General features: G+C 32.4%; 9 protein-coding genes across 26 annotated transcripts in view; 6 read left to right on the forward strand and 3 right to left on the reverse strand.

Annotated features, from left to right (window-relative positions):
- The window catches only part of LOC105112292 (suppressor protein SRP40-like), a 1,964-nt gene extending 924 nt beyond the window's left edge, over positions 1-1,040 (forward strand). Inside the window, exons 1-2 of the mRNA XM_011007942.1 lie at positions 1-3; positions 451-1,040. The exon at positions 1-3 is cut by the window's left edge and continues 924 nt beyond it. Coding sequence (XP_011006244.1) covers positions 1-3; positions 451-940 — 493 coding nt within the window. The 3' untranslated portion in view covers positions 941-1,040. The remainder of the gene's footprint in view (positions 4-450) is intronic.
- Positions 1,041-7,814: 6,774 nt separating this feature from the next.
- On the forward strand, positions 7,815-13,439 carry LOC105112293 (uncharacterized). The gene is made up of 11 exons (XM_011007943.1): positions 7,815-8,314; positions 8,576-8,841; positions 8,969-9,048; positions 9,146-9,270; positions 9,506-9,627; positions 9,975-10,160; positions 10,635-10,709; positions 11,230-11,330; positions 12,123-12,175; positions 12,344-12,532; positions 12,891-13,439. Exons 2-11 carry the CDS (start codon positions 8,650-8,652, stop codon positions 13,010-13,012), a joined length of 1,245 nt encoding a protein of 414 aa, XP_011006245.1. The 5' UTR covers positions 7,815-8,314; positions 8,576-8,649; the 3' UTR covers positions 13,013-13,439.
- A 186-nt stretch (positions 13,440-13,625) lies between these two features.
- LOC105112295 (uncharacterized) lies at positions 13,626-17,728 on the reverse strand. 12 transcript variants are annotated; one of them, XM_011007956.1, is made up of 4 exons: positions 17,119-17,728; positions 16,064-16,358; positions 15,713-15,975; positions 13,626-15,643 (listed from the first exon to the last, which is right to left on the reverse strand). In XM_011007956.1, exons 3-4 carry the CDS (start codon positions 15,967-15,969, stop codon positions 14,275-14,277), a joined length of 1,626 nt encoding a protein of 541 aa, XP_011006258.1. In that variant the 5' UTR covers positions 15,970-15,975; positions 16,064-16,358; positions 17,119-17,728; the 3' UTR covers positions 13,626-14,274. The 12 variants fall into 12 exon arrangements, with proteins under 12 accessions (XP_011006258.1, XP_011006256.1, XP_011006253.1 ...); XM_011007954.1 differs by having other exon boundaries at positions 13,626-15,969; positions 16,064-16,113; positions 17,524-17,726; XM_011007951.1 differs by having other exon boundaries at positions 13,626-15,975; positions 16,064-16,113; positions 17,524-17,726.
- Positions 17,729-21,299: 3,571 nt separating this feature from the next.
- LOC105112296 (bromodomain-containing protein DDB_G0270170-like) lies at positions 21,300-26,455 on the forward strand. Of its 3 annotated transcripts, XM_011007959.1 has the most exons (12): positions 21,300-21,781; positions 21,892-22,191; positions 22,861-22,927; positions 23,020-23,079; positions 23,163-23,241; positions 23,461-23,506; positions 23,591-23,689; positions 23,866-23,934; positions 24,045-24,171; positions 24,208-24,399; positions 24,940-25,070; positions 25,179-26,455. In XM_011007959.1, exons 2-12 carry the CDS (start codon positions 21,904-21,906, stop codon positions 26,247-26,249), a joined length of 2,229 nt encoding a protein of 742 aa, XP_011006261.1. In that variant the 5' UTR covers positions 21,300-21,781; positions 21,892-21,903; the 3' UTR covers positions 26,250-26,455. The 3 variants fall into 3 exon arrangements, with proteins under 3 accessions (XP_011006261.1, XP_011006259.1, XP_011006260.1); XM_011007957.1 differs by having other exon boundaries at positions 24,045-24,399; XM_011007958.1 differs by having other exon boundaries at positions 21,897-22,191; positions 24,045-24,399.
- Positions 26,456-27,010: 555 nt separating this feature from the next.
- LOC105112298 (uncharacterized) lies at positions 27,011-30,844 on the forward strand. Its single transcript, XM_011007960.1, has 6 exons — positions 27,011-27,524; positions 28,132-28,299; positions 28,410-28,529; positions 29,109-29,285; positions 29,688-29,852; positions 30,065-30,844. The coding sequence occupies exons 1-6, from the start codon at positions 27,276-27,278 to the stop codon at positions 30,590-30,592; spliced, it is 1,407 nt and encodes a 468-aa protein (XP_011006262.1). The 5' UTR covers positions 27,011-27,275; the 3' UTR covers positions 30,593-30,844.
- Positions 30,845-31,452: 608 nt separating this feature from the next.
- Positions 31,453-38,254, reverse strand: LOC105112299 (RING finger and transmembrane domain-containing protein 2-like). Of its 3 annotated transcripts, none has more exons than XM_011007961.1 (9): positions 37,974-38,254; positions 37,156-37,863; positions 34,448-34,533; positions 34,178-34,346; positions 33,736-33,824; positions 33,346-33,510; positions 33,130-33,207; positions 32,112-32,215; positions 31,453-31,954 (listed from the first exon to the last, which is right to left on the reverse strand). In XM_011007961.1, the coding sequence occupies exons 2-9, from the start codon at positions 37,835-37,837 to the stop codon at positions 31,849-31,851; spliced, it is 1,479 nt and encodes a 492-aa protein (XP_011006263.1). In that variant the 5' UTR covers positions 37,838-37,863; positions 37,974-38,254; the 3' UTR covers positions 31,453-31,848. The 3 variants fall into 3 exon arrangements, with proteins under 3 accessions (XP_011006263.1, XP_011006266.1, XP_011006264.1); XM_011007964.1 differs by having other exon boundaries at positions 37,156-37,829; positions 37,974-38,253; XM_011007962.1 differs by having other exon boundaries at positions 34,448-34,524; positions 37,974-38,253.
- Positions 38,255-44,529: 6,275 nt separating this feature from the next.
- LOC105112300 (uncharacterized) lies at positions 44,530-47,096 on the forward strand. 2 transcript variants are annotated; one of them, XM_011007965.1, is made up of 2 exons: positions 44,530-45,203; positions 45,290-47,096. In XM_011007965.1, the coding sequence occupies exon 2, from the start codon at positions 45,826-45,828 to the stop codon at positions 46,771-46,773; it is 948 nt and encodes a 315-aa protein (XP_011006267.1). In that variant the 5' UTR covers positions 44,530-45,203; positions 45,290-45,825; the 3' UTR covers positions 46,774-47,096. The 2 variants fall into 2 exon arrangements, with proteins under 2 accessions (XP_011006267.1, XP_011006268.1); XM_011007966.1 differs by having other exon boundaries at positions 45,302-47,096.
- A 5,284-nt stretch (positions 47,097-52,380) lies between these two features.
- Positions 52,381-53,607, reverse strand: LOC105112301 (NADH dehydrogenase ubiquinone 1 alpha subcomplex subunit). Of its 2 annotated transcripts, none has more exons than XM_011007967.1 (2): positions 53,330-53,607; positions 52,381-52,619 (listed from the first exon to the last, which is right to left on the reverse strand). In XM_011007967.1, exon 1 carries the CDS (start codon positions 53,523-53,525, stop codon positions 53,334-53,336), a length of 192 nt encoding a protein of 63 aa, XP_011006269.1. In that variant the 5' UTR covers positions 53,526-53,607; the 3' UTR covers positions 52,381-52,619; positions 53,330-53,333. The 2 variants fall into 2 exon arrangements, with proteins under 2 accessions (XP_011006269.1, XP_011006270.1); XM_011007968.1 differs by having other exon boundaries at positions 52,381-52,603; positions 53,330-53,595.
- A 14,099-nt stretch (positions 53,608-67,706) lies between these two features.
- The window catches only part of LOC105112302 (KH domain-containing protein At2g38610), a 5,869-nt gene continuing 3,881 nt past the window's right edge, over positions 67,707-69,694 (forward strand). The window contains exons 1-3 of the mRNA XM_011007969.1: positions 67,707-68,003; positions 68,274-68,362; positions 69,350-69,501. Of these exons, the coding sequence (XP_011006271.1) occupies positions 67,924-68,003; positions 68,274-68,362; positions 69,350-69,501 (321 nt within the window). The 5' untranslated portion in view covers positions 67,707-67,923. The remainder of the gene's footprint in view (positions 68,004-68,273; positions 68,363-69,349; positions 69,502-69,694) is intronic.

Genomic DNA, 69,694 nt, shown 5'->3' on the forward strand with positions numbered 1-69,694 from the left:
CAGGTATCCTTCAATATTTTCTGATTTTCATTTTTCGATTTTCTTATGGCATTTTTTTCAGAAATGGCCATGTTCGATATCAGTATTGTTCATTAAAAATATATTAGACTTTGAAAAAAAAAAAAAAAAAGGCCCATGGTCACAAGTTAACGCATACGGACCTTGAGTCGTCCATTTCAATTTAGTCTATGATCTCCTCTTCTACACTATGATACTAACTAAACGCAAATCAAGAGATAAATCCGGAAAATAACAAGGATAAAGGATAGCTTTTTGCCCCCTTAGTTTCTCGAGTTTTTCAGGAGGAGGCAACTAATCTACAGCGATGTGGGTATAGATATCATTTGCAATAATTTATATTTATTTGAATATGATGACTATAGGCATTTGATATTACAATAATCACTGAGGTACTTGCCATGTTGATTTCCTGTTTCAATTCAATCAAAGCACGATGAAAGGATCGAAGGAAACAGCAATGAACAGCAGTGGCATCATGATGAAGTTCTTGGTCAAGTTTCGAACCTTGAGAATTCGGACTTTGCTCGCATCATTTATGAAGTCTCGCCAAGAAATTAACTTTCCCCGAGAAAAGAAAAACATTGGGACATATCATACGTTGATAAAGCCTTTTGACAACTGGTTAGTGCGAAAAGGACAAGGCAGCGGCAGCAACTCGAACAACCCTTTCGGAAATGGTGACAGGTCAAGAGTTATGGAGAAGAACTTGGATGCAATTAGAGGAGTTTTGGAAGCAATGAGTACTAGCATTGGTGGGAAAGATAGAAAATCTAAAAGTTGTCCAAGTTCAACAAAATCCTCCCCAACTCACCTGGGTTTCTCGAGTGGAAATCAGAATCACAAAATATGTGGTCAGGACAACTCAATCCAGGCTGCTATTGCTCATTGCAAGAGATCATTAGGCCCAAATATTTTGTGATTTTATTTTTAAATTTCTCCTTTCTGCATGTTGAAATTCATGTACGGAATCACCAGCTTGATTTAACAAAACAAGGTGTTCTCCATATCTGAGATGTTCATGGTTTTGACGTCAAGATTTGGGATTACCTAACAAGTAGCTAGTTGTCAGAATCTCGCTCGGACAGACTTTTCTAGGAAGGAATGCATTTGATTTCTACCACTGGGCCACTTTTTGGGATTATTTTGCCAGGATTGAAATCTAAGTGAGAGAGGCCCTCAACTTCTCGAGCCTCCCTCCCCTTGGATATGAAGATCCGAGACCGTGAGCTGGGCCTCCCTTGGCAGGTTTCTCCAGCGCTGGTCCACGGTTTTAAGTGTACGTGGTTTTAAAAGTCATGGCTTTAAAAGGTCGTCTGATATTTATTTTTTTATATTTTTTTTAATGGTTATTATATTCTTAAATACTATCTATAACAAGTAGGAACGGAAAGGTGACATAAAATTGATTTTTTTTTTTATGTTTCTTGAAAAATATAATAGATTGAAGATGATCAACACTAATAAACTTCTTGTTCTCTCCCTGCAGCTTCCTGTCGCTCGCAGCGCATGGAACTCGTATCTTCTTCGTAGCTTGGTTTTATTCTCTCTACCCTTTTACTTTTTGAACAATAAACAATTGGAGGAAGAAGAGGCTAAACAACCATATTTAAATAATAAAGAAGCCAGTTGATTATGTCACGGCATGGATGCATGCCGACTGAAACCTTTTTGATCATACAAAAGCAGAGAAAACTCTGGAAAGTCTGAGAGATTTATATATTATGCATGGAACTTTACAAGGGGCAGACCAGACGCAGGTCGTTGCATAAGAAGGGAAAGATCTTTGAATCGTATGGGAGTGGAGATGGACACGGCAGCTGCTGAAGACAAAAAGGGCACGGACATGCACGGGCTCCCCACTGGCAGCTCGGCAAAGAAACTGAAAGGGCGGCGCTGCTGGCTGATGATTACAGCAAATAAAATGAGCCAAAAAAAATAAAAAACAGGACGAAGAACAGAGTGGGTGGGGATTGGAGAAACGGAGAGAAATCATTGCAGAAAGAAACACGCTTAGAAAGACACTATCCTTCTTTATTATTCAAAAAATAAATTGGTGAAATTTATAATAAATTTTTGATTTAGGTGTTTTGTGTTAAAATAAATAATAGTTTATTTAATAGATTTTTTTTATATTTTATTATACATGTTGTTATTATTATTTTTATATAAATTTGATATAAGTAATAGACGATCGTTTATAAATATACAGAGATTCATCTTATTAGTTGTGAATGATGGATTAATATAATGGGATTTCAGATTTTATTAATTATGCATTATTTAGTTCAAGAAATATTAATAAAGGGGGTATTAAATATTTATGCTAGAGACGTAAAAATAAAAAGTTTCTTGACTTAAATGTTGTAACAATATATCTTCTAAAAAAATATTCATAAAGAAATACTTATATTGATATATATATTGTTTCTCGTGATATTATGATAAAAAGGATGGTCGAGTCAACTTTTAATTTTATCAATGTGCATGGAGTTATAAATAATAAGATTAAAAATATAATTATGGATATGATAAAAATGAATTAAGATCATATCAATCAATGTTTAATCATAAATGAAAAACCTTATATTGACACAATCATGGTTTTTTTATTTTTTAAATGAATTATTATAGGATAGTTGAACAAATCACAATAAATTATTAATTATTTTATAAGTTTTCATCGTCGACTCATGTCATAAATTAAATAAAGTTAATTATAATATAATTATCAAATAAATAAATAATATTTTAATAGAAGAAAACACGCTAAAAAGAAGCTTTTATACTTCTAAGTTCACGATAAAATCCCTCTATCTAGGATTCGAAAAGGTTAATACGTGTCTAAAAAATACTTTTCAATTACATCAACTGAAGATTCTAGCCGGATCGAACAAGTTTTTTTCCTTCAAAAAAACCGGTTTCGGCCCCGGCGGCAACGTCCTTTAACCAGCAACCATATATACGCATGGAGATGTAGACGACGAAGTTTCCCATGTCACCATCAAATTGCCCGCAGAGGGATCATTAGATGCGTTGCTTCACTGTAGATTCGTCTTTCGGTATGTAGTGGTGCGCGAGCGAGGGAAGGGGCCCACGTGTTCCTTTATTGTCATGTATATCATACACTGTCCTGACGTAACGTCTGCCTGCTCCCTCTTATTCTGTCCCTGTGCATTCCCATTCATTCATGCATCCATATTAATTCATCAGTTATTCTTTGTAGTAATATCAATTTTTTTAATTACTTGGATATTCAGATCATTTTAAAAATATTTTAATTAGTTTTATAGATTTTAAAATTAATAACCATTTAATTTTTTTTTAATAATCCTGAAATTTGACCTGAATTCATGATTCCTAAACAATAAATCTAAAACTTAATCAGTAAAATCATACCCCTTGAAATTTATTTATAATAACAATAATTTTTATTCCATAACATCTCTTCCTGCTTTATTGCAAGTTGCGCATGATGTGATTTATTTCAGAATCTTTTTGACTTGGAATCCTAAATACGTGTGGAATAGAAGTTCTTTAATTTTTATGTTGGAAAATACTTTTAAAAAAATTTAATTTTTATTTTATATTTTTAAATTTAATTTTTTATATCATTTTAAATTATTGATATTAAAAATAAATTTTAAAAAATAAAAAAATATATTATTTTGATATATTTTAAAAACTAAAAAATACTTCATAAAATAACCCAAAAAAAAACTTAAGATATGAGCAACAATTTAAAAAAAAAGAACAAGATTCGTAAGTTTCTTTTTTCCTTTCCTTGAGAGTGAATTGCGAAAAAGACATGCATACAGAATCAGATTGGCCTTCATCTTTGGACCGCTAAGACATATCTTCCAAGAAAATTCAAGGATTTGTTGGGCATAGCATCCCAAAATCTCGAAGACAAAAGAGTCAAGAACTACCTTTTGAACCTTGTTTTGTAAGATCACCTCTTCCAACCATTTTATTTTTACTGCTGCTATTATTAGGAAATATATAGTTGGTGAATTGACAAAACATTCTCTTTTCCAGGGTGAAGACTTGTGTTTTGCATGAACACATATTCGAAGGAAATATGTTGCATCATGGAAAACAAAGTCAATACTAAATTAAATAGATTTACTTCCTCCTGTTAAATAGCACCATGGAACTTTAAGACACAAAACAAGATTTAGCAAGGTTAATTTGTTTTATTTTTGTATTTGAAACTGCGTTATAAAATATGCTTAGTTTGAAAAGACATCAATCTAATGTTTTTTAGTGTTTTTATTATTATTTTAATGTGAGAGTATTAAAAATTAAAAAATATAAAGAAATTTTATTTTAAAAAAAAAAACATTTTTGAAAAGTACTCTGCATAACAATACTATTATAGATAGTTTTTGACGGTTGTTGTTTTTTCAAAAAATAGGTTTTAAAAAATATTTTTAATTATATTTTTTAAAAAATAAAAAAATTACATAAAAAAATATTTTTAAATATATTTTTTAAAAAATAAAAAAATTACATGCTTGTTAAAAACTACCATAAAATGAATTTTTATAAGTAAAATAAACAAATTATTCTAATTCGTAACAACATATAAAATATAGTAAAAAAATTTATTTAATTAAGTATATAGTTTTTAGCTACGATTCAAAGAAGAACAATACCAAAGCGATACTAACAATGAAATCTTGAAAATTAAGTATCTTTTTATAAGTATATAATTTGTTATTTTTTAAAATATTTTTTATATTAAAATATATCAATTTAATAATTTTATTTTTTAAAAATTATTTTTAAGATTAACCTATTAAAATAATCTAAAATATATTTTATAAAATTAATTTTTAGTAAAAAAAAAAAGAAAAAACCAAACGGTGTAATATTAAATTGGAGTTGGTGGAGAGGAAGATCAACCTAGAGGTGAGTTCCATGCATGTCCAGGACCATTATAATATTTTTACCCTTTTTTACTTTACTGCTAGCTGACACCATGCCCGCGGTAGACCGTAGAAGTTTTGAGAAAAAATATCTAGATTGAAAAAATATTTGAAAGATATCATTCTTAAATTTTATACTCTCTTCGTACTGCATGTTATGACGTGTTTGGGGCATTGAAGATCGTGCCACGGTGGCCACATTCGCATCTTTTATTTTTTAATTATTGCAAGGCATTAAAGCAAGGACAGAAATTCACATTGACATGGATTGTAAGCCTTTTTTCCATGTATAATTTGTACATGAACCTTGAATATTTAATGTGCATCGGTTATTTTATTTTTAATAAATATTATCCTGTTTTTTTTTTAATGTGCTGTGGACAAAATAATCAATTTATTATTCTGAATATTCCGATGGATGCATGTGGCCAGGAAAACTTGATACTATGAGATACAGGTATTCAATATTCCCCTTATATTTTACTAGCACTAGGGTGGATTTTATTTTATTTTATTATTATTTTTTATCAAGCATAAAAAAACCGCATCTACACTATAATCTTTCTATAAGTTATTAAACTTAGCATAGCATATCAATATTGAGCACTCAAAACTCAACTCTTTATTTAAATTAAATTTTAACTATGTTAACTTAATGGATTTAAAAAAACATAAAATTAAAGAGGAAAAAATAGCATAACTCAAGTTAAATTAAATTTTAACTATGATACCAAACATGCTCTTAATTTATATAAAATAATTAGATGTCTAAGCATTCCCAAAAAGATTGTTTCACATGTCTGATCGGGTCCTCATGTTTTGCTACTTTAATACTACCAAGTTTGTATTTGATAATGTGGTGGAAGGTGATTTTTATTTAGAATTGTTTTAACATTGTCGTATTAAAATCATAATATATATAAAAGAGTATTAATATGATGTTTTTGAAATTAAAAAACACTTTAAAATCCTAGATTGAATAAGATTAACAAGCACACTTGTGTTGTTCAAACTTGTCTCGAGTTCATGAAGAAAAAAAATCATACGCTAGCTGTGTAATCACTGAGATGTGCTAGCCAGGACCCAGACCACCACCATACAATGCCCACTTTATAAACCATACTATCACGTGAATGGTTACATTTTCCTTCTTTTTTTATGATGGTATATAAAGAATTACTTCTATAAAGTATAAAAAGACCCTACACCACGTCATCAAACATGTCCAGACTCTGGATGTGGTGCAGAGCAAGGTTTTTAGGTTGGATGGATGGCTCCAACAAGACTTGCTCTTAAAGGGAGGGAGGAGGGGGCATTGCTTAGATTTGCTTAATGAAGAAGTAAATCCAAGCCCCTGTTCGATTCAATGATTCTTTTTATTCATTATTTTGTTGCCTTTCAGGCCAGCACTGCCACAACAATTAACAAAAAAACCTCCTATTTATGTGATCTTTGTTTCTACAAGATAATCAATATTTATTAAATCTAAAACGATCAATTTCAATAGTTATCTATTACCACCTTTACTATCTCATGTGATCTGCATTATTGGGTTTTAAAATGATGATGGGATTTAAGACAGACATGACACATCATAAAATATGACAAGGTTGGAATTTGAGGGCTCTTTTAGACAACTTGACTTAGAATATATAGGCTTCATAATTAGCCCAGAGGAAATAAGTGAAAGAAGCCATGGATTTGATGAGTAATTGTGTGTTTAGGAATAACATGTCTTTTTCTTATTAAAACATTTCTTCTACTATGGTGATTTAAAATCATTAAAAACACACTTCTACTATTTAAAAGAGGCTAAACCATACAAATATTATATTTTTTTTAAATAAAAAATGATAATAACAAATTGGCAATCTCAAAAAAAAAGAAAGATTGAGGGGTGGGTGGGAGGGGAAGGGCAGTTGTATCCTTCTTTCTTCCCCCCCGTGATCGTACGTCATCCCGCACATGCAAACTGCCTTTCAAAGAAAATTGTACGAAGAAAAGGACTGATTTTGAAGATTTATTAGTTATAAATCGAGTAAATGCCCCAAGGTAAACATGGCGGCTCATCCCGCCAGATATACATACATACATACATATGGCTTCATCAATGACAAAACTAGAAAAAGCATGCTTAATTCCCTCTACTTGTTTAAAATTGATAATATGTGTGTTTGATGTTTTTAAAAATATCTTTTGTTTGAAAATGAATTAAAATAATTTAATATTTTTAAAGATAAGAGAACTTTTAAAAAATATCTAAAAAAATATCTTCCACGCTCCACCAGGCAAAACTTGAAACCTCTTTGATGCCTCCTCCGCAGGAGCAGGGACAGAAAAGGAATTTAAAAAAAGAAGTGTACAAAGCACATGGTATCCGTGAAATACAGAGACAAAAAAGAAGAAAATAGGTAGGAAAGAGGGTAGAAGGTGCACACAAATTGTATCCATCCTTTCTACCGAGAAATTATTTGACACGTAAGCTGATGTATTCTTGTTTATTCACACCACAGCTACGACCTGAAATATTATTAATCTTACAAAACATCAACTTAACCTAATTAGATGTTGACAGTCGAGGAGGGACCGCTTAACCCTGAGAAATTATTATTAATAGACTTATTTAAAATATATTAACAACAAGATAATTCAGTGATAAGACACAAACAAAATCCTTTATTTTTTTATTTTTTTTCCTTGAAGAAATTATGACGTGTCCCATCTATTTACGATGGGGGGGGGAGAGAGAGAGGCGTATGTTTCCGAGTTATACTCGTCAGAAATTAATCCACCACGTACCCCACCCATCTCTCTCTCTCTTCTTCTTTTTTTTTAACAGTGTGAGTGACCGACCTCTCCACCGTTAAAGGACCACAAGAAAAGAAACGGAATTCAGCACTCAACAGTCAGTCTGTGCATTCATCAATGTTTTTTTTATAAGCTTTTTATTTGCTCCTTTTTTTATCAACAGCTAACAGCCTCTTCTCCCTTCTCCCCTCCTCGACAACAGAACAGAATATTGCTTCTTCTTCCAAGCCTTCTCTTCGTCCTTTGTCTTTCCACACTAACCCCCCCTCTCGTCTTTTCTTCGTATGATAAGATTCATTTAATTTACAGAAGAGGAGGAGTAACAAGAAGAAGAAGAAGAGTACAAGAATTCACTTCCTTCGATTGATCCAACGTTAGATTAATCTGTCTGGAACCCTATTGTGGCATCATCAATCTACAGAACCATTCATATCACCCCGTCTCTCGTTTTTTTCTTTCAGTTTATTGTTCTTCTACCAACCCAAGGGAAGAGAACCTGCACCGAGGAAGGAGACACGCCGTCTCTCTTTCTTCCCTCGTCATTATTTTTTTAATTGGTATGCCTTTTCTCCCCCCTGTCTCTCTCTCTCTCTCTCTCTCTCTCTCTCAAGAATATCATTCTTCTCTGTTTTATTAAGAAAGTTATTTAAATAATAATATGTTGGATTAGATTGGATCGGGCTGGGCTGGGTCGATTATTACCTACATGCATGAATTTTTTACTCCTATAGTATAGGGAGAGGATTCATTAGACGAGCGTGTTTGGTATTTGGTTGAAATGGATTTTAATATAGTGTTTTGTCTCTCGGCCTACATAGCTAAATGATTGTCTGAGCAGAGCAGACTTGGTGAATGAGCGTAGCGATCGGCCAAGGGGATCACAGAAAAGACCATGGAGAGATTCTTATTAGCTGTGGACACCATGGGAGCAAATCAGGTGGGAGGAGGACAGACTCTCTTGGGCACCATCAAAATTGCTGTTCTGCCCATTGCCAAAGTTTTTACCATGTGCTTCTTGGGATTTCTCATGGCCTCCAAGTATGTTAACATCTTGCCTGCTAGTGGAAGGAAACTCTTAAATGGGGTAAATAAATTTAAACCAACTCCAACCCCAACTTTATTTTATTTTTATTTTATTCATTGCTGCTTTAGTTATAAAACAGTACTAATCGGCTGTTTTAAACAACCATCTTTTCTTGTTATATGTGCAGTTGGTGTTTTCACTTTTGCTTCCTTGTTTGATATTTTCTCAACTTGGACAAGCTGTCACTTTACAGAAAATGTTGGAGTGGTAGTTATTTCCTCCTGCCTTTCCTTTTCAATTTACTACATCTGCGAAATTGTAATAGGGTTTGTTGTTAATTTAGCTGCTGTCTGTTTGATTGCAGGTGGTTTATTCCCGTGAATGTTGTTCTTAGCTCCATCTGCGGCTCGCTAATAGGGTTTATTGTTGCATCCATTGTCCGGCCACCTTACCCATTCTTCAAGTTCTCAATTGTACAAATCGGAATTGGTGAGCCACTTCCTTTTTTGAAATTTTAATATTGAGTGTGTGCTTATTAATTTGTCTGCTACTTGGGCAGTGAAATGCATATGCAAGTTTCAAAAACAAGTGTGTATATTATGCAGTAATTTTGAAAATCTCAGCATTTTTTTAATTTCTAAGTACATAAACTCCAGTCTCTACATATTAGCGCTTCAAATGTGCTGGTGCTTACTCTTTTCAAACCTTTGTTTATAACGTGCAGGGAATATTGGGAATGTGCCACTTGTTTTGATTGCAGCTTTATGTAGAGATTCATCTAACCCTTTTGGTGACTCGGAAAAATGTAGCACAGATGGGACTGCCTACATCTCGTTTGGCCAGTGGGTAAGTCGCAAGCATCTGTTAGTCTTTTGCTATTTCTTGTATGTTACGATCAGAGTTGCAAAACCATGTCGTACTTTGGTCGTTTATAAATTACCTTGCATACTTCTTCCTCTTTAGATTTATGGTATCCTTCGTGATAAATACAGTTTTCTTGCTGAAATAAGTTTGGGGTTTCTCTCACTACTAACTCTTAACACTCCGTGATTGCTTACTCTCTTTTCACTACCTCACCCAACAAGCTGGAAGCTAAAAATTAAGGAAATAAATTTTTTTACTGTTAAAACATGTCTTTATACATATATATTCTCAAGAAATTGACTGGTTAAGCTCTGGTTGATGCATGCCAGGTTGGTGCAATCATTCTATACTCATATGTATTCAACATGTTGGCACCTCCTCCGGAAGGTACCTTTGATCTTGATGAACCGAATCTTCCCATCAAGAAGCCAGCCAAAGATGCTCCCATGGAGGAAGTCCCATTGCTTGCCCAGGAGGAGGCACCGGCAGAACCAGATGCTCCAAAGAGAGGGAAGGTATGAATTAAGTTATGTTTGCATTTTTTACTTGTTTGATAAACAGTTGACAATCAAACTTCCAGATCATGATTATCTTATGGATGAATAACTTGACATTCTGTACCAATGGTATCTACTATTTGGTATCAATTGATTACAGTCTGCTCTTAAGTTTCTATATTTTTAGCAAGGAAATGGTACTAAGATGAATTTCACAACTAATGACATTGAAACTTATTGTTCTTGGTATTTAAGAGAGATTTTTACTGATTTTTAAAGTGGTTTTAAGACTAACTTATCACTTTTCTGAATACTGGTGATCAGTGCTCTCGCTATTTGTTAGAGCTTTCACTAAGCTCTGACCCTGCACCATGAGCTTTTGAAAAAAGCACATAAAAATGATTTTTTTCCTATTTAACCAGATGCTGGTGATGTATCATATCAATATTTTATCTGCATGGACTTGAGTTTCTTCATCTCTTGGTGTTGCAGATCAAACAGGTTCTTGTCTTTGTCTATGACAAGTTGAAGCTCAAGCAAATTCTTCAGCCCCCTATCATTGCTTCGGTAAGTTCATCTTTTTCCTTGACCTCTTTTTTTGGTATTTTTTTGGCAAACTCGTAAGTGAGGCCATGAAACTGCAATATGAGATTCTTGTTACCTATTAGAATTGCAAAATCTGTTGCCTGGTTGTAAGAATGCTGTTGACAAGTGGAGCTGGCACTTGGTTTCATGGAATGTTGTGTTGGCACATCTTATGTGGCCTGAATAGGAAATAACCCTTAACATGGTTGTGCTAATATCATTATTCTTCCACTTGTTGGCACTATGATAGGCCTAAAGATGAAGCATACGATCACCTTTATATTTCACCATCCTTTAATGGGCCAAAGTTCTATGCTCCACTTTTTAACTAATTTGGCATTGTGAGCTGGCTTAGTAAAGTTGGTTCTTGTCAAAAGCCTTGGATCTTATTTCCAGCAGAGTGCATTATATTAAAAGGAGGAGAGAAGGTAGCAAGGGAGAGTAATTTTTTTATTATTCTCCTCTTTTAACTTTCCTTTTCATATGTACATGTTTTTTGCAGATCCTAGCTATGTTCCTTGGTGCAGTACCGTTCTTGAAGCAATTGATCTTTACAACTGATTCTCCCCTTTTCTTTTTCACTGACAGCTGCATTATTCTTGGGTATGCTCGCATCTTACACCAAAGCATTTCTTGTTATTTGTGGTTGGTCGTTTTTCTGATTGCAAGCAAATTGGAAGATGTCAATTTTGCTGCCCATGTGCACCAGACTCATTGACAAGTTTCTATTGAAAGGGAGAATAAAGGAAGGAACAGCTATTCTTGTTATAATTTGAATTAATTTCATACATGGAGTTAGTGAATCAATATAGTTTTAAGGAATTAGAAACATGTATAGCATGTAAACAGTGAGATTCTGAAAGCTCTTGCGAGGTTTGTTAGACCTGGGACTTGAAACATTTGCCTTTGCACTCAACGGGCCTACATCTGAATTATCATGTGTGTCAAATCACTTGAAGTAATACAAGAATTAGGGAGTGGAAAGTAGCATTGATACTCAACTTTTCTGATGAACATGACCAAGTTTTTGCTATTCTAACTGGCATAAACATCAAATTGAATCTTCTTGGAACTGTAAGGCTTGTGTAATTAGTTAATGCTAATTCATTCTGAACATCATGTGTGTGTTGAATACATGTGAACTCCACAAACAGGGTGGAGTTAGCTTGCAATCCTTGCTAATTTAATAGAACCAAAACCATCTGCTTCTGTAACTTCTGAAAATGAAGCTTGACTTACATGTATGATGTTTGGTTTGCCTTCAAGTAATCAAGGAGAATTTATTTATGGTGCTGAGACATGAGTAGTTTATTCATTCTTGCTAAGTTACCTTTTCATTGCATGATGAAAGTGCATCTACTTGGTTTTGCTGATGCTTCTGGTTCTGGTTCTCAGGGAGGCCATGATTCCATGCATTTTGCTGGCACTAGGAGGCAATCTCGTTGATGGTGAGATAATTCCTGACAATCTTCTTGTTACTATATTGTGCCATCTTATAAACTATATTCAGAGTAACGGCTTATTCAGAGTAATGGCCTCATGGTTTTGTTGAAAATTTAGATTATCAGCTTAACAGCTTAGTGGATTTCAAGTGAAAGCTCTTTGTTTCACTGCAGGACCTGGAAGTTCTAAACTTGGGTTTCGGACAACTGCTGCTATTATTTTTGGTAGGTTGGTTTTGGTGCCACCTACTGGACTCGGCATTGTTATGTTGGCTGATAAGCTTGGCTTCCTTCCTGCTGGTGATAAGATGTTCCGGTTTGTTCTGCTTCTGCAGCATTCGATGCCTACATCTGTCCTTTCTGGTAAATCTTCTTTTCCTTTCCAGGAAACTTTCATATATGCCTTTTCAATCTGAAGGCAAACTTTTAAGCAATCAGAAAATTAGCATTTCATGATCAATCTTATTATGAAACTGTCATGATATGCAAGGGGGAAAAAGAAAAAGAAAAGGCAATTGATATTTTATCTGATCTGGTATACGAAGAATGTATTTAACTGGGTTAGAAATTGGCCAAAGGGAAAATATGGAAGATTCCTTCCTTAAAATGTCAAACAGCCAAAGTAATTCATTTGAAAGCAGGGATTAGAAATCAATTTTATTATAGTTGGGATGGGATTAGAGGGTAGCGTCTCTTTACTTAATTAGTTTCCTGTCTCTAGGTGCTGTGGCCAACCTAAGAGGATGTGGAAGAGAAGCTGCTGCTGTCCTATTCTGGGTTCATATTTTTGCTATTTTCTCAATGGCTGGATGGATTGTCCTTTATCTGAACCTACTCTTCTGAAAGTGCTGATCAAGCCATTGCTGACATAGAGCTATCTTCAGTTGCAATTTCTATTACTGCCTGCTCGGGTCGATAGCCAAGTAGATGACCAAAAACTTGAAATAACTCTTCTTTTTGTGAGACTCAAGCCTGAGACCTCTTGAAGGGCGGGTGGACATCGGCACCAATTGTTGGCATAGCCTATGTTTATAAGATCTGCAGGAAGGAGCTCCGGAGTACTCATTTAAATTTAATTTGATTCTGTTTTTCATCCATCAGCTGCCATAACATTCTTAATGCTTCTCTCTTTAGTTAATTTTTTCTGTATTTCCGTTCCTGTAAAGTATTTAGTTACGAGAACCACATTGAAGTGTATGGCGATGAGACCGGTTTCCCAATCAAGTTATGCCAGCTTAAGCTTGGATATCCTCCACGAGGTTTATGGGTTTACAGTCATTTTACAAGCATCCATGAATTTCTACGTTCAAAGATGAGTGTTTGTTCAAGCTTATATGGACATCAATCTGGTTTTTTTTCTTTTTTCTTTTTATGTTTATATCAAATTATCAAAACTACTAATAGAAAACACACGAAACTACTAATAGAAACACATAAATGATTTAAAACTAAATGCAATTTTAAGAGGCACACATTTAAAATGCACAGACACAGTGTGTGCAAAAACAAACGGTATATAAAGTTTATGAAATAATCAGAAACAAAAATATATGGCGTGTTTTCTCATTCAAGGTTGGACTCCTCGTACAAAAAGAGGTAAAAAGTGAATCACTCCCAACTCACTTGAAGCAGAAACTTATGTCAGCATGCCTTGAACCACGAGAAAGAGTCTGCTTTTGAGACAGAAAACAAGACACGGGTTTTTGTTGGAAAGAAAGGACGCTCAGCAGCTCAGGCTGATTTCTCCCATTCTTCGTTTATGCCACGCCAAACGAAAATAAAAATTTTGATAAGCAAAAAAACATGAAAAATCTTGCCCGATGCGAACACTTGCGCCAACCCTAAACGAAATGAACACGAGGAAAGGACATCCAATCACGAACAAATGTAGCTGCGTGAGGCCCTCGTTTTGGATTTTTGAGCAATAAATTCAGTGGAATGGTATCGCATGGTCCCAAGTATCAACCAAAAAGATCAAATCATCACCGGACTTCCAGAATCGCATGCACATCACTTTAGAATCAATCAATGCGGGAATGAATCTCACTCCTACTAAACACCTTCAATTAGGCATGGAAAGCCATCAGCACGACCTCAACCAAACCTCAGGAAAAAAACCACCACCTTCTCCTCTCATTGACCTTTTGGTTGGGCTGGGACGGGCCAGAAACTTGAATCTGATCCAAGCCTCGCTCAGGGAAGTTGCCATAACTATTTGCCCGCCTTCCTTGAGGATTGTCCCGCCACATCACAAGGACAATACCCAAAAGGCTAACAAGGGGAGCAGCAGCAAGCAGAAACCATCTCTTTCTACTGCCCTCTCTGCCAGAAGTACTTAAGGGCAGGCCCACATCTAGGAGTTCCCTTCCGGTTTGACCATGTTCAAGAGGTCCATCTGAGACATCAGAGGAACTGTCCTCACCAGCTTCCTGCTGCTGAACATCATGGATCCCCATTCTGGTACTTGAGTTTTGCTTACCCTCCTCATAGTCTTTATCATCAGTTGGAAATTCGTACCTGCAGAGAGGACATGAATTTCGTGCACTCAGCCATGGCAATATACAGTAAGGGTGATATAGGTGAAGGCATGGAAGCTGGTTAACTTCTGTGCCGATTGGCAAAAGCTCCTTGCAGATTGCACAAGCTACACCATCATGCCTATCATGTTCCCCATTGATGATCACAAGTGGTAGATTATTCACAAAAGACAGAGCTGCAGGAGGTGCTCCTCTCCTTCCAATGTCAGAATGAGTAAGAACTTCAAGCAAATCCCCGAAGCCTGTCGCATAATCTGCCAACTCATAATTCCATATGCGCTGCGGTAATTCCAATTCTTCCAAGTTAGCAAAGTCATGGTTATGTGCTTGTCTACTTTGCCTGGTTCTCTGGCGATTCAGGCCCTCAAATTCTGGTGAATGGGACTGCATGTGCCATCTAACAGGGCCATTAACTTCACTAGGACTTGAAACAAACAGATTTTGAAGTCGAGCTCCTGCTTCTACAGATTCAATTGTATCTTCCTCAATATCAGCCTCTTCCCATTCACCATCCTCTTCTTCTTCCTCATTCTCTTCCAGGTCATCAGAGTTCCATTGGTGGAGACCAGCATGCATTGGATCGATGTCGGTATCACTGTCAAAATTGCTTCCCTCATCTGCTTGAATAAACATTTCTGGGTCCAAAACACTATGTCCGTCCACAGAACCATCAGAGTCCCCCTCATATGCACTAAAAAAAATGGCATCACTCCCACTATGGAAAACCCGGTACCTACTGGATCTGAAATTAATTTCACTATCCCCATAAAGTGAATCCACATTACCAAAATCCTCACTTCCAGAATCTGAAGAAAGATGCTGCCATCTTCGAGAACTACTTGGAGTCGTGCGGGAGCTTGTATGTTGTAACAACCTAGCAGAACAATCAACATCTATAGAGCGATCCTCATTCCCATGAACAGTGGACTGGTTTTGCCTAGCCAAATTAATCACATGAGAAAATTGTTGTGGGAAAATGTTTTCACTCGACTCAGCACTGCTGTACCTGGTTCTTCTTCCTCTGTGACGCCTCCTTTGATGAGAGTCTCGAGTAGGCCTCTCAAGATCTTCAAGCAACAAAAATCTACAGTCCCCACATATACTGATAATCTCAAGATCATCATTATCAGGTAATATAATTCTTTGGCACAGAGCACATACTGCTGGGAGGGTAGAATGGCCAACTACGAAACCACCATTAACATGGAAATGAACAGTGGATGTGGGCACATCATGTAAAGTTCCTTGTGAATCCCTATCCATCTGAAACTATACCAAGGAGAAGAAAAAATATTGAAAAACATGAGAGATAAGCAGGATCGCGAGTGCAAGTTAGTGAAAAAGAAATTGATTTCACTTTTTATGTTTTCCTTCAAATCCCTCTGCTTGTTCTACATCAGCTAGTCTTTGCACCACAACATAAGAATAGGTGAATTGATTACCAAATTAACCATCCACCTTAGCCCCTCCATGCTAATGTTGATCAAAAGCAAAATGCACAGCCATTTTCCTCAAGAGATAATGTTGTTAAATTTAAAAAAGAAAATTATTGTCGCCTTGTTGATAAAATAGTCATGTAAAAGAAATGCCCATAGGTGGCTGAGTGCTTGCATGCAGATGACTCCAATGAAAACCATCTATTCTTCAAAACCCTGACAGCACCACCACCCCTAAGCACCCTTTATCTTAGGATAATAACAATGAAAAAAAAGAAAAAGCTTCCTCAATTGACTTCCGCTAAGTAATCTCTACAATACAACCACCACCAGCAGCAGCAGCAGGATAATATGAAAAAGTTTAGCAAAGTAGTTGTTCACAGACTCGTATAAATCTGTTGAACATTCATAACAAAAAAAAGAGAAGAAAATCTGTTGAATTAAACTGAAAATCTATTAGAAGGAGCAAGTCCCTAGATGCAATGAGTTGAATCCTAAGAGCAGGTAGGGCATATGAATTAGAAATCTTAACACTAGTTACTCATTGAAAACACCGCCTCCAAACCCAGTAAGCAAAACCCAAATTCTCTCGTCAGTTAAAAAGGCAAGCATGCCAAGATTAAAAAAGAACAAGAAACGAAAAGTGGTTTTGCATATGCAACACTCGAGATATTTTAGCTTGATTATTGTACCCCTAAGCACTATAGCTATAGCTAGGGCAAAGTGGGCTTTGATTGCATAAAGATTGAGCTTCTTGTATTTCAATCAAATGAATTACAACTACTACTATAGCTAAGGGACACAAACAGCAATTTCTTTTTTCTTTTTTTCTTTTTTTACAGTGATTCATTTCCAATTACCAGTACTGTAGTAAGTAATTCACAGGCAAACAAATAAAGGATGCGAACCGAGATAAATTAGAGAAAAAAACACTACACGACTGGGAAATGCTGGGGAAAAAAGAAGAAAAAATTACCACAGAAATCAAGAAAGTGGAAAGAAATCGAACTTGACAGCAGCGACCCCAACTGCAAGAGCTAAAGTAGAATAATTTCGTCTTCAAATAAGAAAATGAAGAATCCAACAGCGCCACAGCACAGCAATTATGTATGTGGGTGGGTGGGGGCAAGTAGTGGCAAAAATGGATCTAAAAAGAAAGCTGCAAAAAGAGAAGAAGATATCCAGAAGACCCCGAACAGAGAGACAGGGACTCTTTTTTATAGAAGAAGCAAGCAAGATGGGAAATCCCGACAGGAAAGGACAAGACAACCACCGCAACAACTACAAGTAAAACTACCTGTGAAGGTGTTGGGATTATCTTTAAACAGAGAAGTGAAGACTAAAAATTGATGATGATAAGAGCAACCAAACTAGTCCTCACCTGACTACTGACAATTGTCTTGACGACACAACTAAGCCCTTTGCGTTATCCAAGGCAGGAGTTGAACTTGTGAACTCCCAGTATCACCAGCTCTCCACTGCGTTAACGAAGTCTTTTACTAATTATCATTTCTACGTGGTACCCAAAAATTGATTATAAATCATAGAGGCAAAGCAAGGTACTTGATTGAAAAACATAAGACTTCAAATACTTAATTGAGAAATAAACAATATGAAAAATGCACTCAGAATCTACAAAACTCACGTGCCCCTTCCAATCATTTTTTTTGTTCTTCGTCTCTCAAGAAAGGATACGGAATTCCTGTTATAATACGTAAGATTTGGGTCACCGGTCATGTAACTCGGCTTAAAACGACATGGTTTTAAAATATATTTTTTTAACAAAAAATAAAATAGTTATTTTGAGAAAGAAATGAAAAAAAATTACATTGTGTTTTACTCGATGTTTGACCGTTATAAATTTACCAACCGGGCTGATTAAATTTGATTTAGTGTGTTTTGAAATGCGATGAAAACTATATTTTTAAAAATTTTAAATAATTTTTTTATATTTTTTAATTTTTTTAATGTGCTAATATCAAAAATAATTTTTAAAGTATAAAAATATTTATTTTAATATATTTTTAAATAAAAAATATTTTAAATTATCATCATTATTTTAATTTCAAACATACCTAGTTGATTATTTTTAGTTCATGAACAATTTAGTGCTTTAGCTATTTCTTATATGTGACTTTCTAATAGCATTCCACGTGTTCCATATTGATCATGGTTTATTATCAATCTATTAGGGATTGTAATTGTATTATGGTTTAAAATATTTTTTGTTTAAAAATATATTAAAATAATATTTTTTGTTATTTTTAAAATCAATATATTAAAAATTTTAAAAAAAATTTTAAAAAAAATTAGACCACATTTCCAATAAATTAATTAAAAGATATAATATACTAGAAATGTTATCTGTAGTCACCTATGGGCTGAAAACAAAAATGATATAAGAAAAGGGTCAAGATAAAAAAAATATAAGTATCTATTCATTAATTTAACTGACAATTTAAATAATAATCTATTCATTAATTTAACTGACAATTTAAATAATAATAATAGATAAACTAAAAAAAAAAAAACAATACTATACATGAACTTATCTGAATTATCAAACAATAGAGTAGAAGGAAAACTATAAAAGAAATAAAAAAATAAAACTTAAAAAAAAACACATGAACTTGAAAAATTGGAGAAAAAACTAAAAAAATCCAAGTGAACTGATATAATTTTAAAAACTTGCAACTCATTGAATCATGTATTAAGGTTCAATTAAAAAGTTAAATTATCAACTAATTTAATTTTAAAAAATGATATCATTGAAAAATATTAATAAAAAGACTTGCAAAAAAATAGCAACAAAAAATGAGGATAAAGTTTAAGAGAAAAATAACTAAGGATGATGAAATTTGAAAAAAAATTAAAATAATACCAAACAAAATAAATAGCAATTAAAAGAATAAGTACTAAATTTGAAAGATTAAAAAAAATCACAAGAAATAAAATTGAAAATATTTGTAATTTAATAGATTATTTATAAATTTAAAAACAATAGGAAGTGAAATTAAAAAAAATATAGAGGGCAAACCCAAAAGAATCAAATCTCAAAAATAAAAAAAAGATTAAATATATAAAAAATGCTAAAAAAAAGAAAAAGAAAAAACAAAACCAGACAAACATTCTAAACATGGCCTAATATCTAAAACTTATAACTTATGAAATCCTAGACCTGAATTTAATTAAGAAATTTTACTCTCAACAACTTTGATTTTGAAAGATAAAATTGTATAAAAATATTAATAAAAGAATTATAAAATAAAAGATATCAACAAAAGAAATGAGGATAAAAATTGACAAAGCAAAACCCAAAAATGATAAAATTTGAAATAAAAATATTTCCAGACAAAATAGATTACAATTAAAAGAATGCAAAACATATTTGAAAGATTAAAAAATCACAGGGGGTGACATTAAAAAATATTTATAATTTGATAGATTATTTATAGATTAAAAGATTATACGAGTAAAATAGAAAAAAAATCATTAAGGGTTAACAAAATAGAATTAAAACACAAAACAAAACAAAACAAAAAAATAAAAAAATAAAAAATATCATTTTTTTTAAAGAAGTAAACTTGTCTATCCTCTTAACCTAACCTAATCTTTAAAAATTATAAAATTTCAATTAAAAAATATATTTTTCAGTCAATTTAATAAAAAACAGTGAGGATAAAATTTAATAAAAAAAATAAGAAGGATAAAATCTAAAAATAAATAATAATAATAATAATAAATAAAATAAATAATAATCAAAACACATTCAAAGATAAAACTATCATATTCTCAAACAACACTAAAAATGGTTAATTTCAAAACCCTGACTTAAACAAAGGCAAATATATAACAAGTGAGATTTGAGCCTAAAATTCCATTAATAACATTAATTTTGATGGACAAAAAAAAATGGTTAACAATGAAAGTATAAAATCAAATAAAAAAATTGATATCAAAATCAAATGCAATATGAATAGAAATTTATTGAAAATAAAATGGATGAAAAATCAAATAAGTGATGTATCAACATTTTATTGTTTTTGTTTGGATTTACTCAAAAAAATGATAAAAAGAGAGTAATAATTTATTATTTTTAGGTTAAAACAAATATTAAGATGAAATATATATGATTTTAGTAAGTTATTAGTCTTGTTATTTCTAAACTCAGCTAAACATTTAACCTAAATATATATGGGTTCATGAGCTGTTAGGCCTATAATTTGTAGGTTCAACTAGGTGTTGAATCTATGTTTTTTTAATATAAAAATAATTTTTTCTTACAAGTTAATCTTATAAGAGATTTAGTTTTTCATTTATTTTAAGATTTTTTTTCTAAACTATCTCTTAAATATTTAATTATAACAGAATTCTCAAGTACATAAAAAGAATCTTTTATAATTTTACAAATATCAAGCATGATTTGCTAACCATCTGACCCGCCACCTCGCTAATAATAGGTGGGTTAAATTGTCGGAACTATAAAATTAATTAAATATCCCAAATATGAGGGGTTTGGAGGATATCCTAAAAAAGAAAGAAACCAAACATTTAAGTAGCTTTCACATGGTGAATGTATCCTACGAAGATGGAAAATGGTAAATGCAATTATTTTCATTAAATGTAAAAAATAATTATTTTGTTGTTTTAATGGTCAAGGCTTCCCCTCCCCAATCTACTGTTAGTCCTCCCCACCAAGCCATCCACACACACATAACTACAGCATTCGTAATAATTCTGCTGAAAATAATAATAATAATAATAATAATAATAATAATAAAAAGTTTATCCAATTAAAGAGAAAATTAACCAAAATGAAAAACAAGGGGGGATTTAAATTTTTCCGTAAAAAATAATCATAAAATTTTATTCGTATGTTTTACCTGTAAAATCTTATATTTTCTACCAATTCGTCATTATTATTTTTTTAATGTGAAAAATAAGTTGAAAGTTTTTTATTCCATAAAAACATGGGCCTGAATGGTCGAAGTGGTCAGGATGTGACAACAGACTCGGGCCATGGACTATCAAGCGTTGACGGCAAAAAAAAAAAAAAATTAAAAAGAAACTATTATTTCCAGTAATAAAATAAATAAATAAAGGAAAACGATTAAGGGAAGAGTCTCTTTTAGCTGATTCGTTTCTTGTCTGGTTGCGGTCTGTGGAACCCCACACTCTCTGTCTCTCTCTCTCTTTCTGTTCATTACAGGGCAGAAGCGTTCAAAAAACCCTTCATTTCAATTATTATTTTTATTATTATATTTAAAAGAGAGTTTATTATTTATCCTGTGTGTCAGTACTCTTTGATGGCAGGAGCATCCTGTAATCACCTGCCAAATACCACTCTTTTATTTTGTAAACAAAAGATTTCATTTTTAACGATCAGCAGCAAATAGCAACAGCAATCAAATCAATTAATGGGGTTTTTAAGCATTTTCCTTGGTTGAAAATTTTGCATATCTCTCACTAAAATGGAAAAAACTACACCCCATTTGCTTCCTCCTAGCTGTATTTCTTCAATGCACCACCCTCTTTACCATTCGCATTGCTCACTATCTCATCACCACCTGCGTCTCTTTCTATAAAGCTCTGTGCTGGGGAAAAAAGCAACATGGGTTGTTGTTCTTGTCAAACTTGAGGTGGGTTTTTGTGATTATTTGAGTGTAAAGTTGTCTTCTTTGAAGTGAGTAAACATAAAGTTACGAAATTGACAATGTGGGTTTGTTTCTCTTTTGGTCTTGTTGGCTAGGAAAGTACAAAAATGAAGAGTGGGAGAATGCTGAGAGAGGGACACAGAAGGAGTCCTAGGATATCTGCTTTGGATTTGTGGAAGGCTCAGCCACCAAGGAGGACCACTGTTGCTAAAAAAACTAGGCTTACTAGGAGCATTACTAGCACTAGTACCAGCACTGCTGCCGAGGTACAAGACAAGGAGTTAGACCAGCAAAAGGAGAACCAAACTGAGGGTCCAGCCTGTACGACAAGGGCTAAGAAAAAGAGGAAGCTTAAACCTCCTCAAGATGTGGTTTCTACTCCCAATTCTCAACAGGTTTTTATTCTTGGCCTCCCTTTTATTTTTGTTATCTATCCATTTATTTATTTACTCGGGTTTGTTGGAGGGGTGAGGTAACAACTATCATTTTCATCAAATTCTTTGTTTTATGGAGCTAATTATCTGCAAAGATGAGTATTTTGCTGGTTTCTTGCTCACTATAATTGAGTTGGTCATGCCCAATTGTTCTTTTATTTGGGATCTAACTTCTAAGTTGTTGGGGCGTTTTAAAGACGGCTCCTGTATGGGTGAAAGTTGATGACTACATAAATTCATGAGAAGAATCTGTGCTGTGCTATTGGAAGTAGCAGTTGATTGACCCCACCCAACATTTCAGCTCAAATACAGCATATGGGTTTTACTTGATCATTACTATCTTTGTTGCTTTTATTGTAATTCTTAAGGCAGTGGGGCTCGTTCAGAATTTTTTCTTCTCTTTCTACTGCATTCTTACCTTCAGCATATGAGTTATGTTGTATTCAAATTTTAAAAAGCCTGCTACTTAACCATGATATGCAAAACCTGTTTCTATAGAGTGCTAGTAACTAACCAGTACTTTGTGATTGTCATGATGTGCTTGATTGTTGCCTCTTGGTCTCTCCTCATGGCTCTAGAGGTTGTATAGATTGATAGAAAGTTTTCATTGTTCCCTGAGTTTGGTTTCAGGAGCCCAAGTTAAGTGATGTATCGGATGACAGAGAAATAAGTTACGAAGATCATCCAATCAGTAGTGGTAAGCCTTTTGGTTTCGTTAAAATGTTGTTGCAAAGTGCCTGCTGCTTTAAAGTTTCAGTGACACTAACATCACATTCCCTTTTGGACCAGATGAACCCATTTTGCAGAATAAAGATAGCCCGAAACAGAAAGGACAAGCTGATTCTCCAGGTGATCTTCATGTTTTTTAATTAATTTTGTAAATTAGATCTTAAAGTTTCCCTGTTGTGACTCTAGTTTTTCTCCTGCATCAGATCAACCATCTAGTTTGCCATGTACATCATGGGTGCCAGAAAAGCGCATGCTTGAGCATATCATTGACATATTACAGAGGTGGATATTTTCTCAAATGTTTTTATATCATTGAGATACTGAGAAATTCTTGGATGCATTAAGTATTTAATATCATTATTAAATTCCCAATTATAACTTTGTTTTTTGCAACCGGGGAAATGACATAGCTGCTGAGGTTCTTACTGTGGAGTGTCTATCGCTGGTTGAAAATGGTTTTCTTTCTTGTTCTGACTTTTGTTTCTTATTTTTCTGTCTCAGGAGAGATACCCATGAAATATTTGCAGAACCAGTTGACCCAAATGAGGTTGGTATTTGGCCAGAAGTTTCTTTTCATACCATGAATTTGTCCTTTCTTGTTCATTTTATTTATGGAATTACTGATGATAAGGTTGAGGAGTACTATGAAATCATTAAAGAGCCTATGGATTTCGGCACCATGAGGGCTAAACTACACGAGGGAATGTATAAAAGTATTGAACAATTTGAGGTTTGCTCATTCATCAAGTATTAGCTCTATATTTACGGTTTTAAATGTACATTTGTTTGAAGGCACATTTGTTTTACAAGGTTGATGTGTGAAACGTATAACTTCTGAACAAGAAACTTGTGTTTTTTTTTGTTTTTTTTTTCCTTTTCTGATAACTAAATTTTACTGTTATGCAGCATGATGTGTTTCTAATATCTGAAAATGCAATGCACTTTAATTCCTCTTCCACCATTTATTTCAGACAGGTATGATATCGATTTCCTATCAAATAACTGAATCATATTCAAAGAATATTCTGCTTAGATGAATCATGAAATTTTCACTTCAATTGAATGTCGAAGGTTGGTTTTTACAGGCTCGTGCCATAGATGAATTAGCAAAGAAGGTTTTCCATCTTCTTAGAACTGATCCCGAGAATTTTGAACTGGAATTCTTGGGGACGAGAAGGAGAAATGGTAGAAGGCCCCAACATGAAGCCAAGGGTTCAAGATGTAGAAAGCCCCAGCATGAAGCCAAGGGTTCAAATTATAGCTCATCCCCTAAGGTCGCGAGGAGTTCAAAATCGAGTAATACAGCTGTCCATGTATCTCCAAATCCCACCCCATGTTTAACAAGTTGTTCATCAAGTCTGAAAAGAGCAATCCGATTGAACTCTGGATGTTTGGGTATTACAACTCATTCTGAAGCAACAGACGACAGAGGATTTTTTGGTAAGATGTGAATTCTGTTCTGACCCTCTCAAAATCAAATTCCTCAAGGACTCATTTTAGGGAAGGGCAGACCCAACATGCACAGAATATGTTAAGTGTTGACCTAGAAATTTAAGGAATTGCTTTGAAAATGAATCTAAGGAGCTCTCCATCTGTGATTTGTCGATATTTGGAATCTTTATCTTTAAAGGATAGAAACTCTCTGTCCAGAAGGAGCTTTCCATGTGTGGTTTGTCGTACACTTGCATTTAAATTCAAAAGATTCGCTAGGTTATGATTTTATCCCATTGACATGAGGTCATAATCGGATCTGCTCCCACTACACATCTGGTTGTTTAGATTAAGTAATTCTGAAGGTTTCAAACTCAAGAATATTCATACCCCTAATCTGCGAGGTGCTTCAATGTAGATTGTACACAAATGCATGAAGCCATTTGTTCCAACGATAGGGAAACAGAGATGCAGAATTTTTTTTATTCTTACCATGAAGTATAATTTTACAAATTTCATAACATTTATTAATTAGCTTTTCTTCAACAGGTTCTGGAGACAGTAAAAGATCTTCTGATGAAACAGATAGGCGTTCTACATATAAACCATGGATGTCCTTCCTCAATGAGAACTATCCAATTGCTTCATCAATTTATAGTAATTCAAAGCCACTAGTGCATGTAAGTGACTAACCCAAGGGAGTTTTCTGTTTTCTATCTATGCTTCCTGATACCATGGATTACTAGCTTTCAGATGGTTGATGACATGGTGTTTCTCGCTTGATGTAGGTGAATCAGCAGGATACTTCCTACAGCGAAAGCTTACTGTTGTTTGCTAAGGACTTAGGGCCAACTGCCCAAATGGTTGCCAGACGCAAGTTAAATGGATGGTTGAACACTGCTGCCAATTTTTCAACTTCAGGTTCAAACTTTTGGCTCCAGGCTCCAAACTGTCAAAATTTTGCAGCATCAGCCTCTGCTCAGTATCCACCTACTTTTGATGTTCCACCCTCTGCTGCCTGCCAAAATATAAGCCGCGGTGAAAGAGTAGACATGTTTGGTGCCGATAAAGGAGGCAGAGCTTATGCTGTTAACAAATTGAGCTTGCATGGAACTTCAAGTGAAGTGGCGCCAAACCATAATTGTTACAGTATCTTAGGCGACATTAAAAGTGAAGTTTCGTTTGCTAATGAAATGGATGTTGCCAATGTCTCAAAGAATGAAAAGCCTCACCAAAGCCAAAACAGAGGCCTTCAACAAGGTTCACATTCATATGTCACTGATGCTAGAGATCTGAATCTTTTAACTGCTGATTTAAGTATAAATGATGACGATTCAGCAATGTGGAAAGTGGGGAAAAGCAAGATGGATAACAAACCACAATCATTGGATTTAGGTTTCAAGGACTCTCAGTCAAATGCTTTGGAAAGCAGGTTCAGTGAAAGTTACAGTTTTTCACCATCTTCATGGCCTTTAAAAACCACAGGCATGTCAAGTTTTAATCGAAATATGGGCAATACACGTAGTGGCAGTACACGTATTCTAAGTACTCAATGTCGAGGTGGTGATCAAGCCTTTTCTACTCAAGGTCCAAGTCATGGACTTGGTGGTTCATCTGAGAGAATTCCTACCTTGAAACCAAGCGAACAACCAACACATGTTTCTGGTCATTTCATCTTTGATCTGCCATTTTTAAAGACACGGCTTGACCAGATAAATTCTCTGGGGCAGAATAGATTTTCACAGCATGGTTCGGGTATGCAGGGACCTTTTCCAAACAGAACAGGCGAGACTTATAATGATGGCCGACCACATTCCTCTTTGAATTCTCAGCCTGCTAACTTGGCTCTTCAGCTGTAACATAATGTAATTGAACATGAAGAACTCATTGATAGGAAACATGTTTTACAACATGTACATATATTGCTAATGCATTGCATCAAAGAAAAAGCCTTTCGTTGTAGAAGCAGTCAATGATTGCAGCCTCCTAGGAATTGTTCTGTAATTAACTATGATTAAACAATTCTTTTTGAGAAAGATGCTATGCCAATCCCATCATTTATCAAGCAAGCCTTCATTTCAATCTTGGTTTGAACTTGTATTAATCAATGACAGGTAAAGATCTTGAGAAAATCTTCCTTATCGAAGACTCCATCAAATTTTGGGGCTGAAGAGTCTGGACCACGTATCAATTAGAAGGGTTGCTAACATACTATTCAATGAACTATCTGGACTAGAAACTTTTACAATAAAAAAGGCTTTCTTTTTGCATAAACTAAGTATAAAGAGAAGAAATGGGATTGGTGAGACTGATTCAATGATGATAAAATAAAGGATCCCATAACTGGAAAGATATCCTGATGGACACTGACAGACATACAGTCGGACTTGTTTCTTCGAACATATGTGAGGTGTCTTGCATATGCGAAGGTGGAAAATGCATTCGTGAGTTGTAAGCCTCGTAGGTTGAGTATTCAACATATATAAAATTGAACCTTGGTCATACACAAATTCAACCACTCATTTGGCAATTTATCCCAGAAAAAAGAAGCAAGGCACCCAGTAATAGTTTTGGAAGGGGCACAACTCCCAGTCAATGCAGACCATTGGATCACAAAAACATGAAAAATCAAAGGGTGCAAGTATCTTAAAAGGCATACAAGTGTTGTCACATTAGCATTCCTCATGGTAATAAATTATGTCTTGTTTTTGCGGTACAAAACGAAAAAAATACAAAGTAAAAGTTCGTTAGACAAATCCAAAAACAGAGAGACGGTTATTGGCCGTGGTGATCTTCCTCTTCCGTGATCGCCACCTCCACTTTGTCATCGTGGCGGCTGCCGGTGGCTGTAACGGCCAAGAACAAGTTATTATTGATAAAAAGAAATGGCATATAGGAGAAGACAAGGAATCACTAGGGCATCAACGTTCAAAGAAGAGATTTATCGCCCACCAGAACATGACCACCACCATGATAACAACAACAAAAATAGTAATAATAACGATGACACATTGTTTACAGCATCTTCTTCATCCCCATCTCTGGCTGCTCAGGCTATTAGGGCATCTGCTGCTCATCGTGAATCATCCCTTTCTTCTGCATATGTTGGTGGCTCTATCTCTCAGCGATCCAAGGTCTTCCTTACGTCTTTTTTCTATTAAGAACCTTTTTACTTCTTCTCCTGTTTCTGCTACATTTAGGATTTGTTTTCTCTGCCAAAAATGAGAATGGATCTCATCTTGTCTGCATCTTTAAATTGATCTTACTGATCCACTTTCATGTCATGACTACATAAAAAATTGGTTCTGATCACTGCTTCAGTTTTATTGATCTTTCATTTTGTGATGTATTCAATAATATTAGAAGCATAGATGATAAAAATATATATATATTAGAAACATCGATAGTTTTATAGTATTGTTTCTGGTAGGATTCAATAAATTTTATATGCTTATAGTCTCTATGCTTTCCTCTCTTGGTTTGGCAAAAATTCATGAATTGATAATATATACTTGTTTCTAGTTAGATAATAGGGGACTCCAAATTAGATACTCATGTCTCCAAAGCCTAAATCTTTGAGTCTTTTATGACTGGACTGATGCCCTTGCCCCTTGTTGGCATGATTGGTAATGGTTGCCGTAAAAAGATGACAGCTTGGCTTGCATGTCATTGCATTAGTAGATGTATTCCACGTTATTCTTACCCTGTAAATTTGATGAGGGTATGATGCCTGAACATTAGGTGTTCGATGCATATGAAGACAAACTGGGAACAAATGGGTCGAAGGGTTTTTGGGGTGTTCTTGCTCAGAAAGCAAAAGCAATTATCGAGGAAGATAATTTGTGTCAACAATTTGAAACACCAGCAAGATCCAGGTTCCAGATGCCAGATACCTCTGCAGGTGGTCAGGTGATTACCAACTTAAAATTTGAGTCTCACTTATTTGAGTGAAGAAAATCAGGAAATAAATGAGCAATGGTGATCAAATGATTGTTGTAATATTTTTGTTTCTTTGACAGTTTTCATACCGTACACCTGAGGGCTTTAGGAAAATGGATAGTCCTGCACTACGAAAGGGCTTGGATAAGATTACTTCTTCCCTTAATCAAATTGGTGATACCTTTGAAAAGGCTTTCGAGGTAAGATGTTTTGCTTCCTCTGCAACTCTAGGCAAATTATCCATTGTACTTTCACTGCTTAACTTGTTGTTATTCCTGATCCGACTCGATGAGCTCATGATTTCATATCTATCACCTGAACAAGGCAAGGATTGCTAATTAGCCAGCTTGTTAACTTGTAAAGGTATACGCAACGCATCAAAAGGGTTTTTCCTTTTCCTACTTTCTACCACTTTTATCCTGAGGACAGTCCTCCAACTTGACTGCTGTTGTTTTAGTTCCATTTTCTATTGCTGAGAATTATGGCTGTGGATATAAAGCTCTCTTAAATACAACAGTGAACAACTAAATTCAAAGTTGGTTATTAGAGATCAGGTTTTCTGTATTGAGGAGAATTTTGGTATATTTTTTCCTACTTCTTTTACGAAACACTGAATCGATTAGGGAGGTTACAGAAGAATTGATGAAAATAAGTGACAATGATGCTAACAAAGTACATTTGCAGGGCTGCATATTTGGAATAAAACAGTCATACATTTAAAATTCACCAAGTCTAGAAATTATATTTTCTCGCTTCGATATCTCCGGTTACTTTTCCAGGAAGGTCGCACTATTGTGGAAAACAAGACTGCAGATATCATCCAAGAAACTCGCAAACTGCAAATCAGGCGAAAAGGTTCTGAGGCACATAATCAAGGTCCTGGTGAAAATACTTCATGGATGCAACAGCCTACACAGCCACTGAACCATGAAAATCAATTGAAGGCATCTCGCGATGTAAGGTGGCAACTTTGTATTTGAGGGTCGCTGGTTCATCTGGAAATGTTTTAAATTCTTTAATTTGGAAATCAAATAAGATTTAAGTTCTCAATTAACTTAATTTAAACTACTAAGCAGCATGTCACTAAATATGGAGGTCTCTAGATACATGATAAATTATCGCGGCTGTGGTAAAAGTGTGAATTTCTTTCTTGTTTCATTTGGTGACTTAGATTTTAGCCTGTGCCTTGAACAAGATTAAAGCTTTCAGTAATAAAGGCTTAATGTTAAAAATAGGATATGAATCTTAAGGTCAAAATTGATTTGAAATTATTAGCTTCATCAAAAGACAAAGTTGTGAGCCTAGTTTCAATCTCGTAGCTGGTGAAATGCATGATTAGCCTTTGCTTTTGTTCACAGGTTGCAATGGCTACTGCTGCCAAAGCAAAACTTCTTCTGCGGGAACTGAAAACAGTTAAAGCAGACCTGGCTTTTGCTAAACAAAGATGTTCACAGCTTGAAGAAGAGAATAAGATCGTTCGGGAGAGCTGTGAAAAGGGCAGCACTGCTGACGATGATGATCTGGTAATGCTTTCTTCTACTAGTTTGCACTCTCATCTGACGATGTTCTCTATATAAGACCAATATGTGCTGTTCGTCCCAATTTCGTAATTCATGTTTCATCTGCAATGTTGATCTTCATATCGTCAAGGAAAACCTGCCATTTCTGTAGGGTGCTTGTACGACTATGCTTCGAGACAATTCTAATAATCTAACTGAGATTTCTGATGTGGCAGATCCGCCTTCAATTGGAGACACTTTTGGCTGAGAAGGCCCGTCTAGCACATGACAATTCTGTTTATGCTCGTGAGAACCGTTTTCTGAGGGAAATTGTTGAATACCACCAACTTACAATGCAGGATGTTGTTTATTTGGACGAAGGCAGTGAAGAAGTCACGGAAGTTTATCCCTTTACGAGGATGCTTTCTGTTTCTCCACCCTCCTCCACATCACCTTCTGAGACCACATTACGTTCACTAATTGAGAAGGAAATCCATCCTGTCCCTGACCTACCACCAGAAACACAGGAGGTTTCAGAAAGTGATGCCCCCACAAGTGCAGGTGCACCTGCACTCAAGGAAGTAGAAGAAGATGCAGGAAGAGATGCCCCCCCAAGTGCAGGCATGCCTGTCCGTAAGGAAAAAGAAGAGGCAAAACATATCCCTGCAAACAAGCAAGCAGATGAGAAATGCACTCCAGAGTCTCCAATACACGAGGAAAAGGAAAAGACATCCTTATCGGTATCACCTGGCGTAAACAAGTAGTCCTATCCATCTCTGGCATCAATAGTTTTGTCCAAGGCCGTTTTTTTTTCGTTTTTTCTTGGTTATGTGACTGGTTAAAGCCAAGGTTTTGGGGAGATTTTTTCTTTCTTGGGCATCATTCTTTATTGTTTTGTGCATGAAATTGTGTGTGCAGTTGTGTATTTGTTATCAAATAAAGTCTGATTTTCCTTTCTGATATAACATGCTTGCAGTTATCAACTTGTTTTGATCTAATAAATAAATTGTTGTGCATCATTTGGCCCATCATCAACTCATCTGTATAGTTTGAAATCACAAGAACATCCTTGTTTTCTTCTGCAATCAGATGTCGATAAAACAACTCTTTTACACGCTATATTGGTAGCAAAATATAACTACTTTTGATAGTGTTGGAACAGCTTCATGGATTGCCTTGCATAAAAGCCATTGAAATCACCTTGCAAACACCCACCTAACCTTATTTTCTTATCATCCTCGGAATTTTTTGTTGCGTTTTGCACCAACCAAAACTTGACTTCTAATACCAGTTCATGAAGAGCTGCTTGGCACCCCATCTCCAACTAGTTTACACTCCAAGACTCCTTTCATAATTCATCACCCAAGGGGCATGCCAGCATGCACCAGTTACGTAGGGATTCAGTCTTGCCAGACCAGCAGGCTGCAAGGCGGCTTATTCAGCCATGAAAGCGTAGAAGCAGATTCTCCATTAAAGGGGATGGGGGGATTCTAAATTCACGTCCTGCATAGAGTCAGGACTCAGGACTGCTGATTGGCAGAGGACGGTTTAGAGATGGTGCGATGCCAGCTTAAACCACTAACACAAAGCAGAAAGTCAAAAACTTCAACCAACCAGGTTGCTATGTTCAGAAATAAGCTCAAGCACTCCAAATTGCGAAGGCATTCATTCATTCCTTGAGAATAGAAGCATGTACAGTTTTATGACAAAAAAATGAAAGAAAATTTCCATTCAAGGCAAATGAGGATGATACATATATTGTTAGTCATTTGAGGAACTGGGTCTTCAAGGCCATTTGACACACTCATCCTTTCACGACACAGTCGAATGGACAGCCAATTCAAGTTCCACCTACTTTCTTTGGTTTGATTTTTCTTGGTTAACTAACTAATGAACAAGCCAGAGCCAAAAACAGCCACGTATACGTGTATAGGTGAGATGATGATCAGAAAAAGGCAGCTTTGGGTACGTGTGTGGAGCTCCCAAGCAGCAAAACTCCTGATTTCTACAGTAGAAGCTTTTAGAATATCTGGAATAATAAACTAGTTGAACCATCACCAAATGATCTGAGATCTGCAGGTTTGACCAAAGCCCTGCACAAGGGGCATGTCCTTTCCCTCTCAAACCTGAAAACAGACTCGGTTCAGATTAAACACGTATAAAAGTTCAGCTAAAAAACAAATGAATTAACAGCAGTTGGCTGGTCGGTTTCAGTAAAAGCAGATTATGTTCAACAGCCAACAGAATATAGATTGCTAGTAGTATTGGGTCATACAAACTAACCATTCTGATACACAATCCTCACAAAAGATGTGTTTGCATCTAAGTAGTATAGGAGCATGCATCTTTTCCTGGCATATGGCACACAGATCTCCTGCTGCATTGACCTGCACTACAGCATCGATGACTTAAAATGCATGGAAAAACTATCTCATCTACTTGTCAAGAACCACCAACAAAATCTAGAGAAAAGAAAACATATAATATACAAGTGTGGGTGCGTGTGTGACATCCCATTGCACATAATCTCAAGAAAAGAAGGATTACAAAAGATTAAAAATTCGTGCACAACAAGTTAAAAAGCAATTAAATTGATAATGCCAAAAAATAATAAAAAATCCATTGTGCCAAACTGAGGAAATGATAAATCACAGAGGATAGGATGATTCATCAGAAAGCTATCATTGGATCTTAAAAATAATATTATATCATGTGCATAAAAAGAAAACCTGCAATTCCAAAATAATTTTACAAAAGCATAATAGCAAAAAATAATAATAAAACGTAGGTCATAAATGAGCTATCCTTAGGTTTTTGATGAATTAGAATATTACATATTTCACATTTTTAGCTTAAATTAAATAATTAGTAAATGGGAGTCAACTATATACAAAAAGATTCCAATATAACTACAACAGATCAAGGAAGAGGGAGAAGAGGGAGAGAGAGTGTCATTAAAATAAAGTGGGTGGTATAATGCTGACGTGGTGTTTTCATTAATGGCAAATTGAAATTACAGGACTTTTTAGGATCTTAGTTAATTTTCCTTGGGCTCGATACATCAATTCACATTCTATTGGCAGGCTCGCTCTGTGTTTTTTTTTTAACCTTTTGCCAAAGTATAAGCATGAGTTCTTTATTTCATCACACCATAAATGAGCATGGACTATTTATGATACCTTTGGGCCCAATGAAAACCTGAAAAGAAAGTTTATGCAAATAACTGCAAACTTGCACGCGGACATGTGCACAATGTTCTAAACATGGCCCTAATCTAAGAGAAAAGGGAAATCAACAGTACCTGCTCTGATGTTGCATGTGCCCCATAGTGCACCTCTTTACGTGATAGCGCCTTCAAAGCAGAAAAGAAGGATTGCACCTGAAATACACCAAACAATATGAAAGCAGTCAAAGAAATGATAACACAAGCTCAATAATTGCATAACAACCTGATGTATGCAAAAAAAGAGGCAAACAGATGTAGGAAACAAAAAGAATAAATCACAAAACAGTATACCTTCTCAACAAAAGAAGTGAGCTTGAAAGTTAGATACAACCCAGTCATTAGTGATGAAAAGAGGCTCCCATATTCTTTGTTTAAAAAGAAACGGTACCAGACTGGTGCAGGCAACAAGGCACGGTACAGCAGAATCAGATACTCAACCAAAGTAAGCATTTGACCCTAGAAAGAAAAACTTACCATGGTCAGAAACTAAGGGAACATAATAAATGTACAAATATAGGCCTAAAACTTGAATAGAATGATGGAGAGAGTTGATCGAGATCTTCATCTGATTAGTGGACAGGAGCCAGCCCCAACCAGCTTCGTTTTCCAGATCCTTTTTAGAACAAATCAAAACGACAAAACCCAAATAGAACTACACATGCTTGCTACATAATATCTCACCTGCCTGCGGTAATTTCGGCCTCTACTGTTCTTGTAATAAATTAACAGAACACATTTGAATGCCATTGCTGCCTGTCGGACCAAAGTATCTGGAAAAGAACAACAATAGAACAACAATATGAACCCTCTTAAAACAGAACAATAATAACAAGTGGTGGCTTAAAGGTTCAAAACATCCCATCCACTTACAAGAACATAAAACGAACTGTACTTAATTAAGGGTAAATAACTTTTAAGGAAGTCATAAAAATAATTGATATTCCTAAAACTGAAAGAGTTCCTCTGCATGCATGTGTTTTTTCTGCATATTCCATGCAAAACTTTACAATGCATGCAGTATGACTACGTACCATCATTAAAGATTTTTTTAAAAAAACAAAGTGCATCTTCAGTCGATCAGAAGTACAGATATATGTCAATAACTTGCAAACAGTAAACATACCATTCACCATGATGATGAAAATAGCATGCCAGAAAGGAGGAATAGACTTAGGAGGAAGCATGATTAATGGGTACAGAAGATCATCATTTTGATACCACCAGTAAACAGCAACCACATGGACCATGAACGCGAGTGAGATGCCAACCAGCACAGAGATTTTCCTCTCTCCCTGCAGAGACCAACGGTCAGCTCAAAAATCATAATCTAATCCGACTAAAAATGCTTAAATTCTCACTAAGCACAAGTCCATATAGAAAAAAACTCAAATACCTTCAGAGCTGTTTGTTTTCGTAGAATATCATTAGACTTGAACATGACAACAGCAATTCCAATTGTAACAAAGAAACCTGCAATTCCTTGTATAAAGAGCAATGTCACAAAATTTAAAATTTTAAAATAAGAAAGAAAAACTGTTAGGGAAGGAAGGCCAGAATTCAACATGCTCAAACTTCCGTAATTTTTTTTTCCTTAAAAAAAGCCAGAAACAACAACTAGTGATGTAATTACAGAACAACAACAAACTTCAATATACCAACATCACACTAAATCATACCTCTGCAGATAAGAGGTCTGATTTCAAGAAGGCATAGAAGTCAGGGACAGGAAAAAAAAAAAAAAGGGAGAAGAGATGGAAGAAGAAAAGAAAGCAGAAGATCTATCAATATTCTTTGTTTTTAATCTATTTTGCATGGAAAAGATGTTTTCCTTTTTTGTACCATTAGAAATCATGAAAAAACATCTTGCAAATTTAAACTTATTGTTGAACCCAGCAATGAACAGGTAACATTTTCAAGTGTCTTTTATGGTGTCTAGTAGTTAGGAATTAAGCTTATATACCCTCAATTAAAGAACGTTTATATCTCAAAAACACTATGTCTATAAACCATAGTTTAAGTGTTTAAATCCCTTTCTCTAATTTTAAATCCCTGGATTTTGAGTCCTGTCCTCTTTCCTTTCAATTTTCTGCTCCTCTTCTCTGACTTTCTATAACTCTTCATTTGGTTACTGCCTAATCTAATGATCTTAAAACAACTAAGCACTGGCTTAGCTATGAGTACAAGCACCGGTTAAAGAAAAAATGGGCAGTGACAATTGAGATGAAAGGAATAGAACGAGGTTAAAAAATAAGACCAATATTAAAATACATGCATTTACACACAAAGGATGAGGATGGGGGTGGGGGTGGGGGTGCATGTGCAACTGTTGTTAAGGATATCAGGGGTGACAGGAATTGAAAAGATTGTTATTTTATACATGGACATTGGATTACCATGAAGTGTAACAAACTAGAAAGCTAGCACCATAGACATTTCTTCTCTAATTAAAAGATTCAGTCTCAATACATGAGAAGCATGAAACAAGAGACATCAAAGAGTTCAGTTGAAGAGGACTGAGATGTAATTAGATTAAAACAAAATGTGGTTTGCGACATCGATTGCAGCTTTTTGCTTCCTAGGAACTATCCCTGTCCTTCTGTTCAGTGCTTTGAAAAGATGGTCGACAAGCCACTTCAAGGAGGCGACTGGAGCGCTTTCATCAAAGGATGCATGTGGGCTGAGCCATTCCCATCCCGACATGGTGGCCCAATTCAGCCTGGCCTGGTCAGGAAGGGATTCAAATAGAGACAGACTACTGTTATCTGGGAATATCTTTCTGTGTTAGCTAGCAGGGGCGGGCTTTCCTATGGTAGTCCCACAGCGGCCACTTACTGACCATCCGTCTCATCTTGATTTGGCTATACTTGTATGTAGCCAGCCATGTTAGCTTCACACAAGCGCCTTTAGAAAAAAGCTTAAAAGGCACTCATCAGTCAGCCCCTTTCCTATTCAGCCTTGCCACCACTCCAGCTAAGAGAATAGGCTTTCTCAAAATAATGTTAATGAAAACCAGACAGTACCAACCCAAGAAGGATCCACCACATAATCATAGAAATAGAATTCAATCCAGCTCCATTGAATGAAAAATTAAAAGCTCATGTTAAGAAGGTTGATTTTTAAGATCTCTTTCTTCCTCTCCACCATATTTCAGCATTTGATTCTCTTCCTTTCACTCCTAGTCCTTATATCCTTCCCTTCTCCAATCCTCTTTCCTTCTGATCTCTCCTCTCCTCTCACAATGAACTCTATGATTCTCCATTTGGTTAACACCAGATAATGGATAGGATCAACTAACTAATCCAATCATCACTGCAAAACAGCAAATGGCCTATTCCACATAAAAAGTACCAGGGCCAATAGGAAAAAGAAATTTGAGATGAAAAGAAAAAAATATACAAAATTTGGTAAGCCAAACAAATCCAATTGACCAAACAGCAAGATTCATAAATATGCAAGTTTGCATTTCAAAATCTGGTTAGAGTGTGTGAGAAACTGTTTTGTGTAGAGCAGTGATGGCAAGGATGAAAAAAGAGGTTATTTTCCATATGGATAACAGATTAATCTGAGGAGTAAGTTACCAATAGGTTAGCACATCAGAAATTCTCTCCTGTAGTTAAAAGACTCATTATTAATTATATAAGAAGCATGTGAGAACGAGACGACAAGGAATTCAGTGCAAATGGGTTGAGTCATGAATCAAATTGATGAAATGAAAAGTGTAGCTACTAACATCCATCAAGTAATGGTAAGCAAAGCAAAATAAAAAAACCATCGGTGCTTCTTTTTTTTTTTTGGCTTCATGAGAACTTGCTCAAACCATGCTAATTGACCAGAAAACAATTTGCAAGCTACTCATCCACCAAAATAATCATTAACTCATCTGCATCACATCTCTAATGAAAGTTTGTAGGTTCAAAAAAATCTAGTATCCATTCGCTCCCAGCTTTTGCCAAAAACTTGGTGGGAATTACCATTCCAAAATATGATTCCCCCACATGGTTCACGTTCAGTTTTCTTTTTCACATTACTTAATTCTAATATAGAAATCTAAAAGGCACAAACCACTGGATTTAAGATAGTAAAACAATAAACAAATAATACCTTGCAAATGCTGGCGAATGAAGACAACCAACAGAAGCAAAGAAAAAGGAAGCACTTGCTCAATCCACCTAGCAACTTGCTGAATATCATATCTCTGGTAAGTTGAATCCCTTCCATTACCCCCAGCCTCATCTGCAGCTTCCCCATCCCCACTCACACTTGAACTCTGCTGACCACCAGCGCCATCAGCTGCATCTCCTCCTCCACGATCACTCCTCAAATCACCCTGAAGAGCATCCGCACCCATCATTTGCTGCTGTCCCAACACCTCATTCTGTGCCCCACCTACTTGCCCAACAACCAATCCACCAGAACCGTCCCTCTCATGCTCTCCCGCCCCAATTATCCTAATGGAAACCTCTCCATTATTAGGCACCACTGAAGCCGACGAATCATCAAGTCTACTAGAACCATGTCCCCCTCCACCAAGACCACCAGGAATCAAAGACTCATTTTCTTGATGACTCGAACGAGTCGTTCTTAAAAGACCAGAATACTCTAACAAAGAAGAAATGGGCGCTTGAATAATACTAGAAGCCGATAGCATTCCATACCACCTCGAAGAAGAAGTCAAGCTGCCGCTACTATTACTATTTCCACCCCCACCTCTGTGCGGATCAGAGATACTCCCTGAACCTTCCATCACCGTATGAGCAGCAGATGATGCCCTAACCCTAACCATCACATATATTTCATATTATTATCACCCTATCAAATCATCAATCAAATAAAGAAGAAAAAAAAAATTAAAAAACAAAAACTGATCGAAAAAGCGTGAAGATTAAAGACAAAAAGGATAAAGGGAGGAATAATAGTACCTGCGAAAGCGAAACTCCGTCGAGGAAGAGAGAAAGGGGGTTAGAAATATGGAATGGATGAAATTTGAGGTGGCATTCGACAAACCCTAAGAAAGCATCGGAATTTGACTACTGAGTTATCGCCATTGAAAGAGGGAAGGAAGAATCGATCGAAGCTTTCTTCCTCTTCTTGATTATGTTCCGATCAAGAAATTCTGATAATTGGAGCAAAAAAATTAAAAAGGTGGGTGTTTTATTTCCGTGTTTCTTGTTTCTCTCTCTACATCTATATCTAGTGATGATGCATATACACACAGAGTGGGAGAGATAATGGAGAGGGGCAAATGCGACAAAGACATTTTTTTTTTTTTTTTGGAATTGCGATGGCCAAATTTAAAAAAAAAAATGTTTAAAATTAATATTTTATTTTTTAAAAAATAATATATACATTAATATTAAAAATAATTTTAAAAAAAATATTTTAAAAAAAATAAAAAATAATCATTACTACTCATATATGATAGTTTTTAATTGCCATGTGAGACTGGGAAGGGCAGTAATGGTATTATTGTATTTTTTTCTATATTTTAATTATTTAATTATTACTTATCAATCGGATATTATAATGAGATTTGTTTTCTTGGTATTATAATTTTGAGAACAATACTTTTCTATGTATATGGGATATTATAAGATTAATTTAAAAATCAAACTTGGTTTTTTTTTCTATATTTTAACCTATAAACAAAGATGAAAATATAGGATTATGTTTCCATTATATTTATGATCTGCCATTATCTATTTATATGAGAAATTTAGATATTAATGCTTTATTAGTTGAATTTTAGATATTTATTTGGATATATTATTTGCTATTCAGTATAAAATAATATATATTAAATTATAAAATTATAAATGTTATCCATGCGCATATAATATTATCCATATTTACGATGTTAAGAAAGGAAGTATACAGTCTGGTTCCATGAAGTAACCCTTCGAGATTACTTTACAATATATATTAAGAAAATAATAATTTCATGTAAAACAAAAGAGGTTCGTTGGAATATCATTAAAAAAATAATGTAATTACATAGGAACCTAACCTAATTAAAAAATTAATAATTTCATGTACATCCAATTGCATAGCGCGTATGCTTTTCCCTGTACACAGCATTTCCCTCCTGCATAAAAAGACCTTCCCCACACCGCCAACTCTGCACACTTTCTACACTTCTTCTTATTTCCTCGTTGACTAGAGTATTATAGTGTATGATGTTTATATAAGCATATTTTGTTTAAAAATATATTAAATTAAATTTGTTGATATTAAAAATAAAAATATATATTAATATATCTTCAAGTAAAAAATTTACACTATAGTATTAAACACACCCTAAATCTTGAATTTTAAGTAGCAAATAAAAGTACAAATTCAAGCAGTGTATTCAGCTACACAATTAAACAAAAAAAGGTAATATAGATTTATTGCATGTTTAGGTTTCCTTATCACCTGTCATAGATTTGATTTTTTATATTTGACTAATTAATTAACCATCCAAGGGAATTATTTATTCTCACTTGAATTTTAAGCAAGACCCAGAGACGGCCCTCTAATTTATTATTTGGGCTTTAGGCCCAACTACGCTTCTGGACAGCCCAGGATAGAGAAGCCAGACAATGGTCAAATAGCGAATTGATAAACATTCGAATATTTCAGCCCGAATCTATAAGCCGCCTCACTTTGAAACTGCCCCCCCCCGTTTTTTTTTATCCTTGGACCAACTTGCCCGTTGATTAAAATTCAATATTTTTTTTAATGGAATTTTAATGATGCACATTTTATATTGATCTCATGTGTTAAAATAATAGTTGTTGAAAGTTTAACATGAATTTATTTTATTTTTAAATATGATTTTCAATTAAAAATATATTAACACTTAAAAAAATATTAATTTAATAATGTTTTTTTAATAAAACACAATTTAAAAAACTCAAATACTAGTGTCGGTGCTTGATGTCTAAAGTAATGTTTGGGATTGTATTTCAAAATGATTTTTATTTAAAAATATATTAAAATAATATTTATTTTTAACACAATCATATTTAAACAATAAAAAATAATAATTAAAAGCAATTTTTTAAAAACAGAAGAAAAAACACAGACGAAACCAACCCATCATGGGTAAATCACTAGCCAAGGGGAAAGACACAAGAGTACACAAGCAGGTATAATTGCACCGACCTTTGCATTCAAAGGGCAGGAGAAATCGTGCTAGCTGCATTCAAATCTCGTCTCCTGCGCTGTAAGATTTCTAGCACAAGAACAACAAATTCCACAGCTTCACATGATGAATGCATTGAAGCTAGCTAGGTGGGTGAAAATCCAATGATTTTCTTTCATAAACACCGTGCAACAAAACACATTCGAAAGAGGCATGAACAGCTGGACCAGCACTAGCTACAAAGAAAATAGAAGCCACTGGGGGGGCGTGGGCCACAAGGCGGCAAGGACAGCAGAGAGTTCTTAGCAGGTGGCAACTAGCAAGTCGACGGGGCTGCCTCACGAGCACATTCACTCTGCTTGGTGTTCCTTTTATTTTACTATTCTCCTCCTTTTTATTATTTTTTATAACTCGAGGCGAGCAATTTTATAACTAGAGTTGTTCCTGGGTCAATTTATTCTTTAATTAAATATCCAATTTATTTTTCAAACGATTTCAAGGATATCCATCTACGAGGGCGGAACTAGAAGATCCTGAATGGGGATGTCATCATGTAAACTATTTTTATTTTTAGAGGAGCTCTAGGTGCATGACTATTATGAAAAAACTAAGACTTCAGGGGCTGAAATTAAAGTTTTTAAAACTTTGGGCAAAGCTCGTCTAGATAAGATACATGCATTACATTTTAAATAAAAAATAATGTTTTAAAATCCAGATTTAAATAAAAGATAAGGAATGAGCGTCCAATGGGAATGCACGTTGGAATAATGAAGAAATGTCGCCAGGAATGGCATTCCATAGAGAAAGAGCAATCAGGGGGGGAAGTTGCCAGAAATAGCCCGCTAGGATGGCCTTGAAGTTTTGGACACGCGTGGCAGATTTCGGACATCCATGTGCAGCTTGCTTTTTGGCAGCTAGGATGTGTGTGTGTGTGTGGGTGTGGTTCGCGTGATCCAATGAGCTGGCATGAAAGCATTCTTAATCAATTAATTACTCTAATCCCAAAAGTAGAAAATTTTGTGTTTGTTTGTTGAGAAAGTTCTGGGATTTTTATGTAGAGGCCTCTGGGAGTTAATTGCGACCAATGCATTGGTGGGGGGTTTTTATCAGGTCGCTGAAGAAGAAGAAGAACATGCATCCAACCTCTATCTTTGTTATCTGTACCGATGATCTAGGCTGGGTCTGTGATTTATGATTTTATTGAGAATTTTTTGTTATTATTATTTTTTTACCAGATTTTAATTGGTTTTTTTTAGTCTTTTTATTTGAGGGGAATAGATCTTCATCTTTATTTTTTTCTATTTGGTATTGTTATGCTTTTAATTTTTTTATTTGAAGGGAATAACTTTTTTATTTTGTCTTATTATACAGTACTGTAAGGTTTTATAGTTTTTATATATAAAGGGATATAATAGTTTTTTTTGGCGAGTAAGACTGAAGTGAATAAAAATAGAATATTTTTGTGTGTGTGTCATAGTTATGATGTTCTTTGTCTGTCTTTGAGAGTTTTGATTTATAATAAATTTTGTTATCATTTGCTTATATCTATGTTAATTTAGTTAGTGTTTTATGACAAAAAAATAGAAAAAAAAAGACAAAAACAAATTTGATTTAAAAAAAATATAAATAAAGATATAAAATAAATATATTTCTAAAATAATTTTAAAATGAATTTTTATTATTTCAAAAATAAAATGATCATGGAGATATGTTTTTCAAATTCTCACTATTTCTATTTGTATACCTTAAGAACAGTAACAAAAGACTGCGTCTTTTGTATCATTTGAATTATTTAAATCACATTCATAGTGTTCATGTACTAATTTCATATGTTAAACTCATTGACTCAAATGACCTGCCATTTTCTTTTTTAATTCTTACAATAGAAATGACCTATTAATTGACTCGCTGACTTGTTTATCCATTCCATTGACCATATCCATTTACAATTACCCTTTTGTTTTCTTTCTTTGAAAGACAGTTATTATTAGCGTAATTTAAAAACACAGGTTTACTCGTGGTTGAGTTGGTAGATGCTGAAATCAAGCTTAATTTTTTTAAAAATTAAAAAATTAAAAATTTATATAATCTCATAACTTGATTTGATAAAATCCAATCAAAAACTCAATTATATTTTATTGATTATTTATTTTTTTAACTAAAATAATATCATTCTATTTAAAAAAATATGATTTATTTAAGTGACCCATGAAAAATCTCTAATCCAAATCTTGAACTGGATCAAACATTAAATCTTAAACCAGGTCAGCAACAACATCAACTTTATTAACTCCAACAATTATCAGTAAATAGGAAGAGCATGAATTCAAAACCTATGTTATATGAAAGAGGTTTAGGATTCGTTAACACGCAAGCAAATGGACATTTAGTATGTGTCTATTGACACGGCAAACCACGTGGTTGGCTTTGCTAACAAATAAAACCTTGGTCCGTGTTCAATAATATTTTTTATCTAAAAATATATTAAAATATGATTTTAGTTTTATTTTTAATATTAACATATAAAAACCATAAAATTTTATTAATTTAATATTTTATCGAATTAAACATACTTTTAAAATAAATCCAAATAAAATTTGCAAACACAGACAAATTACATCAAAGTAACGTACAGACGGCTGTGCTTTGCTTTGGTTAATGATAGTATGATAAAGAAGGTCATGATTGCAATGGGCAGCCAGTCCATTCCATATTAAGACAATTGGAGAAGAATATGCTTGGGAGTTTACCTGGGTTTGATTTTTAAAGTGTTTTGTATTTGAAAATATATTGAGATAATATTTTTAATATTAGTATATTAAAATAATCTTAAAAAATTAATACTAGAATAGATTTATTTATTTTTTCACATAACATTATTTTACCACAATATATGCCACTCGGTGACATCAGCATGACAAGACGACAGCGGAAGTCAACTTTTCAACGTCTTGTTTTCACACAAGTTTCTGCCTTGCATCAAAATGAAAAGCGTCATTGTCTTTCCAAAAGCAACGAGAGCTTTCTCCATGATCAGAAACTTCTCCCTCGACACCACCCCTCCCCACAAATAAATAAATAAATAAAAATATAATTGCATTATACATTTTATATTAAAAAAATACTCTATTAAAAATATTTATGGCATTCCTAATGACTGTCTCATCAACACTATATATATATATATATTTATTTATTAAACATGATGGTTGTTAGATCATATTAAAATTTAAAAACTTATTTTTCTAATCTTAATAAGATTGAAATCAGATGAAAATCTTTATCCGTGAATGGATATCCACTAGATATCCGATTACATTTAATTATTTTTAAATTTTTATAAAATAAAATAAAATATAAATTTAAAAAGTAAATTATATTTTCATTCAGTGATTATAAAATCATAATTAAATTATAAACTAGCATGCTAAATTACATATAAAAACAATTATTGGCAAAACCATCATTATTAAATTTAAATTTAAATTTAAATTTAAATAATCAAATCATGTTTGATATTCCCACCAAACAATGGCGGGATGATCTAAAAATGTATTGATCATAGCTTAACACTGTTATTTAAAATAGATCACTTTATTGAGACAGAAAATGAAGCAAATTGCGTGGGGGTAGGTGAGTTTCTTAAATCACCCAATCAGGCTAACTTAATTGCTTGTTGTTATTCAACTAACCCGGTCTGAAATCTTTTTTAAATAATAATAATTTATTGATCAATTTATAACCCATGTACTGTACTGTATATCCTATTTTAGAATATTAATATGGTTATTTTTTAAAATATATTTTTTAAAAAGTATATTAAAATAATATTTTTTTATTTTTAAATAATTATTTTTAATATCAATTCATTAAATTAATCTAAAAATATTAAAAATTATTAATTTAAAATAAAAAATAAAAAAATTAATTTTTTTAAACATGAAAACACAAATAGATTTAATTTGATTTTTATAATTATAATAATTCGGGATAGGTGAGTTTATCCGGAACTGAGAAATAAAATTCTCGATAAAAATATCTTTAGATATTAACATAAAATTCCCTTTTCTATGGCAGAATGTGGATGGCTGGAAGGGCTCCCCTGTCGTGTTCCAGAGAAGTCCTTCTCATTGAATAAACCTCCTGTGTTTGTTCATGGCGTTAACATTTCTTGGTCCCTCATTTGCCCTCATTTGTTTGTTTCCCTTTTTTCTTCTTTTTCCAAAAAAATAAAAATAAAATCTTCACACTTCTTTTTACTAAAATAATATCCAATAGAGAACACTTTCTTTATTGTAAAAAGAAATTATAAGTTGACATTTAGCCATTTAGGAGACTTCAAAAAAGAAAAAGAAAAAGAAAAAGAAAAGGAAAATACTAAAAAAATGGTCCTGGGGACATGTATGTCTATAGATGTCGAATGATGGGTAAAGCAGTAACAAAAAGGAAGAACAATCATGTGGGTGGGGGGAGGGGATTAGCAAGTGTTTTATACATCTGTAAATCAAATTAATTATTTTTTTATATTTTTTGATGGTATTTTGATTGTTCACCAACAACAGGAGTCACTCTTTTACTGTTTTAGAGTAGCAGCAGCAGCCACAGCAAAGCGGCAGCACTAATCTCTCTCTCTCTCTCTCTCTCTCTACACTGGGTCATCTTCATCATCATCTACAGAGCGTATCTCCTTCTTGCCCTTTAGATTTCCTTCTTATAAACTTTTTTCACTCCACCCCCCTCCCTTTTCCATATATGAACTAATAGAGAGGAGTGTAGGGGTCATTTCCAAAAGCAAAGTTGATTATTTTGTTTTGTTACTGTCTTGATTCAATCATAATGCAGATGGGTTTTTGTTAAAAAGGTCCCTCCTTTTACAGTTGCTGCCTACTCTTAATCATGATTTATTATCTCAAGATTCTTGCTTGGATAATGTGAATCTTCAACCGCATGGTTTTGAGGAAGAAAAGCCAATTATATGCCTCTAATTTTTTTCAAGTGAAACACCCTTTTGGAATTCTGAATTCAGGTAATGAAAAGTCTCTATCTTTGTGGCTGAATCTACGTTAGTTTTGGATTATATGGTTTTTATTTGGAATGTGTATTAATTTGCAGTCATTTCATCAGCGGACAGGATTTGATTAATTTCAGCGCCTTTAATTAGTTGCTGTAATTGTGAAGATTGGTCCTTTAATTCTGAGTCTAATTGAGAAAATGCTGCAAAGATTCTCGAAGTCTTGTGCTTGATTTGAGTCTATAACCATAAGAGAGCGTCTTGCACAAGCAATTCCAAAAGAGAGAGAAAATATATAAAGGGTTTTCACCGTTCAACCTTTCAAAGCCGCTTTATTTTCTCGACTTGGCGAATCTGGGGTTCTTTTATACAGTATCCGTTGTTTACATTTTTAGAGATATAGACAGACCTGTCCCCCCACCAACCATCGATTTGCAATTCTGAGGGTTCATTGCTGTTGAAGTTTCCTTTGGCTGCAATAGCTCTTCAAGTTTGAGTTTTTTAGTTTCTTGTTTGGATTTGGGGTAATTGCTAAGGATAGAGATTGTGGGGGCTGGCTTTTTGGGTGGTTTTACTTTTGGGTTTTGCAAGGTTTTTTGAGAGGCATTCTGCTGAATTCCAACATTCCAAAGCATCGATGGGGCTTCTTCGAAGTCTCGCGATGCTTTCTCTTCTTACATTGATCGTCTGGTTGCCGGGGATTAGTGCTCAGTCAATAAATAGTGCGCGTCCCCTTGATGCTGTTCTCCAAGACTATGCTTATAGAGCATTTGTTCGTCCTAGGACTGGCATTCCATATGATGGGACTGTTCCTTCGAATTTGACTGGGATCAAGATTGCTGCCATGAGGCTCAGGAGTGGGAGCTTGAGAAGAAGAGGTGTTAAGATGTACAAAGAGTTTGGGATTCCCGAAGGAGTCGTTGTGCGGCCGTATGTGGAGAGGCTTGTTTTGGTCTACCAAAATCTGGGCAATTGGTCTTTGACATACTACCCGCTGCCTGGTTATGCTTACCTTGCTCCAGTTTTGGGACTTCTTGCTTACAATGCTATAAACTTGTCTGCTACGAATTTGCCTGAGTTGGACATCAGGGTATCTGGCGATCCCCTAAATATCACATTCCCGGATGTGCAATCAGCTCCAGTTGGGTCTATTGCAAAGTGTGTGGGGTTTGATTTACAAGGACTTCCAACTTTTAGCAACGTGTCTTCTGGAAATGTATGCTTAACAACCCAACAAGGGCATTTTTCAATAGTTGCTGAGTCTCCCGCCCCTTCTCCAACACCAGTATCTCCTACTCCATCTCCTTCGAACGTGGGTCCTGCACCAAGTGGACGAGAAAAGAAGAGCTCTAAAAAAGTTGGGATTATTGTTGGGTCTGTCCTGGGTGGATTATTTCTGTTGGTGTTTTTGTCATTCTTCGTATTGTGGGCACAGAAGTTGAAACAGAGGAAGAGAATGCAACAGATGGAGAGGGCTGCTGAGGTGGGGGAATCCCTACAGATGACATCGGTTGGTGAAACGAAAGCACCAGCAGCGATGGTTACTCGAACACAACCGACCCTTGAGAATGAATATGTGCCATAACTCGTCCCACCTGTACAAGTCCTCCGTCTTTTCCACACCCATTCTTAATTCAAGCTCCATTCCCGTATTCAAATATTCTTCCATTCACTTTTTTTTGGTGGTGTCTTCTTCCTCGTCTTGTTTGGTTCTGGTAGGCTTTTCATTGTAGTGTGAGTAATATAGGATGTTTGTGTAAATCTGTTATCACTCACAAACCCTCCATAGTTTTATGATTCATTGTGGTGTGAATTTTAGCAAAATGTAATTTCATATGTGATGAGTTTAGTTTTCCCATTGACAAGGAATAAAAATTTCTGTGGTGCCTTCCATTACAGATTGTTTTCTGTGTTTTTCTCTGATGACGCTGCCTTTAGATTATCAGTAATCTCAGTTTTAGGAGCATGAGAACCTGAGGATAAGCTTGGTTTGGTTTTAACAAGCTACGGCTTCAACCATTCCAGTTGAGTCCCTTTCCTTTTTATCTAATATCAGGCTTGAGTCTATTCGTTGAGCTTTATTTCAGCTTGTTACTTTCTAACCTCACAGCGACCAGGAAAACATGCTCCGCACTGATTGCACTTGCGTGTTCTTGTGACAGCAGTGAAAGATAATTTTCTTTCATTATCCGCATGAAATTGGGTTTTGCTCTTTTGCTTATGTTTAGGAATGTTTCTTTGATAATTAAATGCTCGGTGTTGCTTTACCAAGAAACATTTTCCTGTTCTCCTTTCAAGAAATCAAGTGTCTGACTTAATGGGGTTGCTATTATAGAATTCCCCTCTCTACATTCTTACTCTCATACTTCCTATTCCTTTCCCCTTGCATCTGTGTGTCCGGCCAACAACAAAGCAGAGAAAAATATAGATTGAAAAAGGCAATGCAATGGCAGTCTTATTCATGACTTGAAGCCATCAGCATGCCAAGTTGTCATGTTCATATATTACTGGAAATCAGAAAAATTATAGTTGGAGGCTTGGAGCCCTACACTGACAGCTTCTGGTGTAGGTATCTACTATCTACACTTGAAAGAGACGGATGAGAGATTCTTACTCTCTTACATTTGTAAGTACAATGTATGTGTGTGTGCATGCTATATTCTATACCGTAAAAATTTGACCTCTGCATACATGCATGTGACCATACCAGAGACACTCGGTCAACTCAAAACCAAAGCACTTTCAGATTTACAGTCAGCCCTTTTCTACAATGTTATGGCTTTGGAGTTTTTCAGATATTAATTAATTTAGCAATCCTCTTTCAGACAGCAAATGGCAAAGGAATCCTTTCTTCCCATGACCATCAGCAGCTGTTTAGCCACTGGCCGTTCAAATTGATCAGATCTTTGTTTGGATAGTGGAAGTGCTGTGCTTGTCTTTAGTTAAATGTCCACCAGATGCTTAAGAATTCCATGTTATGTGCCCCAAGTTCCAAAAGCAAGTTTTGTCGATGTCATCACTATTTTTTAAGTGGATTTATTCCATGCAACCAAAAAAAAATGATTTGGTGGTTAAAATAGCAGAAAAGAACAAGGAGAGCATTAATAAAACAATAATGGTGCTCACCAGCTATATTTAAGTTGGGAAAATCAATGAGAGCAGTGATAAAACAATAATGCTCACCAGCTTTACTTGTACCAGATTATTTGTTAACATAAGGTGTTTTGTGCCTTTTTTTCTGTCATCAAAATCACGAGAGAAAAAAATATAGCAGAAAGGAAGAAATCTTTCGAGGGCTATTCATTTGAGCCCAAACAAACAGTAGGAGACCTAACCTAAAGGACCTATGGAAAGGCCATTCTGTTGACAAAAGACAGTAAAGAAGATCCAATCACAAGCACACATGAAACCTCGTATATATGCATGTGTCTGTCTGCATCGTTTTCTTTCCTTTGTTTGCTTGATTATGTTTTCCTCCTCGAATACACTTGTCTTCGATTCCTGGTTTCCATAAGTGTTGAAAACCACACACGCACGCACACAAATATTTACGAGAAATATATGTCTACAGCTTGGCTAGCAAGCTTTGCACACCATGTCCATGGTGTTGGTGTTGCATGCTCACGAGTCAGTGAGTCCATCCCTTGTAACAACTAACATGCAATACAGTACCCATCAATATTTCCATTTGTGCAGTTCTTTCTTCCTTGTTGCCACTAAAAGCCTTTTCCATTGGTCATCAAATGGAGCGGTGTTTTCCTCTGATCCTGCTAGCCGTTATCTTTTTTCACTCTTTGTTTCTCATCTTGTTGTGGAAGCTAATCCTGAAGTATATTAATGTATCATCTGTTTTCAGAAATATATATATATATATTTTCGTTTCTGTTTGAGTATTACAATATAAGTACTATTCTGTATAGTTTAGTTTATAAGTATTTCAGAGTATTTTTAATTTTTAGTACAGAGTTAGCATAGTTTTCAATCAATATTATGCTTACTAATATGCTATGTGCCTTCCTTCAGAGGTACCAGGTCTCCATGGCAAACATGCTTCTTTTCTCATACCAAAGAACATGTTAGTGTTCTAGGACAAAAAAGACAAATGTAGAAGGGACATAAATGTATATGGTTGAAGGGACGAAGAGAAAAGCATAAAATAAATATGTTTTTGAAATAGTTTTAGAGTGAATTTCTGTCATTTCAAATCATTTATCCTAATTGTTCAACAATGCTACTGTTCTCCCCTTCTCTACAGCCTTGTCTATGTGGCTTAACTCATTAACTCTCTTACCCTCTCTTTGCTGTCAGCACATTCATTTTATCTGTGTACTGGCTTTCTATGCATGTGCTGAAAGGAAAAGGTTATGGATGAGGGTTGTGACTAGTAAGATTGGAGAAGAGAGGGTTGTTTTATTTCATCTGAAGGTTACATATGGTTCTCGTTTTGGAATTACGAAGAGTATACCTGGAATTTAAGGATTTACGTGGAATATTAAATCTTCTGGTTGGTAATGGTATGATTGTGTTCCAATGTGATTATGTTTGGTGTAAGGAACTGAAGTTCCTAGAGTTGTTATCTCTACCTTGGATAGGATTGCTGCTTTTGGTTATATGGATCAGTAGTTCATTGAATCTCACGGTTCATTTGACCCGTGATTGCTAGAGAACTAAATCTGCAATCAAACACACTAAATGTGTAGTTAAGATTCGACTTTGATGGTGTTTGTTTGCTGTCTCTCCATGAATCTTCGAGTTTTGTGTTATTTATGCAAAAAAATTGGTGTTCAATATCAGGTCAGGCCGCCCTTTCCGGTGGTGGATGCGTTGCCAGCTGGACAGGTTCCGGGATCGGGCTGAAGTTTGAAGTTAATGGATCTGATTCTATGGAGATGTTGTGGCTGCCACATCAACGGTGGCATGTGCTTGGATGGCAAGGTATGGCTTTAGAAAAAGAACCTCTCGCCATTAATTATCATTCTAAAGCAATGGCATGTGGAAAGCCATTGATTGTGTTACAATCCTAAACCATTCCCAATTGACTGTGTGCAGGTTGTGATCTGGATGAGGGTAATTGCATCCATTTCCAAGGAGCCTAGCACTTGTCTTGTCGTGGTGATCAGTTCTCTGAGAGATGGCTGTGTGGTAGCTCTGGTTTGCTCTGATGTTTCTCATGTTCAGGATACAATACAGTAGCAGCAGGAAGCAAGGATCGATGGAAGAATATACAGAATTAAAAGATACATAATTAAAAGATCATTGACTTATAATTAAGCCTTGATTGTTTTAGTTGTATCCTGTAATACCATGATGAAGCTTCATGTCTCTTTCCCCGAGTGGATGGAACCAGGTTTAACAGGGGTTTAAAAATTGGTCAGCCATTGTGGTGGTGAAGCATGTTTTAGATTCGGTCGGAATATGATTCGGTGGAGCACAAGTTAGAGTACCGGAGAGGAGGAGGACAGCATGAGCAACGCTAGTAACCAACAAGTGAGACCCTGAGCAATATCCGCAGCCACACCCTTCACTACAGAGAGATTTAAGACGATAGGATATTGAGAAGGGTTTGATTTTGTGCTTTTTGAACATATATTTATGTATAAACTATAAACAGAGAGATATAGATGGAAGTAGTAGGGTCTGTGCGTTTATCATTATCAAGATATATAGATAGAGTCCTTTATTTATTCGTAAATTCAGAGTTTTAATTGTGTTGAGTTAACTCACCCTTGCCTCTTCTAACTTTTTTTATATAAAAACACATGATTATTTTTCTCTATGCATGCATTTTTTTTTTAAAAAATATATCATGATTTAAACAGGAAGTTTCAATTAAATAAAAAGGGGGGAGATGCCTTAATAAACAATTAAATCTGTTTCATCCATTGGTCAGATTTAATTATATGCAATTAAAACCATATTTTTAAATGGAAGATAACATTACCATAGTTGAAGTAAAATGTAGAAAAATAATTTTGACCTGCTATTATGGAGTGAGATTTGCAAGCTCGTGTAAAAGTCGAACCAAACATTTTTCTCATTATTAAGAAAATATATTTTTTTCTTTTTTAAGATACATAATCCATTATATGTAAATTAAAAGATCATTGACTTATAATTAGGCCTTGATTGTTTTAGTTGTATCCTGTAATACCAACAATACATATTGTGTGTGCGCGTGTGCATTGTATAAAAATGTTTGGTATGAATACAAAAATAAATTGATCGTCATGCATATAATATGGTGATAAAAACATTGTAAAATTCCCATATAATTAATTATTTTCATAAATATATTGGATTTCATTGTCCCTGTCAACTTATTATGCAATATTGTAGAAAAATTAAATTTTATTATTAAAAAAAAAATTAAAATGATTGTTGAAGAAATTAAAGAAAATGATATATGAGTCAATAATGTTTGAAATCATGGCAATCCATAGATGATTATTACTTTAAAATTCAGAGATTACTTATTCCTACTTAATAATATCATAAATAAATTGTTATATATTACTACTTCACTCATTTCAATAAGAGAAAACATCATGAATCACGTGCAGAGCATGAGGTATAATTACTAGTTAGTATAAAAAAATTAATATTATTTGAAAATCATGTTAGTGTTGAGCACTTTTTATAATATTATTTCAATCGTTTGGTTCCAAGAGAAATTAACCAAACAAATTCCAAAAATAAATGACACGTAGAAATAAAGAAAAGAAAAGAAGGTCACCAATTCTAAAAATTATTGACCTTTCAACAAAGTTTGTAAAGCAATCTACTTTTCTAACCAGCTTTTAGGTACGATTTGTGTCATTTCGGTATCTTCACCAACATGGCTTAATACGCTTGCTTGCTTGACCTAACAACACTGGGGGGTAAAAAGGACTAGGGTAGAAACCAACTCCAAATTGATGGTCTTTATTATGAGCACGTGTTACTACGATCGCCAAGCCCAGCAAAGCTGTAACAAACCAGCAGAAGCTTCTTTTTTTTTCACTAAATAAGGAAGCTGCAATCTGCTGATTCTTAATTGTCCTTGAACTCTATAATTTGATGATGCACTTGAAACATTAGACCTGGAATTCCTATGAAAACTTCTCAACTCTAAGAATGCATCTCACAGTCACAAGCCATTCATGAACAATGAACATTGAGTAGATCCTCAACTATTGCACTCAAGAAGCAAACATAAGCAAAACAATGAAACATGGATTATCATTGCAACAAATCTGTAAAAAGCCAATTTCATTCCCACAGTTAAAAACAGAGGATAAGGAGTCTGCAAATTTGTCTTACAAGATCAACTGCTTGACAGAAATTCATATGCAAAACAAAAGGAAGATCGATACTGCCCATAGGACTTCCTTAGATAACTGGGATGTCAGATGCGCACTTTATTTCTCTTCTGGAGTCTGTAGGAAAGGCTTCCTGCATTAGATATCATAAGAAGTTGACATCACTAAATTCTGAGCAAATGAACAATCATGATCACAAAGAGAGAATAACTGGAGGGGAGATATATAGAAGCTTTTCACAACCACAACATTCTCCTTAAAGCTACACGATATGGTTGACAACACATAATTTGATTTCTCAATGACATAAGCTGAAGCATAAGATCAACAAATAGAAATCTCCAACCCCTCAAATATTTCACTTTATGATCTTAAACATCAACTCATATCCAACTCTTACCATGATTTGAAAACCAGTTTCTAATAACATAAATGGAAACTAAATATCAATAAAAAAAAATTGACAAACCCAGAAACACCACAAGATAGATCGATGGCTACCTTTAGTATTTCGCTGTCAAATTTTCCAAATCAATTCAGCTTGCACTCAGCTGAGCTAAAGTGTAGGATAAACAAATATTTGTTACTGATTTAAAGCATTCCTAATTTCACCTCTTTTACGTTTTTCTAAGCAAGCATCGTCCAAAAAACGTAACCCCTTTCGAATATTTAGGTGATGGAGTGAGTAGGAGGAGGCATTATTTCTGAAAAGAAATGGGAAGCTAATGGAAACCCTAATCAATTCAATTGAGATTGAAAAAACCCTAATTCCCCAATTCAACTGAAAACCTTGATTAACAAACAAAATAATTCAAAGGGGAGATAGAAAAAGGGGGGGATTACCAGACTAGGAGGAGGAGGAGGAGGAGAGGAGGTTTTTGTCCCTTCTCTCCATAGCGACGTCCCACATATCGTTGCCGATGTGCTTAGGACGGCCGTGTGCTTTCGTGTGGATGACATACTGAACGTTGCCAGCTATGCAAAGCATTCCTGCTATGATTCCTAATGGCAATGCTGCTTCTACCCATCTCCATCCCATTTTTTCTTGATCCACTCTTCTCTTCTCTCTCTCTGTATTTTTTTTAACCTTGTCCCGCCCGGTTGGTTGGGTGCCTCTATTATAGTACTTCCTCCTGAGAACAAACCAATCGCTCCAATTCGTTTTCTTGTGACCCCGGTCGGGTTTCTAGTGCCTTCATTATTAGTCTGTTTTGTTTTACTTGGAATAACAACATTTCATTCTAATTTGAAAAATATAATAAAATAAAATAATTTTTATTTTATTTTAAATTTTTATCATTCTAGATTTTTCAACTAAATTTTAATTAAAATATTTTAATTTTATTCCATATATTTCATTCTGGTCTTAAAAAATCATTAAATCAAATTGAATTTAGTTCAATTTAATTAATTAAATCATCCAAGTATAAAAAAATCTTTTTTATTGTTATTTTTAATAATAATAATATTAAAAATTATTATTACTATTTTCATTTACAATGATATTAATTTTTAAAAATTAAATTTATTACTGATATATATGATTTATATTTATGTTATTTTTTTCATGTTTATACTTTGTAGGAATTTGAGCAAAACAAGGAATGTTTTAAATCTTATTAGCCTTGATAACATTTACATAACTTTATATTTAAAATATTTGTATTAAAACAATTTACTTTCATAATATTTTGATATTTTGTTCAAGTTGAATTATTTTATGTTAAAGATTATTTAATCTTGACTATTTAGAAATATTATAAATTTTAAAATTATATTTGTTGAGCATTGTGTTTGTATTGCATAATTTATAACTAATTTATCTTGAATTCAAATTATGTTTGTTGAATATATATACAATACTAACTATATAATAAAAAAAAATAGATGATTGTGAAATCAAATACTAACTCAATACCAAGATTTTTTTTTAGATTACAATAGCCAAATAAAAGGTAAAATAAAATCATTTATGAAATGAAATTCCTAATTAATCTAGTGTTGAAAAAAAACTAGTTTAAAAAAATTTCAATTTATCAGGCTCTCGAACTAAGTCAATTAGTCAAACTTGTGAATAGGTTCATAAACTTTATAAAGTTTAATAACATAATATTTTTTTAAACTATTTTTTAACTATATGAGAAAAAATAAATGATAAAAAATTTAAGTTTAATTAAAAAAACACCTCACCAAACTCGTAAACTATGACAGTCTAGGTTTCCTTGATAAACCTGAAAATCATGCTAACCTTATACAAAGAAAAAAAATAAAAGGAAAAAAAAATTAAAACTGGTTTCTCAACAATTCCAATATTAAAAGATAAAATTGATAAAAATAAATTAAAAAAATCATAACAAAAATTCAAAAACATAAAGAAAGAAAGCAAAAAATTATGGGTTACTATTGTGACACGACGAAAAGATTGTTGTCTTCTGTTCTAAATTTTTTAGCTGAATTTTAATTAGAATATTTTGATTTTACTTTATATATTTCCTTCCAGTCTTAAAAAATTATTAAATTAAATTAAACTTAGTTCAATTTAATTAATTAAATCATTTAAGTATAAAAAAATCTTTTTTATTGTTATTTTTAATAATAATAATATTAAAAATTATTATTACTATTTTCATTTACAATGATGTTAATTTTTTAAAATTAAGTTTATTACTAATATATATGATTTATATTCATGTTGTTTTTTTCATGTTTATACTTTGTAGGAATTTGAGCAAAATAAGGAATGTTTTAGATCTCATTAGCCTTGATAACATTTACCTAACTTTATATTTAAAATATTTGTGTTAAAACAATTTACTTTCATAATATTTTGATATTTTTTTCAAGTTGAATTATTTTATGTTAAAAATTATTTAATCTTGACTATTTAGAAATATTCTAAATTTTAAAGTTATATTTGTTTAGCATTGTGTTTGTATTGCATAATCTATAACTAATTTATCTTGAATTCAAATTATGTTTGTTGAATATATATACAATACTAACTATATAATAAAAAAAAATAGATGATTGTGAAATCAAATACTAACTCAATACCAAGATTTTGTTTTAGATTACAATAGCCAAATAAAAGGTAAAATAAAATCATTTATGAAATGAAATTCCTAATTAATCTAGTGTTGAAAAAAAACTAGTTTAAAAAAAATTAAATTTATCAGGCTCTCGAACTAAATCAATTAGTCAAACTTGTTAATAGATTCATAAACTTTATAAAGTTTAATAACATAATATTTTTTTTAAACTATTTTTTAACTATATGAGAAAAAATAAATGATAAAAAATTTAAGTTTAATTAAAAAAACACCTCACCAAACTTGTAAATTAGAATAACCTGGGTTGCCTTGATAAACCTGAAAATCATGCTAACCTTATACAAAGAAAAAAATAAAAGGAAAAAAAATTTAAAACTGGATTCTCAACAATTCCAATATTAAAAGATAAAATTGATAAAAATAAATTCAAAAAAATTATAACAAAACTTCAAAAACATAAAGAAAGAAAGCAAAACATTATGGGTTACTATTGTCATTTACATGTAACGTGTATGGGTGAATAAAGTTTTCCTCATACCTTTTAATTTGTGTTCCTTTATAAAATCTAATAACATGATTTTTCTCTAAAATCATTTTTTAACTATATGAGAAAGAAAATAGACTATAAAAATATTTAAGTTCAATAAAAAAAATAACCCACCAAATTTGTAAACTAGGACAACCTGGGTTATCTTGACAAACATGTAAACCATGCTAGTTTCATATATATATAAAAAAAAAAGTAAATTATGAAGCTAAATTTTTAACAATCTTGACAAAAATAGATTTTTAAAAAATAACAATAAAAATTCAAAAACAAAAAAGAAAAGAAAATAAAGCACTGTGGTTTATTATTGTAATCCACAAAACAATGGGTTTTGGATGAACAGTGATTCCCCTCACATCTTTTAATTTTTGTTATTTTATAAAGTTTAATAATATAGTTTTTCTCTAAAACTATTTTCTTAACAATATGAGAAAAAATAGATTATAAAAAAAATCAAGTTCGAGTAAAAACCCCTCACCAAATCCATAAATTAGGGCAACCTGGATTACTTCAACAAACCTATAAACCACACAAACTTCTTAGCAAGACAAAATAAAAGGGGGAGGAATTACACAATTTAATTTTCAATCATCTCAATATTAAAAAATAAAACCGACAAAAGCAAATTTTAAAAACAAATCATAATAATAAAAAAAAAACTATGTATAAAAAAACCCAATGTAGAGAAATATTATAGCAAACCATTGTATTTTATAAGAAAAATTATAGTGTTTTCCCCACATTATTTAGCTTTTTTTATAATAATTACTTATTATTATGATAATTATAGAACTCATATCAACTTGATAAATTGATCTAAAATCTAGTCAATTCAAAATCTAAACTGGTTTGAGAATTAAAAAAAAAAAAATTGACCCATCAAAACTCCTTGTTAATGAGGTCAAAATATGATCTTAAAAAAAAATTGGGATTCATCCTTTTGACATGTAACAAAGATCAAGTTTTATAATAACAAGAAATATTATTAGTATTGGTAATTGTTGTTGCACTGATATTATATATAATTGATCTAATTGAAAGATAAAAAGCTAAGAAAATAGTAATGTCGATATAAAAACCAAATAACATTTTCGTCACTAACTTTACAAATATTATAAGAAAATTTAAAAGATGTGGGCATAGCAATCTATAATAAAAATACTATTTTTCCTTCTCAGGAAAAAAACTTTAAAAATTAATTATTAGAGGTAATATGATCTTCTCAAATACAACCATTAGTTATTATTAGATTGAATGAAATATATTGGTATTTTCTTAATTTTTATTCACATTAAAATGATTTTATTATCCTTATAATTAATTGTAAAAAAACCTATACCAAAGGTATTTTAGCATTATCAATTTTCTAATAAAATTACATAAATATCTTTAAAAAGATAATTTTTTTAACTTACATAGAAGAGTATTTTTATCTTTTTATCTGGTTTTTTGTTATTATGATATCAATAAAGGAGTGGTTTTGTAATTTTAAAAATATAGATATTATATGAAAAATAATTATTAACGAGTTAGCGTGTGTGTTGTCATTTAGTGACCATCTTCCACAACAAAATTTGAATCATCCTAACATCCACTCCATGATGTGTTAGCACGTATGACCATCTAATTTTTGTTTGGACATCAACGATTTGTTTTTCTTATCAATTTTCTTATATGTCCCTTTAAAATTTCAAAACAACCTTTTAATTTTTTATTCCTTCAAGTTTGATTCATGTTATTTTAATTATTATTTATTTTATTTAGAATAATTTATGAAATTAAAATTATTTTTAATTTTATTTCCCTTTAATTTTTTTATCTATCAGATTTAATTCTTATTTTTTTTATTACTATTTGTTTTATTTAAGAGAACTTTTTTAATTGATTTTTTATAATATCATCCTCTTTGGTTTTTTTCCTATCAAATTTGATCTTTATTTTTTTATTAATATCTTTTTTACTTTGATACTTTTTAAAATTATTTTTTTATTTTATCTTTTAACATTAAATTTATTAGAAACTAAGCTTATTAATTGAGCCTGAATTTAAGATTTCACGAATTACAAGTTTCAATGACTAATCAAAGTTTAGAAAATTTACTAAAGTTTGCATGCTTTTTTCCCTTTTTCTAAGTGTATATTTTTTCAATTTCAAACTTCAATGGTACTAGGTTCTATTATTTTTATTGTTTGCTTTCTATTTGATTTTTCATTAATTTTGAAAATAACTCGAGTCATTTTAATTCTTTTTATTTGTCATTCTTTTCTTTAATTTACTTTAAAAAAATTTAAAATGATATATTTATTTTTTAATTTTATTCTTCTTGGTTGGGAATTAATTTATTTTTTTTAGTTTTTTGTTTGGCAGATTAATCTAAGTTGGATCAGACTTTTTTCTTTAAAAAAATTTAATTTCAATTACGTTTCATCATTTAATTTTTTCGGCTACACCTTTAGTTATTGTTGATTTTTTTTTGTTTATTGATATAAATAATTATTTAATCTATTTAATTAGATATATGCATAACATTTTTTATTTACATTTAATATTTTTTATGTAAAAAAACATGTTAAAAAGCCTATCATTTAATTTTTTATTATTAAAAAAAATCTAACGAGGATAAAATAGCTAGTGTTGTCTTTAACACATGTGATTTTATTATTATTATTTAGATTGGGTTGGTGGTCTGGGTGATTGTGTGCTCCATCCATTTAATTTACTTCTTGAATTCTAATTTTAAAATTAGCATTTAGATAAATTGATTTTTTTTATCTATACATCAAATCAACGTGAATGATGTATCATTAAATTTCTTTGGAAAAATAGTTTTAATTAATATATAAATTGATTAAAAATTAAATTAATTTTTTCCAACATTGCACTGAAAGATCATGTTTTCCTAAGGTTATAAATGATTCAAGCTAAGCCTAATTTTAGTTGAGCTAAAATTATTCATGTGCTAAAAGGTTTAAGCTTTTCTATTCACCACAAAGGCTATTAAAATAAATACTTAATTAGGAGTGTGATAGTTTTAATTTTTAAATGTTTTTCAACTGTATATTTATTTTAAAAAAGCATTAATCCATTGTTTTTTTTTCACACACTCACAATGCAATGTAGACCAGAATGATACCATTTTTATTTTTTTTTATTTTGATCCCTAATTGATTTTTTTTAATTATATCTTTTAACTACAAAATTAGCCTCCAATGACCTCAAATTCATCAGATGAAGATAAAATTGAAAGATAGAGAGCCAACTTAGAAAAACGTTAAAAATAGGTGATGTGCTTAAAGTTGATGTAAAAAAGCACACTTTAATCCCTCAATTTATAAAATTAGATCTTTTTAATCTTTTATTTTTTTCAAAATTTAATTTCAGTAAACAACTTCATTTTTAAGATTTTTCAGCCCTGATTTTTGAAGTACAGAGAAATTTCACTGAATTTCAACATAGACAGGGAATGTCATTATTTATGCTCGTTATTTCTGCATATTTGGGCAACTAAATTAACTAATAGTGGTGTTTATGGATTCCATTTGATGAAAAAAATTAGATGATGATTGTTTCAAATCTCAACATTATCTAAAAAAGTAAATCAAAATCAAAGAAGGACAATCTAACTAAATTTGATTTTATGTTTATAAAATAATTTTATAGGTGTTATAAGAATGCTTGCGAGTTTTTTTTGGTTGAAATGGGTTAAAAAGATAATTTTTGAGCAAAAAGATCTTTGTCTTGATTTTTCAGCTACCATAATGGTTGTTAAATTCTAGGCAGACAAGAGACGTGTCGTTTAGTAGTGGCTAAATTCTGAGCAAACAAGAGAAATGTCATTGACTGTAATAGACAACATGTCACCTATTTGTTTTTTTAAACAAGTCATCCACCCCTTGAAAATATTTTTTAAAACATATAAGATTAAAGCGTGCGAGCCTGATCCTTTTTGTAACAGGCATAGACATGCTGGGTTGTTAGGCGCGAACATATGAGCTTTTTTGTACAACTATTTTTTTGCAATTCTTTTTATTATTTATCAATGTGAAACATTAATTTAAAAAAATTAGACTTGGTTGATTTTTTAGCCCGAATCAGTGACTTGACGGGCTATGACACCACATTCGAGGCTTTTTTTAATGCATTTCCCCTTTAATTTTTTTAAAAAATATAATTTAACCCTTTGTTAACATTGATTTTTTTTATTTAACCTAAAATTAAAAGAAAAATGCAATTTCATCATTTTTTTCACCTCCCTTTAAAAAATTATATCTATTTGGGATTGTCGCACGTGTGTGGCGTCACGACGATTGTCCACCCTTCAGGAAAAATGGAATGATATATTTCTGGTAAAATATTAAGAGATAAGGAATTCTCATGTCTTTTATTAGTGGAAAATTCGAATGAGAGTCGCCACCTAATAAATAGATCACTAGGAACCCTAACTGGTCTCAGATATCGAGTATGAAGATTGGTTGAGTAAAAAAAAGGTATTAATATCGCAAATATGCCTTACTTAAGGTAGGTTGTATTAATTTGTCTGATAAAATCTAAAGTCATGTTGTGATTTCTAATTGTTGGTCTATTTAAAGTTCAAAACAAGCCCTCCTCAATAAGGAGATTGTTATCCTAATAGGATAAGAAACTAATTGTTCTATGCCATTAATAAAAAAAATATCTTTTTAATATCATAAATATATTTTATGTATAAATTTATAATCTCTAATACTAAAACAAAACAAAACAAAATAATTTTTTTTTTATTTTTAAAATTTTGATCAATGTTCTCTTGACTTTAATAAACTAGTCATTAAAGACAAAATACATGCTAAAATATTGTTTCTTGGTTTATGGAAAAACATGATATGATTTTTTAGCTTTGAGACACTTGACCCTATGCATGAAAATATTTTTTTTTCAAATTTTTTATATTTTTAGAAGTTTTGTCAAAAATCAAGTATTTTAATATCGGATTTGTATTTTTTAGTATAAAAACACTACTCGAGAATAATCAAAATGACATAAAAATTATACAAAAAATTATAAAACTTCCAAAAGTATTTTTGAATTCTCTCTCTTTTTTATGGGTTAGTCAGGCCCAAATACATAGGCTGGGCTGAACCTGGCCTGACCACATAGGCTGGGCTTGGCCCAATCCACATTAGCTGGTCACTATACATGAGCACAATAACTAGCTTCTCCCCGCCTGTAGACGGGTACTATGCACGTCTTGCATGGTGAGGGAATAAGTGAAGGGGAAAAAAAAGGGTGGAAGGCTTACCTAGAGTAACGGCGCTTCTACCTGGAGCGGTGGCTGGCGGTGTTGTTATGGAGCTGAGGGTGGCAGAGGAGGTGGTTTCTTCTTTCTCTTCTTCCCTATTTCTTTTTTTTCTTTCTCTTCTTTTTTATTCTACTGTATTCTCGCTTCTCTCTCCTTTTCTGTTCCTCTTGTTCTCTCTCGGTTTGTTCGCTCTTGTTCTTTTGGTCTCGGTCTATTTCCTCTTCCTCTCGGTTTTTTTTGTTCGGTCTCTCCCTTGTATTTATAGGAAAAGGGGGGGGGAGGCAGGGGGCAGCCCCTATGCAGCCGCCCCCCCCCAATAAGTGGAAAGTGGTCGGAATCTTTTTGGAAGGAATCGACATCTTTTTAATGTTGATGGCGGTGACAAAGAAAGGAAGAAAAATCTTCTTCTTCCCCTGCTTCGCACGTCCAAGGGAAGAAGAAAACATATAGTGCCTTAAAAAAGGCACTGTTTCGGGCCTTTTTTTAAAAAAAAAATAATGCATAAAATGATGCCATTTTGGTCAAAACGCACAGTTTTATTTAAATGAAAAGGCGGAAAAAATGTGTTAATTTTTACATTGATCCCCAATTTGTAATTTTTTCAATCAAGTTCTAAATAACAATTTTAATTTAAAAATCAATGCAATTGCATCTCTGCTAAAAATCCAACAGCAACCCTAAAGTTGGCCGTTTTTTTCACTTTAATCATTGGTCTTGAAATTATGTAATTTGACCCTTAATTGAGTAATAAACTTCTAATTTTTTCAATTAGGCCCCTAATCCAATTTTAATTTCAGCTCCTCTACTTACGTGTTTTTTTATTTTGGTCCTTGGTTTCAGATTTCTTCAATTAAGTCCCTAATTGTTCATCAAACATCAATATTTATGCAATTAAGCCCTCGATTTGACCAAATTAACTCTCAAAAATTATAATTTAACCCTAGAACTTTAATTTCTTCTAATTAAAGCTTAATTTGAATCCAAAATCATTTTTTTTTTAAATCAAATTCTTCATAAATTCAATTAAACCTTCGATAACATTTAATTAAGCCTATAAACATCTGATTTTGGACTTTTCTAACTCAAATTGAATTTTCTTTATCAACAAGGTTGTCATCAGTCAATAAAATATTGTCAAATTTTAATCTTTGTATTTTTGAACCTCCTTGGCCAATTTTAACTATTTTTAGAGTGCTTTTACATCCTTTTTTTTACTGTTTATATTTTTAATAATATTTTTTATTTTTTAGAAGAAAAAAATTATTAATTAGGGAATGACCTAAAAATGAATTATGACAGGGATTATGTTTAGTCCTAGGTTCTAAATTTTATTTGTTAATTAAAATTGATTGAGATCAATAATATGATATGACATATTTTTTAACTTAAATTCTTTTATAACTCTTTTATTTACTTATAGAGTTATCTAATTTTTGATTAATTAAGGCCCAATGAAGGTCTAACTAAAAAGAGGATGAGAGAAGGAAAAAAAAGATATATTATATAGTTGGATTAACTCATTATGGTCATGTCAATTACTCAAGTTGTAAAGTTTACGTATTAACTCAGGTTAATACATTTTATCATTCTTTTTTCACTTTAAATCCTATTTTTTTCTTGATTTAATCTTTTAAAATTTTTTATATTCACATTTAAGTTATGGTTATTAAAATAAAAAAGATATTTATTTATAATTAAATCATCATTCAAGTGAGGCAAGCAGTTTATTGTTTGTTGGTTTTGTCGGGCAAGCCATACTAACTTTTTTTTTCTTCCATTTATTAATTTTTATGATGGTTAATTAATTTATTTTGATATATTAATTGCGTTTTTAATCATTACTTCAGATATTTCATCATATACAGGTAAAAATAACAATACTTATATTTTTAATGCAATTATTTGATTTTTATGTGTCCCATAATGAAGAGCGGCCCAAAACCTAGTACAACCTGTGTTTTATGTACTGCAAAATTTCGAATTAATCTTGGTAGTGCAAAAAAGAAGTGTGTACACAGGGGGAAAAAGGGAGCAAAACCTACTTTGTATCATCGTTATAAATTTTGTTTATGGATCATGATTTTCTTCTAATTTATTCTTATATCAGTGTTCTTATGAAATAACTTTTTATTTTATCAAATATTTTCTTGATAACATGTAAAGATTACCGCACAAAGCTATAGATGACAATACTTCATATTTTGAGATCATTTGTATTTGAGAATAAGATGCAGTGGAATAAAATTAATTGTTTTGTAGTTACAATTCTTTTAAAACATAAAATCACACTTCATTAAGGTAGTATTTAGTATTGTGATAATAATTTTTTTTAAAATATTTTTTATTTAAAAATATATCAAAATAATATTTTTTTTTATTTTTAAAAATTTAATTTTAACAATAGTATATCAAAACAATTAAAAAACACCGAAAAAATATTTTAAAAGAAAAAAATCATTTTTTTTAAAGTGCAGGTTAGCCACGTAAACAACCATCGTCTAAAAGCTAAAAATACATATTTTTTGTTATTTTTCTCGTGGACTCCACCAAAAAAACCTAACCATACCTCAATCACAAACATATCTTTTGATAATGCTTAATATTATAATAATAATTATTTTTTAAAATACTTTTACTTGAAAATATTTTAAAATAATATTTTTAATGTTCATACATCAAAATAATCAAAAAACATAAAAAAATTAGTTCAAAGCAAAAAAAATATCAATTTTTTTTAAAAAGCATGGCATGGCTGTAGAAATAAACAAGCATTTATGTGTTTGATATTGTGATATATAATGCTTTTTTAAAATGTTTTTTCTCTTAAAAATGCATTTTAATAATTTTTTCATAAATATTTTTTTATTTTTTATGTCATTATATCAAAACTAAAAAAAATATAAAAAATCATTAATTTAATATTTTTAAAAAATTAAATAATCTTTTAAAATTAAATAAACAATAAAAATAAACACAATCTCAAACATGGATATAGGATCACTCCTGTGATGACTTTTAAAAGCATCAAATAAAAGTAATGTCTATATTTTTATTTTCTTAATAACTCTAACATGAAGAAATAAGAATTAAAAAAATCGTTCTCAACAATATTTCCTTGGAATACTAGATATCATGCTCACACAATGTTGTAAACTTGTGGCATGCTTGTGTATTATCATGGGTTTATGGGAAAAAAATTATATGGAGAAAAAATGTTTCAATCCATAATATTTTTAAGAAAAAAACTATAAAGCTAAATTCTTAACTAGTTTAATATTAAAAAAATCAACAAATAAATTTTTAGAAACAATCATAAAAAAACAAAAGGAAAAAAAACCTTGTAGGGAAATACTGGAGCAATCTATAGTGTTTTATGATGAAATATACAGTTGTAATTCTCAATCAGCTCAATATTAAAATAATAAAATTAATAAAGATAATTTAAAAAAATCATGCGAAGAAACACTGTAATAATTCATAGTGTTTTGAAGGAAAAAACTACGAAGCTAAATTCTCAACCAGTTTAATATGAAAAAAATAAAATCGATAAAGATAATTCTTGAAGAAAAATCATAAAAAATATCATGTGGGGAAACACAGTAGCAATCCATAGTATTTTAAAGAAAAAAAACAAAACTAAATTCTCAACCAACTCCATATTAAAAAAAATAAAATCAACAAAAAAAATTCTAAAAAAAACACAAAAATATGAAAGAAGAAGAAAAAGAAGAAGAAGACAATTTTGGAAAAAAAAAAGCAAAAAAAATGAAAAAATTGTAAAAAAAACAAGTGAAAAAACTTAAAATTAAATTCTCAACTAGTTAAATATTAAAAAAATAAAATCAATAAAGATAATTTTAAAGACACATATAGCAAAACAAAAACTATGGTATAAAATATTATAATAATTCATAATATTTTAAATAAAAAATCTAAGAAACAAAATTTTCATTCAGCTTCATATAAAAAAAATTAACAAAGATTATTTTAAAAAATAAATTATAAAAAAATTATATAGAGAGGAAAGCCACTACAATGATTATCTTTTCTTATGCAACGTATTCTTTCTTCTCTGAGAATGGCTGAGTTATTGTATTATATTATTTTCATTGATTAAATAATACAATTAACACTAGAACTAGTATTGATAAATAAATAATAAATAAGTGTTATTATCATATTTTATTTCATTTTTTTCTTTGAATCAATGCATGTATTAAATAGCTTATTATAATAATTTATAATATTTTAAATAAAAAATTATAGTATAAAGTTTAATATTATAATTTTTTTTTTAAAAAAGAAGATAATTTTGAGAAAAAAATATATATAACCCAGAAAAATATAGAAGAAAAATACAAAAGTAAAAAGAACCAGAGAAAAAATATAAAAAAATTATAGTATTTCCCAACACGTTTTATAGTATTGTAATAATAGGAAAGAACGCAATCAAGACCTAATCAAACGACGCAGTTTATATAATAAAGTGAAGAGCGAGTCCAGTCCAGCTCAGACTGGGTTGGCAATATCATTATCAAATGGCAATGGCCGCTCTACTTGTTGTGGGACCCTTTTAATACAAAACGCAGACATTGATTGATTTCCTGCATGGTTTACACATGTCCACCACAAGATCCTTCCTCTCTCTCTACAGTACATGTAGTAAAAATTAAGATTGTGGATGAAATTAAAAATAATTTAATATATTTAATTAATGTTATAAAATAATTAAAAATATATATATTAGTATTGGTGGTTTTTAATTTTAATATTATAGATTTAATTATTATAATTATATCATAAAATAAATAATATTAACATCAAATATTTTTTTATTGTTTTATTAAATGATTTGTAATTTCATTATATACAAAATTTATCAAACAATGATTATAATTTTCTTGATTTTTTTAAGTACATAACAAAATAAAATAAAATATCATCAAGAATAAAATTAGAATCACGATCAAATTCTGCAAATGTTATATTATTAAGTAATCTCTTTATAATTTTTCAAATAAAATATAATTAAAAATATAAATTAATTTTTTTTCATTGAATCGAACGCGAATTAATATATTTAATTCACGTAACAAAATAAAATAAAATATCATTAAGAATAAAATTAGAATCACGATTAAATTCTGCAAATACTATATTATTAAGTAATTTCTTTATAATTTTTCAAATAAAATATAATTAAAAATATAAATTAATTTTTTTTCATTGAATCGAACGCGAATTAATATATTTAATTTTAAATCAGATCTGGTCTGACCATAATAATAAAAAATAACTTCATTGTTCATGTAAATAATAAAAATTATTCATATAAATAATGAAGTTTCATTTTTACTATTCACATGGCTGAAACAGTAAAAAATAACTTAAACACAACAGGTAAAAATACTTGAATGCTAGACAAGAGGTATAAAAGAATTACTTCACCAAAAACTATAAATAAACCTTATTTTTAGTAGTTCTATAAGTTAAACTATAACTACTATTTATAACCAAAAGCTATATTATTGAGTTTGAAAAAATACATAGCAGCCATCACAAAAACAAGAAGACAAACGCTCTCTTTATTTTCTCTGTATTTCCCATTTTTGTCTACAGTGAAAATTTTAAACCTTATTTTTAGCAGTTCTATAAGTTAAACTATAGCTACTATTTATAACCAAAAGATTTGAAAAAATACATAGCAGCCATCACAAAAACAAGAAGACAAACGATCTCTTTATTTTCTCTGTATTTCCCATTTTTGTCTACAGTGAAAATTTCTCATTTTTTTTTTACACAACCACTATCTTATTTTTTACAAAAAAATTTACTTTTTTTTTATATAATTAAATAAATTTTAATATATTTTTTTATTTATATAATTTAATAATTGAATTTGAATGAGAACAGAGGAAGTTAAAACTAAAAGCCGTAGACAAACTGATAATTATTTTGTTGTTGTTAAGTTATATTTGATATTTTTATAAATTTTTGAATTTTTTAGTTTAAATTAATTTTTTAAAATGTTTTTAATGAAAAAAATAAATTTTAAAAAATAAAAAATATTATTATTTTAATATATTTTTAAATAAAAAATACTTTAAAAATAATATCTACAACATAAGCCATACTAGCAACCAGCCACTAGCAAGAAATGTGCAAGGAAAAAGAAAATAACATGGTAAATAAAAATTAAGAGCACTTTTGTATTTTTACATCCTGCAAGATTTCGCAAGATAGTTCTGTTGTCCAGAGAGAGAGAGAGAGCAGACTAGTGAGCTGCAAACCCTTTTCTTTTTTTATTAATATTATTTTTTGATAAATATTATTAGGAGTATTAATAAATAATTATTTTTGTTTTTGTTGGGGGAGATTATTATTACAAAACTCACTCCTCCTTTATTGATGGTATTGTGTTTCTCCCTTTTCTTCTGCAACAAAACCCTTACCTTTCGTTCCTTGCCTTTTCTTTTCCCAGTCTTAATATTCTTTTGTTTGTTCAAAAAAGAAACAAAAAACAAAAAACAAAAAAATCTCACAAAAGCAAACCAAAAAATCCATGTCAGGCTTGTATAATCCCAGCTTTTCACCTGCAAGAGCTGCTTCTCCTCAGATTAGAAGCACCCCAGATGTTGACAGGTAAGCAAGCTTAGCTACTTCTCTCTGTAAACCCCATCATTTCTTTCTCACAAAAGAAGGGAAAAGACTCAGTCTTTTTACTTATTTTTGTTCAATCTTGTATTGTCTGTGTGGAGACTTGTGTTGTTTTGATCTGTTTTGATTGTTGTTCTCCTTTTGCAGTCAGTACTTGTCAGAGTGTCTTTTTACTTATTTTTGTTCAATTTTGTATTGTCTGAGTAGAGACTTTTGTTGTTTTGATCTGTTTTGATTGTTATTCTCCTTTTGCAGTCAGTACTTGTCAGAGTTATTAGCAGAACATCAAAAGCTTGGACCTTTCATGCAAATTCTTCCAATATGTAGCCGACTGTTAAATCAAGGTTCACTTCTTAGGCTTTCATTTTTGGATCTAGTTTTTTTCTGGATTTTTTGTTGGTTTATTTTCTCCTTTTAAACTAACATGTTCTTTGATTTCATCACTCTGGTTTTTCAATATGCTTCTTTGTGTGTTTAGATGTGTTTCACTGTTCTTACCATCTGATTTTCACTGTTATCTACTTTGGTTAGTGTATCGAATGTGTATTTTTCTATCATCTCACTCTGATTGTGAGATTGTGTTAGTAATCTTGGCTGTATGGCTAGGAAGTAGTTGTTTTCAGTTCATTTGTTATTAGCAATTTAACATCTCCAGTCTGGTTCAGGCAGCATTGCAGAATGAACTTGGATACCATCTAAAAGCCTTATAGCTAGCGAAGGGGCTGGATTAATCTTGAGTGCATGAAAATAGGCATATACTTATATAAAAGAGTTAGTCTTAACTAATTTTAGGTTGGTTCTCTGAATCACTAAACATGTACGGTTATGAGGAGGAAGAAAATCAATAAAGACCGTTGTTGTTCAATATTTCATGTCTGCAGTTTCTGTCAGCATAAAATGTTTATACTAGTTTGCGTCAGGCATTAAATTGTGTGCACGATCTGTGTTTGGAAAATTTGAGAGCTTTTAAGTTCTTGCGCAGGCATTCTTAACTGGTTTGCTGTGATTCTGTAGAGGAAATTGTTACAGGCACATGAAATGTGTGAATAGCTGTCTTCTGTTGGTCCCCTTTCTGATTTGAAGTATATATATATTTTTTTAACTTCTCGACCAAAGGTTTTCATGGTATTATCATTGTATCAGAGACACAACTTATGTGGTGCATTCATTTTGCTCTTCTTCTTCTTCTTCTTCACTTTTGCTTTGTGTTTCAGCTATTTTTTTGTTACCTTATTTCTTTTTTCTTATGGCCTCAATTCATCATTTAGTGATGTTTCATTTTAAGATCACTCTGGATCTCTCTCTTAAATAAATACTCTTTTTATGTGTAGAAATTTTCCGGGTATCAGGAATGATGTCCAACCAAGGATTTGGAGACTTTGACAGACTACGGCATAGAAGTCCCAGTCCAATGGCTTCTTCGAACCTTATCTCCAATGTTGGTGGGACAGGTTTAGGTGGCTGGAATGGTCTTCCTCAGGAGGTAATTGCTTCTTTTGTTTTCAAATTAGTATCCCATTTTTCTACTGTTATTTTGCTTTCACTTTTTAGTTATCTATTTGGATCCCACTTTAACTTGGTATTCGAGTGTCATTCCTGCCTGTATTTCGGGTAGATGAGGTGACTAGTGAAAAGGTTTGAATTTTCATTTTCCAATGGATGTTGCTAAAACTTCT

The sequence above is a fragment of the Populus euphratica genome, unplaced genomic scaffold (genome assembly GCF_000495115.2).
Source record: "Populus euphratica unplaced genomic scaffold, PopEup_1.0 scaffold331.1, whole genome shotgun sequence".
Taxonomy (NCBI): domain Eukaryota; kingdom Viridiplantae; phylum Streptophyta; class Magnoliopsida; order Malpighiales; family Salicaceae; genus Populus; species Populus euphratica.

What these genes read in the sequence shown, in the direction of transcription:
- LOC105112300 (XM_011007965.1), top strand. Translation starts at nt 45,826, where the DNA reads ATGGGGCTTCTTCGAAGTCTCGCGATGCTTTCTCTTCTTACATTGATC.
- LOC105112293 (XM_011007943.1), top strand. Translation starts at nt 8,650, where the DNA reads ATGGAGAGATTCTTATTAGCTGTGGACACCATGGGAGCAAATCAGGTG. An exon ending in TTACAGAAAATGTTGGAGTG is followed by an intron (nt 9,049 to 9,145) that starts GTAGTTATTTCC and finishes GTTTGATTGCAG; the next exon opens with GTGGTTTATTCCCGTGAATG. An exon ending in ATGCTCCAAAGAGAGGGAAG is followed by an intron (nt 10,161 to 10,634) that starts GTATGAATTAAG and finishes TTGGTGTTGCAG; the next exon opens with ATCAAACAGGTTCTTGTCTT.
- LOC105112295 (XM_011007955.1), bottom strand. Translation starts at nt 15,969, where the DNA reads ATGGATAGGGATTCACAAGGAACTTTACATGATGTGCCCACATCCACT.
- LOC105112298 (XM_011007960.1), top strand. Translation starts at nt 27,276, where the DNA reads ATGGCATATAGGAGAAGACAAGGAATCACTAGGGCATCAACGTTCAAA. An exon ending in CTATCTCTCAGCGATCCAAG is followed by an intron (nt 27,525 to 28,131) that starts GTCTTCCTTACG and finishes CCTGAACATTAG; the next exon opens with GTGTTCGATGCATATGAAGA. An exon ending in CCTTTGAAAAGGCTTTCGAG is followed by an intron (nt 28,530 to 29,108) that starts GTAAGATGTTTT and finishes TTACTTTTCCAG; the next exon opens with GAAGGTCGCACTATTGTGGA.
- LOC105112296 (XM_011007957.1), top strand. Translation starts at nt 21,904, where the DNA reads ATGAAGAGTGGGAGAATGCTGAGAGAGGGACACAGAAGGAGTCCTAGG. An exon ending in AACCAGTTGACCCAAATGAG is followed by an intron (nt 23,507 to 23,590) that starts GTTGGTATTTGG and finishes ACTGATGATAAG; the next exon opens with GTTGAGGAGTACTATGAAAT. An exon ending in AAAGTATTGAACAATTTGAG is followed by an intron (nt 23,690 to 23,865) that starts GTTTGCTCATTC and finishes ACTGTTATGCAG; the next exon opens with CATGATGTGTTTCTAATATC.
- LOC105112299 (XM_011007961.1), bottom strand. Translation starts at nt 37,837, where the DNA reads ATGGTTAGGGTTAGGGCATCATCTGCTGCTCATACGGTGATGGAAGGT. An exon ending in CACATGCAACATCAGAGCAG is followed by an intron (nt 32,216 to 33,129) that starts GTACTGTTGATT and finishes GCTGTAGTGCAG; the next exon opens with GTCAATGCAGCAGGAGATCT. An exon ending in GAGGATTGTGTATCAGAATG is followed by an intron (nt 31,955 to 32,111) that starts GTTAGTTTGTAT and finishes GTCTGTTTTCAG; the next exon opens with GTTTGAGAGGGAAAGGACAT.
- LOC105112301 (XM_011007967.1), bottom strand. Translation starts at nt 53,525, where the DNA reads ATGGGATGGAGATGGGTAGAAGCAGCATTGCCATTAGGAATCATAGCA.